This window comes from Medicago sativa, chromosome 8 (assembly GCF_051527215.1).
Source record: "Medicago sativa cultivar Bolivia chromosome 8, Bolivia_mono, whole genome shotgun sequence".
NCBI lineage: Eukaryota > Viridiplantae > Streptophyta > Magnoliopsida > Fabales > Fabaceae > Medicago > Medicago sativa.
This window is the reverse complement of record NC_140756.1, coordinates 83193806-83265894: the sequence shown is the minus strand read 5'-3', so window position 1 is coordinate 83265894 and position 72089 is coordinate 83193806. Positions and strand designations below refer to the sequence as shown.

The following is a 72089-nucleotide window of genomic DNA, read 5'->3' as shown; positions in this document are numbered from 1 at the left end:
TCAACCAAAACAACCGCACTTACTAGACATTTCACAATAAATTAAATGGGAATGGTCTTAAATTTACAAGGCACTACTCACATAATGTAAGCCAAATTAGTTCTTTATGTTGCTAAGTAATCATGAGGTCACTCGGCAACCCTTAAGTGTGAAGACAAATTCACGAATTTGAAAGAAGATGAAAGTCACAAATCACACCAATGTGTGTATGACAATACTTAAGTGTGAAGACAAACTCGCGAATTTGAAAGGAGATGCAAGTCACAAATCACACCAATGTGTGTATGACAATACATTTACATATATTGCATAAAAACAACAACAAACATAGCATGAAATATATTCAAAATGCATGATAAGACAAAATATTATTGTAGAAAACTTAATAACAATAAATTCAAGCATCACAATCATGCTATAAACCAAATATTCAATTTTAAGTCAAAAGAAAATTGAATCTTATATGCCAAAAATATTCATGCCACAATTGATTCACATACACTTAATGATTCTTCAAATAAAAAGGAACAAATAATTCTAGAACCAATTATTTCCAACATAAAGAAAACAAATTTTTATATGTTTAAAAAATAAAAAATAAACAAACAGCTCTAGACTCCATATTTCCCAAAGTTAGAAGAATCAAATCTTTAAATCATGTACTACAAAATTCTTTCGCAATATTTTGAGATGTGTTGTTAAACAACATTGAAAAGAGACAACAAATTTTATAAATAATACATGATAACCAAATATATATTAACTCTTTGTTTGTCTATTTCTCAAAATAAACTTTATGTACAAATTCTGTGAATCAATTTATAATTTCAAATAGGAATTAAGTTGCAAGATAAAATAATGATATTTGAAAATCATGTCAAATCAAAAGCCAAATACTTATATGTTAACAACACATTTATATTTGTTATATCCGCTACCGAAGAGATATAACAATACAAACAAACTTTATAAATAAGTCAAAACGAAATATTTGATTTGAAAAGATGAAAAAATTACCCAAAAGAAATTTGAACTCAATTATATCCAATTTCTTTATTTAGGAATACATGTTGCCCCAAAAAATAAAACTTCTGGAAATACAAACCAAATGAATTCCCTTAATATGGATATATCAACAATTTTCCATCGGTAGCAAAAATATTGGTTGTAGAAAACCAATTGAAATAAAAGACATGGTTTTGATTTTAATTGGTATATGACTACACAAAGATTCTTGCTGGATCCACACAAAGAAATTGTCAATCAACTATGATTAAAGCTAGCCTTAAAAGCGAATACCATCGATTTTATATGAATACAATTCTTTTCATATATTTTATTCCTTTCATATATTGTTAATACCAAATTAACAAGCCACATTAGAAGAAACATAAAAAGAAGAAGGAAAATAAAAATGTATCCATAAAAAAATAAAAAACCGTAATGGTACTCGGCATATATCAGATAGTTTTAGTTAATCTTTTCAATTTCAAACTGGATGTTGAAAACTCAAGTCTAACAAGACGAGAACAAACTCATGACTTATACAGAAAAATAATGGTACAAATAATATATACCCAAAAATCAAAATAATTATGTACCCTCAGATAGAACCAAACCGATTTCACAAACAAATAATTCTTAACAATTAATTATCTGATTTGTGCACACGCAAAAAATATATGGCAGCAAGTTGAGATCAACATCAAACTCTAACGAAAAATTAGGGTTCAAACAAAAAACCAGCGAGAATTGAAAATCGAATATGGATAAGCATTGCTAACAACCCAATAAATCAAACATGAAGCGGCTCGATACCACTTGTTGGAAAGTTAGGTCTTAATAAAAACGAATTCATAAAACATGTTCAACAATTATAAATCAATGGCGGAAGCAAACAAAACATTGAACATGATTATGATCGGATCTACGACATGTTTGATTTATCAAGGATATTAAGAATTAGGGTATTAGGAATACTGGAGATGAAGCTTTGGTGGCAGCCCTCTCGACAACGGCGATAAAGAGAGGAGGTGATGCGAAACAAACATCAACATCAACACGGTTAGCGGCGGCTTATTTGGTTCTTCCTCAACCGGTACCTTTATGCCTCAAGTTCTCTTCGGATGGGGAGAAGAGAGAGTTTGCCGTGTACGGTATATTGGGGGACCATAGCCTATTTTATATTGGATGACCATTAGGGTTTCCCATTATTCCGTTAATGGGTCATCCATACATCCACTCATATTGAGTCCATATCCATTAATTAATTAATATTCTAAATAGAAATCTAATAGCCTTAATACTTAATTTGATCACTAATCAACTAAGGCTCACAATTGATAAATAGCTAATATAATTATTATTACGATATTTGCCCACATAATGATATTAGAATATAATAACATAATAAAATATTCCAACACATGTATCTCGGCGACGAAGCTGCTAGACAGTTTTGTACGTGGTGGCCAAATACAAGTAGATTATTTTTTGTAAGTTAATATATTAAATTTAACTCATAAGAAAAAAATCACACTAATTTTACATATATAAAATGTAAATTAAAGTAACATAAAAAAAAACCTAACAATAGTCGTTTATTAAAAAAATTGAGTTTAACAACACTTCAAAGAGTCTAATTCATGTATAATTGATTTTATTTATATTTACGTTTTCTAAACAATTAAGTAATTTAGTTTATAGTTTGAAGGTGAGAAAAACACAAGAAGGGGGGGGGGGGGTTGAATTGTGTTTTGAAAAATTCTTCGTTTCTCCTAAAAAGCTGAACACACCGATCGAAGCTAAGTGAGACGGCTTCGAAGTGATAATCGAGAATCTAAATGCGGCGGAATAAAACGAGAGAGACTTCCACAATCCGGAAGTAGTCCGGTCTCCCTTGCACTTCCAAGGAGATTTCACTAAGAGTAATATGCTCGATTACAATTGCTCAAGCACACAAGCAAGAGACTTCCTTTGCTCGAAGCACACAAGCTAGAGACTTCCTTTGCTCAAGAACACAATCAAGAGACTTCTGCTCAAGCACAACCGCAAGAGACTTCTAACTAAACAAAATTACACGAGAAAATTGTTTAAGGTTGAACACTTGATATAAAATCGAGAGGTGCTCACAATACAAATCAGATACGGACTCAATGGACTTAAGAATTTCTAAGATATGACTTTGAGACACGAAATTCTAAGTGAATGCGTAACAATTTCAGCAGAGGTTTGGCACTTGTAAAAATGTTGTGAGTCTTTCGTTCAGCGTTCTTGCATTACCAAATCTCTAGGTCTTCACTCCTTTATATAGAGGTGTGAAAGAGACGTTGTGAAATTGCCAACACACCAAAGAGTCGTTGTTGAAGCTTGATCTTTCACCAATGATCTTTTGCACTGATTTGGTTGTTGTCCTATGAAGAACCAATTTGAAATCCATTCCTTATCCAAAGGAACATATATGCGAGGCGAGACCGTGATTCTCGGAGCTGTTTTCTTGTCTTGTAGCGTGGACACAAAACGAGTAGTGGAGAACGTGGTTGTACAATTCGTACAAAGTACAATGTCAACGCTTTCGTCCAAATTGCAAGCACATGCCTTCAAACACCTTTGAAATGACCGTTGCAATGATCCACCGATTTTCGCTGTGTTTTCGAAACCAATAGACAACTTTTGCAATGTAGATTCTTCAATCTTTGAATGTTTTGCAAATCCGAGTTGATCTTCGGCTTACGGTGAAATGACTTCGATGAGGCGGCTTCGATGATGCGGCTTCGCAGCTTCGATGAAGCAAGCCTTCGGCAGCCTTCCGATGGTGCGGCTTCTTCGGCTTATGATGATGTGGCTTCGGACCTCTTGTCTTCGAAGCACTATTCTTCAGGAGCGGCTTTACTTCGGGAGCGCTATTTCTTCGGAGCGGCTTGACTTCGGGAGCGCTTTTACTTTCGGAGCGTATTGCCTTCGAATCATCTAAGCTTCATTTTCTTTTGCTCTTTATTTGCTCATTCGGAACCAATCAATGATGTAACTTTTTTAACCGTGGTCCCGTACACTTGAACAAATATTAGCTAGTCCAATTAACAATTTTTAATACCTTGTTATTATCAAAACTTTTTAAGGTTCATTGTTAAACACATTTTGTTCCAACATAGTTTTATCTTTACAATTTTAATTGCTAACAATGCCCTCTTTTTAATTGCTTGGGAGACAAAAAATGTTAAAATAAGACAATAAGTCTACTTGTATACGTATTTCAAGAATGGTGGAAACATCCGCTCTTATGCATGGGTGTCCACTTGTAATTTTTTGTGACTTGATGGTGCCTTTGTTTTTATGGCACCGGTGACCGTGTAATCCTCGGGTGCCGTCATCTTTTGCACATCTTGTGTGGGGTGTTCAGCCCTTGTTATTATGAAATTTCATTTTGGCTTGTTAAAAAAAAAATCTATTAAATAAGTGATAATATTTTGCGTATTTTATTTCTTTTAATTTTGCAAAATTAAATTTATCTAGAGTAGGTAAATATATTTTATTGGGATAGCTAAACATAATATACACTTCCTATTATATATAAAAAAATATTCTCTCTCTAACATATAAATACGCCCACGATGCATCTTGCGAAAAAGTCATACATCATCTTGTAAGCTTATATGACGGGGATGCGGGAGATTAATACTCTATTCTGTATAAGAGTAATGATATAATCAAATATTATTATTTGATAAGTTGGCTCGATTGGTTGGACAATGCATAAAAATATGCAAGGTCCGGGGTTCAAACACGACTACTACCAAAAAAATAAATAAATAAGAGTAATGATATGAACACTATCTTTCTAACACCTAGTATCACTTGCATTCTTATTAGGTAACACCTAGTATCACTTGCATTCTTATTAGGTAAAATTAACGTGTGTCCCTCTACATTATGTGTTATGTGAGATCATTCTCTAAAGTGTAGCATTCTTATTAGGTAACACCTAGTATCACTTGCATTCTTATTAGGTAAAATTAACGTGTGTCCCTCTACATTATGTGTTATGTGAGATCATTCTCTAAAGTGTGAAATTCATATTGATTTCATCTAATAAATGTGTGTGTTTGACATAATTTGTAACCATATTTTCAAGGCTATCAAGCTGGAAAAATATGGATGATTAAAACTATGTATTTGCTGCCAAACTTCCTTCGATGGTTCCACATCGTTGGTAGATTTGACAAGTTGTCAAAGTTGTAGTGATGTTGAAGTTTGTTAGTTGGAATCACATTGTGCCATGGCAAAGAAAACCTTGCACCTTGGCTGAAATTGACACTTTGCAAATCCAATCACAACTTTCATTATCATTCCACTATCGACACAAGATAGTATGCAACTACATTTTGTAAAGCAATAATATCAGCATATTTGAGCAGCTCCCTAAAGCCATCTATCATGAATGTCATCATCAATGGTTGATAGGGGTATCAATCAACTATGGTGCCGAGCTCATATGGAACAATTGTCTTCAATTTATTTTAATCTCACGAGCCAGCAGAACTAATATCCTTAAGTTATAATTAAGTTTTCAAAATCTTGACAAAGTTAACCTAATGAAAAAACACTCATAGCCTTGTCCAGTTATCCTAGCATTGTCTCAAGGCTTCCGATGTCTTTAAAATACTTCTCCAAATTAGATAAACGTTGCCTTTAGCTTTGTTGTTTCAAATGTTGTCGCCTTCAATATACTTTTGAGATAGAACCCTCTTCTAAAGTTTATGAGGATCATAGAGCAGGTTCCAGACTAACTTTCCAAACAAATAAATATTAGAGAATATAGCTTCCATAACAACGAGGCCTCCAAACTTCTTAGGTGAAGTAATAATAAACCACTATACTCTATCCCAAGTGCATACTATTTAATAAGCACTATTGTAGTAGCCAATTTCGCTAGGAAAACCAACCTTACTTTAATAGGGAGATTACCATTCTAAGGCGAGGGTCTTCTATGCATCTTCTCTAAAATACAATCACATGCGTCTTTAGTAGCTTGACCTTGTACTAAAGGAAAACTCAAGTAGTCCACAGACTAGTCACAGTGCAGATAAAAGACATTTCTTTAATACTTCGATTTTTTTTTTAGATTTTTTCCAAAAATTTAAAAATTAGATTTTTTTTTTGAAATTTAAAAATTAGAAAAATATCCGAAAATATAATCAGATTTTTTTAAAAATTCTGGAATTTAATTTTCAAAATTACAAAAGAGGTCAGATTTTTATCTGAATTTTTTTAAAAAAATATGTATACAAATATAGAAAAAATTCAGATTTTTTATTCAAAAATTTTATACCACAATTTTAATAAAATATTGGGAAAAAAATCATTTCATTCCACAATTTTTTTTTGCCTAATGATTCTAACAAAAATCCATTTTGGGGCTATAATAAGAATTTTTATTCTCAAATAATATCGAGAGGGTTTTGCCATCGTCATGGAAAGATTTTATAAGATTTATGATTTCTACCTCCTCTAAGGAAGAACTTAATTCTAGGAAAAATGGAATTTCCATGACTTTAATAAAAACCTCTAAATTTGTATCCATATTTTTAAAAAATATTTTTTTAAAAAAAATTCTGACCTAATTTTTTAAAATTTTGAAAATTTACTTTTTTGTATTTTGAAAATTAAATTCCAGAATTTTTTAAAAAAATTTTAATTTTAAAAAAATCTGATTATATTTTCTGATTTTTTTTCTAATTTTTTAAATTTTAAAAAAAATCCTAGTAGTTTTTTTTTATTTTTAAATTTTGGAGAAAATCTAATTTTTTTCGATTTTTAAAATTTTCGGGAAAAAATATGACTATTTTTCTGAATTTTTTTAAAATTATTTTTCCATTTTTTAAATTTTTCGAAAAAAACTGAATATTCTTATGATTTTTTGGATTTTTTTATTTTTTGAAATTTATTTTCAAATATTTTAAAAATAAAATCTGACGTGGCCAATTAAAAAAATGAAAAAAAAATGCCAAATCGGCGCCACGTAAGCAAAATTGCCGAGTTGGATGGGGGAGGGGCGTTTTCCCCAAAAAAAAGTTTTACAAGGATGCAAATCAAACCGAAAATTTTACGGGGCGAAAACCGGAAATGGCCTATATTACGGGGGTGAAAAACACTATTAACCCATTAAAATATATTAGTACATTATTTAATTGAAAAATAAATCATTTCACGTGTTATAATTGACCGAAACTTTATTTTTATGAAATATAAATTCTTTGCGCAAAAAAAGAAAAGAATTCGACTATACATTTTTTATTAAAAATAAACGGTATTCATCTATTCAAATTGATAGAGTATATCGATACGGTATAAATTCACTAAAATAAAAAAGTTTGAATATGTGAACAAATTCACAACTCCCTTGTTAATTGCATAAAGCGTTAAAGTAGATAACTCCACAAACATGATTATATGGCTATTCTATCAAATAGTCATGCCTTCGGATCTCAACGTTGACGACACTAAAGACATTGATTGAATATGTACTGGATTGAAGTTGATTTGACAATTTGAACCGAACAAACACCCAAACAAATAGAAAAAACAAAACGTCACACAAAAACGACGACCAAAACAATATCATGATAAGACAACGAAATCATGAGAAAAAAACAATCTTAATATGAAAATCACTTATTTAAATAAGGGTTAATTATGTTTTAGGTCCCCGTAAATAGGCGCGTTTTTAACATTAGTCCCTACTTAAATTTTTGGTCCCCAACATTTTTTCCGTTAGCAAAATAGGTCCTCGGCTGTTAATTGTTGCCGATTGAGCAAACAGCGAAGCACACGTGGATGCCACATTTGACTTTTTTTTGTTGGGTTAAATATGTTTTTAGTCCCTATAAAATTGAGGCATTTTAAGTTTAGTCCTTACTTAATTTTAATAGTTATTTTAGTCCTTACAAAAATACTATACACTCGCATTAGTCTCTTGCTCAATTCAAATTTGTTTAATTTATGTTTAAACTCTTAAGTTTTTTAACAATTTTTTGTAGACGTGTTAAGAACATTACTAAAAGTTCCTCCGCAAAAAATTATCGCAAAATTTGATTTATATGTCCAGATTTTATTACTTTTATCTTTAACTTTTATCGTTTTAAAAAATTCATATTTAATTCGTTTCATGTTAAAAAATTCTAAATTTTAGTAATTGAACCTTTCATAGTGTTCTAAACTTGTCTCAAAAAAACCGTTCAAAAACTTAAGAGTTTAAGGATAATTAAACAAACTTTGTTTTAGCGGGACTAAAATTAGAAGTAATTTTTTTGTAGGGACTAAAAAACCTACTAAAACTAGTTATGATAGTATTTTCATCACGACAATTTAACAAGATTATCGGATAATACGACATAATCGATCAAAATTATACAAAAACATAATTTTTCTCACAATCACATAATCACACATAACGATCAAAACGGTCCAAATTACACAAATTCGTCGGTAATGACCCGTAATGACTTAAACACACTTAATGACACGTAAGCGATCCAAATTACACAGATTTGTCCATAAATTTCTAAAATTACATTATCTCACATAAACGATCAAAATGACCCAAATTCATCGTTAAATTACAGAAACACAAATACATTAAAAATCAACAATACGTACACAAATTCGGAAAACATTACACTATTACACTCAAATTGGTGAGAATATTCCGAGGCACCGTCAAGCTCTTTGTCATGTAGATAACTTTTTTCTTCATCGTTAGAACCAATTCCTAGAATTATGAAACCCATATTAATTCGAACTAACCCATATGCTCCCATTTCATGCAAAACTAGTGGCGGTATACAAGATGCCTACGAGATCAACCAAAGAGTAATGCTTAATTCAATTCTACAAAACCAGATTTGTATTGTGAGGGATGCCTCCTACTTACAAACACCTTTTCAAGTTATAGTTTAGTCCTTACTTAATTTTAATAGGTTTTTTAGTCCCTACAAAAAAAAATTACTTCTAATTTTAGTCCTGCTAAAACAAAGTTTGTTTAATTATCCTTAAACTCTTAAATTTTTGAACGATTATTATGAGACAAGTTTAGAACACTATGAAAGGTTCAATTACTAAAATTTAGAATTTTTTAACATGAAACGAATTAAATATGAATTTTTGAAAACGATAAAAGTTAAAGATAAAAGTAATAAAATCCTGGACATATAAATTAAATTTTGCGATAATTTTTTGCGGAGGAACTTTTAGTAACGTTCTTAACACGTCTACAAAAAATTGTTAAAAACTTAAGAGTTTAAGTATAAGTTAAACAAATTTGAATTGAGGAGAGACTAATACCGAGGGCATAGTATTTTTGTAAGGACTAAAACAACTATTAAAATTAAGTAAAGACTAAACTTAAAATGCCTCAATTTTATAGGGACTAAAAACATATTTAATCCAACAAAACAAAGTCGAGATGTGGCATCCACGTGTGCTTCACAAACTTTTGCTCAATCAACAACAATTAACGGCGAGGACCTATTTTGCTAACAAAAAAAGCGTTGGGGACCAAAAATTTAATAAAATTTAAGTAGGGACTAATGTTGGAAACGCGTCTATTTATAGGGACCTAAAACATAATTAACCCTTTAAGTAAAAATAGAAAGAGAAAAATGATTTATACAGAGAATTGAGATAAAAAAATTGACTATAAACCACCTATCTTTGGTGAACGATGAAGGAGAAGAACTTCGAGTTTTAAGTAAGTAACAACTCACAAAAAGATAAAGAGAGATTCCTTAAAAAAAAAAAAAAGATAAAGAGAGATTGAATGGATGTAATTGTCTAACCCCATCCTATTAGCGAATTCAAATACGACACTTGAGAGCACTAACTTGATGGTCAATTCGAGCTAAAATATCTCCAAAATGCCTAGCGCCAAAACTATTTTAAATATGCTATATGCATGTATTTATAAATAAAAAATTATTCCTCTCCTCTGAAGAAAAGAAATACCCCCTCTAAAAAAACAAATAAAGAAATATCTTTCACGCAAGCTTATAATATGCTTATGCTGTCTTACTTTTGAAATTAAAAACCGCGAGAATATGTCAATAAGACACATACTATTATATAGTTTCAAAAGATTTGATAGAAGATCAAATTCTTTAATTAGAAAAAAACATATAAAATTGATTTTTTTTTACTCATATAGAATCGATCAATAATATGATATGGGATGAACACGTAAACAGATGCTGGCACTTACTCTTTGGTGCCTAAACAAGTTTTAGGATAAGATCTGGTTTACCGAATTAATATTATACTGTCTCATTCTTATAGCTCATAAGTGATAAGTATATATTCTTTCTAAATCTAATAATTCTTTCTTTTTGACAGAATCTAATTCTAATAAATTAAAACAAATTGGTGAATAATTTTGAGATTTCCAGAAAGGCTGATTGCTTCTTTGCTTGTCAGTATGTTACATGTATATTGAGCAGCTAATTAATGACGATTTTGGACAGTACGTATGGAATTGGTTTGATGGAAAGCCCCTGGTTTGTTTGAGGTGACTAAATGGAGTGGACATGAAGGGGTTTGAGATTATGCATACACACACCCTTATCCACTCCAGATAATTAAAGCCACACCCTCCATTAGCAGTCCTTGGCGTGTATCAAATATAAATGCTTAATTAATCATAGGTGGTTAAAAATGATCCTACTCTCCGGTCAAACTTTGATTTATTGAAATACCTACATAAGGAATGACCTTTCATACTTATTTAAGACAATTTAGAAAAGTTAGTTTTTCTTTGACTTCTACTTTAAACTTACAAATTGAGGTGTATTAATACTCTTTCTTCTTAAATCAATAAATTAAAGATCATTTTTATGAAATAAAAGGGTTATATGTCAATATTTATATTTTAGAAAATATTATTCCATAAGAAAAAACATTATTTCATTATTTATAAGAATTATATTAATTTTTTTACATTTTACCGTAAAATATAATCAATATTCTTTATTATGAGAAATAAAAATTTATAAAAATTAAATTTTATTTTGTCACTCTTTTGATAAATAAGATTTAATTATTATAATTAATAATGATAGAAAATAATTTTTTCTTTAAAAAACAACTTATTTAACTATTAATTTAATAATTTGATATATCGATACACTTAAATTTTTTGGTGTATCATAGAATTTGCAAAGTTTTTTCCCATGTAAATAGACATACATTAAATAAAAAGAAAAACAAAAAGTTGATTCGTTGGAGAATAACTACATTATTATCTAATGGATCATGTTAACTTGTGTCCTTAGGGCATATGTTAAGCAACCCAAAAATGGAAACATTTTCTTAAATTTTGTGCATTCAATTATTGAAAAGTAAAAAAGTTAAAGTCAAATGCATTAATTACAATAAAATATTTCTATTTTAAATCATTAACTTAGGGCACAAGTTAACATTTCCCTTTATCTAATTATTAAAAAACGTTGAATGGTGGTGGCAGATTTATTTTTAGGGAGAATGGTGGTAGTAGATAGCAGTACTAATTTTGAACGTGTCACCTTTTTATTTTACGAAAGAGAAATGATATTTTGACAACCACTTTTCGACAACTTTTGGACAACTTTCTCTCATACTCACACGATGTTGTTATCCTCTCTTCCTTTTTCTCTCTCCGTTGTTTTTGGCCGATAAGAAGTGAGAAAAACAAGGTTGTCAAGAAAGTTGTCATCAAATGGATGTCAAAATATCATTACTCTTTTTGAAAATTAAACGTGTCTCTTAAGATATATCTTGGAAAGTTTATTTTATTTTATTATAAGCTAAAGGTAAAAGCTAAATGACAACAAGTTTGTTCATTACCACCAATGTTTTTTTTAGAAATGATATTTGTAGCCCTCATGTAACAAAATGGTTGTACAAATATTCCTACTTAAAAATTTTAAATTAGATTACACGTATCTATAATAGTTTAACCAAACAAAGTCTTATAAATTGAGTATAGATTTATGAGAATATTAGTATTTCAATACGCACAAAAAAAAATATTGATTTCAAACTAAGTTTGATTTTCAAAGGGATGTTCATATCCATCCTTGATAGGCCTTGATTTATGAGAATATTAGTATTTCAATACAAAAAAAGTAGTTGGCTGCATTTTTCAATCAAAGGGTTGGCTGCACCCTTGATAGGCCGTTTTTAACAGGATTTCCCATTGTTTTCTTTGTACTGCTTTCATATGCTGCTTCCACATGTCTTGTATCAGCTATGTACTGTGTTTATAGTTTGATTTCGGATTGGAGTTTAATTCTGTTGAATTGTTTTATATTTTTTGGTACAAGTTTAATTCTGTTGAATTGTTTTAATTCTGTCATATTTCATTGTTTTAATTTTGTTAAATTGTTGCATCTCTACCGACATTGTGTATTATTAAATGTTGATAACCATTCCAGTGATAAAAAAATTAATCTGTCATATTTATTTTTTAGCATTAGTTTATTTCAAGTAGTGATAATCTTATACATGCTCATGTCCCCGTGAGATTAGCTCAATTGGTAAGGATAATGTATAATACATGTAGGGTTTAGGGTTTGAATCTTGGACATCACCAAAAAATCTTATACATGCTGATATTAGACACATTTTAATATACTAGTATGTGCTACCGCATCCAAATGCTTTTACTAAAATCAATGTCAATATGCTCTCCTCTCTAATAACTGCTCTGTTTCAACTCTGGTGACTATTATTTTGTCCACTTACCTTCACAGATATTTGAAGGCTTTGGTTAAAAGTATGTTAGTTGTGGGAGATGATGAGACCACCCTCCATGTGTTGTGCGTTTTCGTGAATACAATTCAGGTTTGGCTCCGGCTAGATCCTTCAATTTTTATTAGTAATTTCTTTTTGAGCGATTGTAGGGACTAAATTTTCAATAACTTAAACAACCATGGGATGAGAGCTTTCAAGGATGGATGAAATAGACAGCTTTCACGACCAAGTGATGGATTCTCTAGATGTGGAGAAATAAAACAATCTTTGAGGACAATTTACAACGGCCTCATGACTAGAGAATGTATCTTTCAACATCTTCACCAAGTTCCTCAACGAAAGGAGGCGATCCACATTCGTTTGAAGAGATCCATGGAGGGTTGGATCAAATGCAACAACGATGGTGCTTATAAGAGAAACAACGAATCATCGGGGCGCGGAGGCCTTTTTTCGCAATTAAGACGTGTGTTGGATCAAAGGTTACATTAAGAAGATCGATTCGTGTGACACACTTCATGCGAAGATGCGGGGATTGTACATTGGTTTGAATATGATTTGGAGAGATCGTATTTCACTCTTCGTTATGGAAAGTGACTAAAAAAATCCTTAATGATATGAATCAACAATCTTGGCGGCATAGTTACCACCTTGGTCAGGCATATGTGCAATCTTTTGACTTTGGATTGACAAGTCCGAGGGTAAATGCACATGGACTTCAATATTTATTTATTAATGATTAAATTTTTGACTAAGTTGAATTTCGAAAGTTAATAAATATTTCGGATCATTCAAATATCACCTCCAATGATACAATATTTTTAACATAGAACCCGCCATTGAGGTCCTCACCACAACAATGAGATTCAAGTCATGTGAAATATCAATTCAACCAACACACCTTGATTTATATATTAGCAGAATAAAATATTATGTTAATATATTATTTATATAGTATTTTAATACCACTTAGTTTTTTTCTTCTTTCAAACACTTAGTTGAATGCAAAATATCATTTACTAATTTATGTATATTTTTTGAAAGAATTTACTAATTTATGTATTGTTGTGTAGCAATGTAAATTTTTGTATATTATATGCTCCATATGTCGATGTTGTATATAATTTGTAAAATGTTATTAGACGTACGTAATATACATGTTTAATCATTATTTTTTGAATAATACATGTTTAATTATGTTTTCGAAAAAATGTTTAATTATGTATCAGTAAAAAAATGAATCATTTTACAAAATGTTTGGTAATTTTTTTTTACCGATACATAATTAAAAATCTCAAAGATGGTATCTCAATTGAAGTGAACCACATGTTATTTTAATCTTTAAATTGAATAATTTTTTCTTTCAAAAATGGTTCAAATCAAATCAGGAACAACCACGGTACTAATTTTTCTTACTTATTTCAGTATATCACATTGGCTGGGAAGATATGAAGTTTTTATCAAATATTACACTTACAAATAAAGTCATTTTTAATTTTTAAATATTGTATGGTCTATCTTGAATATTCCGACTAAATATGCAACCTTAACTAGAGCAACTATTACACTTTGGCGAGTGACTATAGAGGGTTTCAATTGGAAAACTAAAAAATGAAATGAGTCAATTGCTGCTCGTTCAAGCACTAAACTCGGGGACGGCCAACACTACAACGTAAATCCTTTAGATCGAATCCCTTCCCACTGAAGTTTGTGTAATATCTCCCTCAACATTTATACCCTCTGGAGAATTTAGCATCGTTTTGGCTTTCGTGCGAGTTGAATATCTTGTGAGTGTCTTGATATCACTTGCAAGATTTGGAAGTACGAAAAGTACGGTTTAATAATGTCCCAACCGTGAGGCGTGTGGTTATAGATGATGTTTCAAGAATTTCGCAATCGCCTCATGCGGGAGTGCGGACATGCTAGGCATGCGGTGATATACCGGGTGATCGTTGGTTGAAGGCGTGAGGCGTCCGGGACATAACGTGAGGTGTTTGTCTTGATCTTTTGTGCTTACCTAAGCATTCTTCGCTCTTTTGTTGTGTAGTCTTAGAGAGATTAAAAGAGGAAGCTTTTCGAAAACACATTATGAACACCTTGGTACTAATATCTCATTATAAGAAAATAATATTTCTCTCTTGATTTCTCTTATGATCTCCTTGCGGGTTGAGAGACTTGAAAAAAGGTAAAAGTAAGGTGCTTTTGAGGCTAATTTATTGTAACTTCTATGTATCTCTTGTAAATACTTGTACTTGCAAAAAAGTGCGGTAAGGAATGCTAGGATTCTAGGGTTTGGAGCGATGATTAGATGCCTTGAGAATGATCTCAAGAGTAGTATTTATAGCTGCTATGGGCTTGGGTTTCGGTTGCTTGGCTCCCAAGCAACGGGGGTATTTATGTATTTTGGGCGGTTTCTCGGGAAGCTTCGGAAGCTAAGGAGGGCGGCATCCTTAGGAGAGGACGCGCCCGGGCCTTGGCGGCCTTTACGGAGGGCGTCCGAGCCCTTTAGAAATATTATGACGGTTCACGGCCCCCAAGCACGAGTCTTGGAACAAGGCGAAGTGATGAATCTATAAGGTCGGTCGTATAGGATGCTTTTAGAGTGTTCTAGACGTTTCTAGAAGCCTTTAGAGGTGGCGCCCTTAAGGGGTCTTGCCTAAGGCCGTTTTTGGCCCTTTTGGAGGGCGTTTGAGCTCTTAATTGTACATTAACGGTCCACAGCCCCCAAGCACGAGTCTTGGGACAAGGCGAAGTGATTAATTATGAAGTCAACGAGTCCACGCCCCCCAAGCACGAGACTTGGAACAAGGCGAAGTGGTTTGTTATAAAATTGCTTTAGAAACAGAGGGGCGGGCGACGTCTATCATTTAGGAATACTATGGCGAGCTTTGTCTAGCTTGGTCGCCCCTTTATATTTTTCTAAAGATTCATAAACCCCAAACATGAGGTTCATAAGAGCAAAGTGGTTAATTCACACTCGGATTATATTTAATCACAAATTGGCGCTTTCTTGCTTTTTAGCGAAATTGTCGAGTCTTTTTCTCTCTTTTTTGGGCGATGTCTCTCATATGGGAGAGGTCCCCAAGTACTTTAGCTTCTTGTTAATTTTTGTTTCAATTCTTGCTCAAAAACGAGATAGTCGTTTATTTTGGGAAGTCTTCATAACTTGTTGAATCGAGGTGCTCCCCCTTGGGAACTCTTCACTTGTTTAGGAATTTCAACCTTGTCGATTCTTCCGTCGTGGGAAGGCTTGCATATTTAGGAATTTCAACCTTGTTATCCTTCCATCGTGGGAAGTCTTGCATATTTAGGAATTTCAACCTTGTTGATTCTTCCGTCGTGGGAAGTCTTCATATTTAGGGATTTCAACCTTTTATTATTTAGGATTTTCAACCTTATTATTTAGGAATTTCAACCTTATTATTTAGGAATTTCAACCTTGTTGATTCTTCCGTCGTGGGAAGTCTTCATATTTAGGGATTTCAACCTTTATTATTTAGGATTTTCAACCTTATTATTTAGGAATTTCAACCTTGTTATTCGGGATTTTCAACCCGTCGAGCCTTTTTAAGGTTGACGTTTAGGGCGCTTAGTAGATTGCGAGATTTTTTGATGTCGAACCCCGCCGCAGCCTTTTTAAGGTTGACGTTTAGGGCGCTTAGTTGATTCGTCGATTTCCGTGAATATTGTAGTAGCAAAGACTCGGACAAAATAACAAACCGAAATGGCAAAGTATTTATAGAGATTAAGGTGGCTCATTAAAAACCCGCAAAACAATTCTCAAAGGTCGAAAAAGTTGTTTTAGAATATAATTTCGTGTTTCATCTTTATGTTTTCAATGGCGGGATCGTTGCTTCCATGCTCTTTTAATTATGGCGTGTTGTTTGGCGAGTTCTCTCCTTTCGTTCATCTAGCCCTTGGCAAGCTTGTTAGTATCCCATCCTTGATTTATCCGAAATATAACAATTCTTCCACGTTTCCAAAGTAATCGGTATCATGAATAAAGGAGTCGTTAATCGGATGCAATTATATTCAACGGGAACTAACTCGTTCTTTGTCTTCTTTTATTTAGCTCGCCTATACTTTGTATTCCTCTTCCTTTTCCTCTTCATTCTTCTAAACTCGGGGATGGCCAACACTACAACGTAAATCCTTTAGATCGAATCCCTTCCCACCGAAGTTTGTGTAATATCTCACTCAACATTTATACCCTCCGGAGAATTTAGCATCGTTTTGGCTTTCGTGCGAGTTGAATATCTTGTGAGTGTCTTGATATCACCGCAAGATTTGGAAGTCTAAAAGTACGGTTTAATAATGTCCCAACCGTGAGGCAGGTTATAGATGATGTTTCAAGAATTTCGCAACCGCCTCATCTCGGGAGGCGTACATGCTAGGCATGCGGTGATATACCCGGGTGATCGTTGGTTGAAGGCGTGAGGCGTCCGGGACATAACGTGAGGTGTTTGTCTTGATCTTTTGAGCATACCTAAGCATTCTTCTCGCTCTTTTGTTGTGTAGTCTTAGAGAGATTAAAAGAGGAAGCTTTTCGAAAACACATTATGAACACCTTGGTACTAATATCTCACTATAAGAAAATAATATTTCTCTCTTGATTTCTCTTATGATCTCCTTGCGGGTTGAGAGACTTGAAAAAGTTAAAAGTAAGGTGCTTTTGAGGCTAATTTATTGTAACTTCTTTGTATCTCTTGTAAATACTCGTTCATAGTGGATTGACTAGCCGCTCTTTCCCAATATATAAGTCAAATTTAGGCGTAATTGGATAAATAATCTTGATGTTTTCATTTCTATACTCTATTTTCCTTGATCCTAGGTTTGATTGTGTTTTTGCTATCCACATAGGTTGTTAGTATTGTTTCTTGGTTGATTATTGTTGCTTTGAATGTTTGTTGTTGCTTGTCATTGTTATTTTCTTTACATATTATTCTTTTTTGTTTTGCAAAGGGTACGAATTCACAAAATCCGGTACCTAGAGAATAAATACCATGATTCCTAGAGTGTGTTGTTAGTACTCTTTGAAAATAGGAAGGAAATTTAAGGAGCACTAGCAACACATTCTCCAAACATACATTTTTAATGGTTGAAATTTGGACAAAACTCGTTAAATTATGTGGGTCTCGCATAACTTTCAACATATAAGCATACTTGTGTTAAATAATGGGTTAGAGTATATGTTGGTAGTTTTATTTATTTATTTGAATGAGAAATTTATTCAACATTTGTGAGTAGAAAATGGAAATTTCACAAACTTTGAATTTTGAAAATGAAGTTATTTGAGAGGTCACTATTCATATTTGAGGATATATATGCAAATCCAATAAGGCATTTTAGTTATAATTGGACCTAATTCAAAAAGTTAATACGTACCTTTCAATTGTGTCAAACCACGGTAAATAACCGACATAAATATATTTATTTTCTCATCCCAAACACTTTTGAGTTTGTTTTGTATTTTAGAATCCAAAGGTGTGATAAGAGAATTTTCTATTAGAATCTAGAGGTGCGATAAGAGGATTTTCTAAATCTTTTTTACACGTTCAAATTCTAACATTCGGACAAACTAAGGACCTCTGGGAATCATGGGGATGAGAAAAAAAAATCACTTTATGGCTGCTTTAACACCGCATAAGTGAGATAAATATCGTATGAAGAATGCTAAACAACATATGTCAAACAACTAAAACAATTAAGTTTTTATAAGAAAATGTATAATTATTATTTGATATAAAACATCAATTCATATTTTCAAGCGAACTTTTTATTTATAAATTATTTAATCAATGTCCCGGAGACAACACTTATATTGTAATGAGCAAGTGCTAAACATAGCGAACAAAAAATCATCCCGAGGTTTCACGATGCTTATGTGTTGTTTTAATAAACGGTAACAATCACTTAAATTCCTATTTTTCGCTTAAATGTATTTTTCACTTAAACAATCACTTAAATGTATTGAGCAGCCAATAAAAACAAATCGTGAGACATTCTTGAAACAATTTTTCGCTACATTTATCATTTTTCTATTGTAATATGCACGTATTTATTCCTTTGTAGATAGATAAAATTACAATAGCCATTAAAATTAATAGAATAATTGAGTTCAAACTTCAATAATGTAATTTGACAATTTTATCGTTTAGGTAGATTATGGGTAGCACTTAAATGATATAGAATTGGTAACACCGATTAATTACAATGTCATAGGTGACCTTTTTCTCTCTCTCTCTCTCTTTCACAAAGATTGTAACATTGATTGATCAATATCACCAATGTCACTAATTTTATGTCACCCAAATGTTTTCCGCATATTACGTGGACTGCACGAGAAAAGGAACACAGCACGAGAGTGGTGTGTTACTCGAGTGAGTGTAACCAAAAAAAGAGTGTTACAGTTACTTTAGTGAAAGTGAATAATCCCCTAACTAAACTAAACTGAAACAAACTGAAACTAAAAAAAGAGTGTTACAGTCCGGAATTTGATGGATGGATGGATGGATGCCATGCCAATGCTATAACACAGAAAAAGGGTTGTTTGTGCTTTTCTCAAGACTATGATGATGATGACGTGTTTCTTGTCAAAAAGACAATCCACTCCTCTCCTTCTCTCTCTCTATTTGCACACATGTTTTTCATTCATTTGATACCAGAAAGGCATAAACTGTTCCAAACAAAAACACACACACACACACACTTATGAAAATAAAATAAAATCATTTCTTCACCGTTAATTAATTAATTAATTCATTCTTATAATAAGCTGTTTTTCTTGCTTTATCGCCGCATAGCCACAGATATAGCTTAACACCTCCATTTTGTGAGTTATTCTCAGCCATCAAATAATCAATAATGGGTAAAAGGAAACGAGGAGGTTCTGATTTCACTCACTCTCAAACGAATCATTATCCTCCCCCTTCATCTTCATCTTCTCCTCCTCAGGGTACGTTTTTTTCTTTTCTTTCAACAATAATGCAATCAAAATTTCATGTGATCACATCGATATTTTTGATGGGGTTTCAGGGTTTGAGTTTTAGCTTGCAAAGTTTGGTTCTTCTATTATTTTACTTCCCTTTTGAAGTGTTTTTGATGCTTGATCAGAGTATCTTTTAAAAATTTAACGGAAATGGATATTTTTATTATAAAATACTATTGAAGATATTTCCGAATCTAAGATGAAGACAAGGTTTGATAAATAAATAAATAAAAGTAAATTGATTTTATTTATTTAATTATCATTTTGGTTATTTTGTGAGTTGGGGTTTTATTGTGTATTTTTTCTTTCTAGTGGTGATATTCACTTGTTGTAAGGTGAATAATTGGGGTGTTCGAGATTCTATTTGAATCCGACCGTGCATGTATTAAGCAATTGCATATCTTCATGCAATTGGGTTTTTTTAAGAAAAATAAACTTCATGCAATTGTCATAGCTAATTATTTTTACTTCAGGTTTTTGGCATTAGTCTGCATATAACCGATCTTTGGGAAAATAATTGGATGACATTGAGTTTTAGACTTTAGTGTATTTAATTGATAAATGAACGAGCGGGAGTTCAGTTGGTTTGAGCTAAGGGAAACAAAGGAGTTGGAGGACATAGGTTCAAATTCAGACAAATTAGAAAAAATATATTTCAACAACTAGCCAATAACTTTTGGCATTAAAAAAAATTGATGAATGAATGATTAAATAAATTATTTTGATGAGAGAGAATGGTTCCTTAGGAGAGAGATAGAGACAAAGTCCCCAAAGTGGAACCCCCCGATCTTTTATAATGGTCGTTTATTATCCATTTTCATCGGTCCTTCGTCAGTCATAATTTTGCATATTCATTTGCTATGCTTTATTCATATAAGCCAGGTTGGGTTGAGACTTAATCTAGGTAGCACGGATACTTCAGATTGAAGACGTGTATGTTGTTGATACGTGTCAACGACATTGCGCTATAGTTTTGCATGCTATGTTTTGGAGGGCTAGGGAGTTATCACTTTCATATTTACATTCAATCACTTTCATTTTCTAAAATTATTAGTGGTGTCTATGTGTCTGGTAATTCTGTTTGTAGGTGCTTCATAACCAATGTGTGCCAGCCTGTGTGTTTATCGGCAGATTATGTGCCATAAAAGTGAAGTTACAATGCGCTATAGTTTTGTATGCTATGTTTTTTATGGCTAGGGAGTTGGTTAGTCTCTCCCATTTTCTTACAAATAACAGGATATCAACCATTAAATTGCAAACTTGACAATGACACGTTGATTGCATTGCGAATCTATCTAGAAAAAAATAAAAAATGGCCCCTTTAGTGTTTTTTCCCTTTCTGTTATTTGTTCTTAGTTAGTACGCCATGATATTTGTTTTTAGTTTGTATACTTTATGTGTGTGATTGATAAGCCATATTACTAAGTGACTGTCGTCTTTTTTCTTTATCAACACTGCAAAAGCCATTCGATGCTCTTCCAAGATGGAGCTGTTGCCAGACGAGGTTGGCCTTCTTTTCTCATTCCTTCAGTATGATAAATTAAAAAATTCCTCCAATTTAAGTTACTATTCTGCTATCATCTTTCGTACTCATTTACCTTACATTGTTGTGTATCGGTTCTATTTTTACATAATGTAGAAATCTGCATAACCTTAGAAATCATATGATAGTAATTCACAATTGCTTCCTTTTGATCTCATTGCACATAATTGGTATAACTTATGTCATTTGTTCTCTCTCTTTTTCCCTCTTTCAAGAAGCCTTCGTATTCAGGCGACCAGGGTGCACTTGGTCTGCCTTCTGTATTGGATATAACAGATGGATCTATGAAGCTATTTAATACGCATCCTGCTATACCACATCATCATCATCCTCAGAATCTTGGTCGTTCAATATTTTTGAAACGATCACGGTACCACTATGGTCACCAGTATTCTCGACGTAACTCTGCCAATCAATGCAATCCATCTTCTTCTCGCAGCAAGGGCACTTCCTCATTCGATGACAGGCTATCTTTCAAGTTGGCCTCTCAACCAAACTCACTTCCCAGACAACACCTAGGTGTGTCTTCTATGCTTATTCGATGAAGAAATTTGCTAGAAAAATTACTTTCATTGTTCGATACCGAGAGAAAGATATGCTTATTCTATGCTTTGTGTCTTCATACTAGCACTGAATTTTACTAGGAAGATTGATTATTGATTATTCAAGCTCTTTTTGTTTGTTTTAGAATACCGAGAGAAGGCATTTTCTAGGCCAGAGAGAATCCGGTCAAGTACTTTTACAGTGGATTCGGTATCACCGGATGTAGTGAAGATGGTTTGTATGATATGTGAGAAGCCACTGAGACGGAAAATTAATTTTATGGGGAATTCACTGTCTTGCAATGAACTTGCAGTCGTGGCAGTTTTAGTATGTGGTCATGTTTATCATGCTGATTGTCTTGAACAAAAAACTAGCGTCGAAGAACTACGAGACCCATCATGCCCCATGTGTGCAGGTTTACTCTTGCAGGATCATGAATGTAAAGAACAAGAATAGTTTTCAAGTAGATGAATATTACAACTCAACACTTCTATGGAAGAATAACCAAAAATGAAAGATAGGACGTTTTGCTGCAAATGGTGGACTTTTTTGAATGGTGCAAATGGTGGACTGTGTAGTTAGGATGTCATTTTGCTGCAAATGGTGGACTGTGTAGCTAGGATGATTGGATAAAGATCTTGTTGACTGTCAAGATCTCTGCATTGTCCTTAGAATCTGTGGATTAGGGAGAATTTGTGTAATTTCCTTTAATACTTTTATAAATATTAACTAGGCACATAGAGGTTGTAATATTATTATATAACAACAAACACGTGGTGATGCAAAAATTCTAGTAGCTGTAAATGTTTTAGAGTTTAAAAGATATACTAGTTGAAATGATTGCCGGGTCTCCACTCTTCATGCCTACTATATTTCAATTTACAGATACTGCATATTGATTGACCTATATGTGCTAAATGGTGTGCTATGTCTACGGCATATTTCTGTTGCCATGGCTCCATGGTACAAACTGAAATGAGCCACTGAGCCAGAGGAGCAAAATGGTACTAGAATCAATTTATGTATGTAATGTAGCTATTGGTATAACAGAGATTATCAAAGATATATACACCTTTGCGTGAAGATAACTAAACCATGTTATATATAAGTTTGTCTAGGTCATAATCTTCTGTTGTTTGCGTTCTAGTTTTCTTCTTCTTCATGATTTATGTGTCTTTAGGTTGTTTCTAGCAAAAAATTACTAGTATTTTATTAGACTTTATTCAATTTCAATCCATCTTAGTTTTCATGTCCTCATTCATGAACAGAGGCAATATATATGGTTAATGTTCAAAACAATCACTTGACCTGCAAATGATGACAAGCTTTAATGAATGCGAGCAAGCTAACTACTAATCATATTTCTCTGAGTATTTTTGTCCATTTACTTTTTTGTTTATTTTGTTTTCTTTATCAATTCCAATTCTTTATTGAGAAAAGGAGACATGCATTTTAGGTGTAATTAGTTTTACATAAACGTTTAATTTTGTGATTATTTTCAAATTGCATATACAAATTACATTTACATGGTAGTATCACAAGTTCTTATTGAATGTCAGTGTAAATCTACTTTACACTAAACTGCATCTACATTAAAAGGGACATACTTATAAAAATGTTATTTGGGTTAAATCTTTAAAAATGAGAGAAATTAAAAGGGTCAAACTTCCAGGTATTTTTTTTTCTAAGGTTTTTTTTTTTCCTACCAAAAACTGAAATAAGTTTATTATTATTAATTGAGACCTTGTAGAACATACCAATGACACACAATCAATTAAGATTGTATAAAATAAAGCTTTCATAAACACTAATATAATTAGACTTGCTCTATGAACGGGAGTTGGGTTTAGCCGAAGGATTTAGACATCTGGTAAACAAATTTGAATCAATGTTGAAAGACGTATCCATATTTAATGTCCGACACGTCTTTAATAGAATTATCTTTAGTAAAAAAAATCAATGAGAAACGATGTGGCCCAAATCCAAACCTATCATTTTCCAAATCAAACTCAACATTAAATTTCTGATGTTGATTATAAAATAAAGCTTTCATAAACACTAATATAATTAGACTTGCTCTATGAACGGGAGTTGGGTTTAGCCGAAGGATTTAGACATCCTGGTAAACAAATTTGAATCAATGTTGAAAGATGTATGCATATTTGGTGTACGACACGTCTTTAATAGAATTATCTTTAGTAAGAAAAATCAATGAGAAACGAACAAACTAATAAATTAGACTTTTCTCTTCCGAGACCAAATCTCAAATTTTACACCATATTTTTTATTATTATTATTATTTCAATGAAGACAATATTAGTTGATATTATTTATTATTCTTTCTTGGAGTTAACTATCACAATTCAAATAAAAATACAAATATTTTATAGTAAAAACTATTGTTAAAAAGAGGTAGTTGCTCTTTAGACACAGGAAAATTGAATGGTAGTTGACCACCAATTGAGAACACTTTTTAAAATGAACCAATTTAAAAAGTGTCTAAGGCTTTGTTTGGGAGTTTGGAGGGAAGGGGATGAGAGGGTTTTGAAAAAAGGAAGGAGCAAGTGGAAGAAATAGAAGACGTTGGGAGGAGAGGGCTTTGGAGGTTAATTTTTTACTCATAATAAAAAATCCGCCTCATTTGGGGGAACTCAAAAATTGCATTGGGGGAGGGTTTTGGGGGGTTATGGAGGGTTTACATGAATTTTTCAAATTCAATCTATGTTGTTATAATATTCTTAAAATTAAAAGTATATTAATAAGTATTAGTTTATCATTCTCTAAAAAACGGTTCTTTCAAAAAATGTGAATATTTGTCCATTTTTCTATATATTTTCAACCCCCTAAAGCCCTCCTCCCTTCCCCTCCAAACTCCCAAACAAAGCCTAAGTTGATTTCAACGGTATTGATGATTGCTCTTTAGGTTGTTCGATAGGTGTTTGAGAGCAATCCTTTGGATCTTTGAAGAGCAATCCTGTGAATAGGATATGATGAGTCAGAGATGAGGCCCAATGAATATGAATATAAAGAGAAGGGTTAATAGTGTTTTTCAACCATGTAATATTTCGACCAAAAAAAAACCCCGTAATATAGGCCGTTTTCGGTTTTCGCCCGTAAAATTTTCGGTTTGATTTGCATCCTTGTAAAACTTTTTTTTCCGTAAAACACCCCTCCCCATCCAACTCGGCAAAATCGCATACTGGCGCTAATTTAGCATTTTTTTCATTTTTTATTTTTTTTAATTGGCCACGTGTAAAAATTTCCACGTCATATTTTATTTTTAAAATATTTGAAAATAAGTTTTAAAAAATAAAAATATCAAAAAAATATTCAGTTTTTTTCCAAAAAATTTTAAAAATCAAAAAATAATTTTTAAAAAATTCATAAAAAATATTAAGATTTTTTCCTAAATATAAAAAATAAAAATAGTCATATTTTTAAAAATCGAAAAATATTAGATTTTTTTCAAAAATTTAAAAATTTTAAAAAAACTATTAAGATTTTTTTCGAAATTTTAAAAATTAGAAAAAATCAGAAAATATAATCAGATTTTTTTCAAAATTAAAAAAGATTTTTAAAAAATTCTGGAATTTAATTTTCAAAATACAAAAAATGTAAATTTTCAAAATTAAAAAAAAAGGTCAAATTTTTTAAAAAAATTCTGGAAAAAAATTTAATTTTTAAAAATAGAGGTTTTTATAAAAGTCGTGGAAATTCCATTTTTCCTAGAATTAAGCTCTTCCTTAGAGGAGGTAGAAATCATAAATCTTATAAAATCTTTCCACAACGATGGCAAAACCCTCTCGATATTATTTGAGAATAAAAAAAATTCTTAGCCCCAAAATGGATTTTTTTTTAGAATCATTAGGCAAAAAAAAAAAATTTTGGAATGAAATGATTTTTTTCCCAATATTTTATTAAAATTGTGGTATAAAATTTTCGAATAAAAAATCTGAATTTTTTCTATATTTGTATACAAATTTTTAAAAAAATTCAGATTTTTTTAAAAAAAATCTGACCTCTTTTGTAATTTTGAAAATTAAATTCCGTAATTTTTTAAAATATTTTTAATTTTAAAAAAAATCTAATTATATTTACTGATTTTTTTCTAATTTTTAAATTTTTTGGAAATAAAAATCTAATTTTTAAAAAGAATTTTCTGTTTTTTTATATTTCCGAAAAAATCTTAATATTTTTTCTGAATTTTTTAAAAATTCTTTTTCAATTTTTGGAAAAAAACTGAATATTTTTATGATTTTTTGGATTTTTTTATTTTTTAAAAATAAAATATGACATGGAATTTTTTTTACACATGGCCAATTAAAAAAATAAAAAATGAAAAAAATGCCAAATCGGCGCCGAGGTATGCGATTTTGCCGAGTTGGATGGCCGAGCGGTGTTTTACGGAAAAAAAAGTTTTACAAGGATGCAATTCAAACCGAAATTTTTACGGCGAAAACCGAAATGACCTATATTACGGGGGTGAAAAACACTATTAACCCTAAAGAGAAAAATACCATTTCATGTGGGAATTTAGCACAATGCATAAATTGAAGTACACCTCGGGTTTTAATTCTGAGATTTTTTTTAATTTTTTTTTTGGGTACTATTAAAGAAAATGTTGCAACTTTTAAAGTGTAGTTAGTGTTTTTTTTTTTTTTTACTCCGCAGGTGTGTTTGTTTTAAGTTATACTTGTTGATTCCCGAGAATAAAATGATAGAAATATATATGTCTATGTCTGTTATAAATTTACTAAATTTTATTCCAGGGTATAAAATATTCTTGGGAATAGAAAAATTTTCCCAAAGAAAAGGGTCGAATAAAATTTCCATGGATATGAGAATAAATTTATATGTAGTTACCTATTATAATCCCTAATTTTCCCAAAGAAAATGGTGACCTATTATAATCCCTAATTTTCCCAAAGAAAAGGGCGAGAATAAAATTTCCATGGATATGAGAATAAATTTATATGTAGTTACCTATTATAATCCCTATTTTTATGGTTCATAAGAATATTATAAAGTTAACCAAACATATTTTTTCTAAATATCTTGGAATCAAATTCCATTCTTTATATTTCAAGGAATATATATTCCTATGAATAAATTTGGTAGAAATGTTTGTCTTTTTAATATTAGTGGGTGCATTTAATGTTTCACAACTTTTTGTATGACATATTTGTAAAAATATTTTAAAAGTTACAATAATTTATCGTTGCATTGGTCTTGATGTTTTTTTTTTCTTTTTATAACAAGGACTAAAGGAAATATGTCGAAACAAAAATCAATTTTTGAAAATCAAATTATCATGCTCAAGTGGCCAAGGAGTTTGATTAAAACACCACCGAAACTCCCTTTTTTATAATCAAAAGGTTAACTAAAAAAAAACAGTTTTCCAAGAGATTTCGCAATTGGAACAAATCATATGACAAGAGAGAAGGAAACCAAGAGGAGTACAAATCAATAAGAATAACCAAAATAAAAAGATGGTGAAAGAAGTGCCCTACTCCTATACTAACTTGGTTTGTAACAAGAAACCTGGCTGTTTCTCAGAGCCAAATACAGTCCAAAGATTAAAATAGAAAATATAACCAAAAAAAGAGAAGACCTTTTCTACAAAAATAATTTACAGTGCAGATTGTTTGTCCCATCAATAATCAATTCATTAGGTTGCTGGTATGGATTATATCGCCTTTTTGCCTTAATAGACATTATTGTATGCTTTTGTCAAAAAAAAAAAAAGAAGACATTATTGTATGCTTATATGCTCCAATTATGAATTTACAGCCGCACACGGTCCCTTTGCCAACCAAAATTATTCACCCTATAGAATATACCAGTCACTCAACTCAACCACAATTGCACTTGTTGTACAACACCTTACTATTCATTACAAAGTTTATGAACTTATTGAGACGTCACAATTTACATGTAAGGGTCGAAGTTCAAACCGATTTTTCACATATTCATTTGAATGGTGAATTTTCAACCTATTTGACAAAAATGGTAAAATTTATGAACTTATTTACATCGCATAGTCCTTCTACTTTTTGTTTTGTTTTGTTTTGAGAGGTATAGTCCTTCTAATTATGTGCTTCATAAGGTAGCAGCCTTTTTATCATATGTCGACGATCACTCTATCTTTGATGATTCTTAAGGTATTTTTTTAGAGGTGCAGGTTATGATGGGAAGACTTCATAATTTTCCCATGATGGGAAAAGCTTAGTTGACTGGTTATAGTAAGTACTACCAGTTTTTCCTTTATTACAATTTTCACCCCCACAAAATTAAATATGATTGTACTACCTAATTACTGTCTTTATTATTTTTTCTACACAAATGAATATTATTAGGTGAGGCCTAGATTACCCTCTCTGTTTTTTTTTTGACAAAAGATTACCCTCTCTTGTTTAGGAGATATTTACCCTTTCAAGATATCAACCAATCAAAATTTAATATACAAATGTAACATTAAATGTAGTCAATTTTTCTATAAAAAAAACAATTTTAATAAGGTAACTTTTAATTTTTATTTAATTATATTTAGGTATACAATCTTAATTAATTTACACTATAGGGCTTGTAACAATTAAAATTTCACATCAAATTCAACCCATAAATATTTATTTTTTAGGATGCAAAATTAATAAGTTTTTGGAATACTTTTAAAACATTATTTGTTTTTTAATTAAAAACAAAAGGGTGAAGCCAATTTTTTCTCTACAAAAAAAAAATTGTTCCTAATTTCTACTTCCACGGATAAGTTGATATAACAAATTTCCACCAATATTTGTATTTTTGTTGCAAAATTAATAAGTCTCTGGAATACTTTAAAATTTTAAATATTATTTGTTTTTTTTAATCTACTAATAATATATAAAAAAATTATTAAAAAAACAATATATTTATTAAAAAAAATATCAAAATCAAAATCCAACAAAATTTCATATAATTGTCCTTCTTAAAAGCCAATATATTATCATGATAATTACGGACAACTTTTTTCAATTCCACACAACAAATTTAAATATCTACTTTTACTACTAATCTACTACTACTAATACTATAATAAGAAAATTAGAAAATCTTACTCGAGTAAAATTTCATAATCATCCTCACAATCTTCTTAATTTTATGGGTTTAATCGTCATTTTACAAAATAAAATACAAATTTATTCATTTTGAAAAAAATTATTATTATATATTTTTGTTTATCTTTCTAACCTAACTAATTCTCTATGTATATTCTTTTTTCAGATTTATCACTTCCAAGCCTAACTAATTCTCTATATCGTCATTTTGTTCTCATCTATTTTAATCTCTTAGTCTTAATAATTTGCATATTTAAAAAATTAATAGAAACGATACAATAATGTTAAATTTTTTAAAATAATCATTAGTTTTCAAAATTTAAGCATATCAACTTTCTCATATCGGTATACATAAATTTGATTTTGGAGATATAAGCACATAAAGTCTACAATGAGTGCGGTGTAAATATTTAACGGTATTTTGGAGAAACAATACAGTGATGTTGATATTTTAAAAATAGTCACGAGTTTTCTAAATTTTGAAAATAATCATGAGTTTTAAAAAATTTATTTTATTGACTTTTTTATATGTGTATATCAAAATTTGTTTTAGTGCACATAAGAAATTAAAATTCACAACATACGCGATTCAAATATTTAACATTTTTATATATAATATATGAAAAAAATATTTGATAGTACTAACAAAGTAATTATTTTTTATATGATTACCACAATGTTACGTGACCTTGACGTTGCTTATATGTTTTATAATTGGTATGCTAGTAGCCAAGGATTTTCAGCAAGGAAAAGCCATGTGATGAGAAACAAGAATGGTGACGTAACACAGAAAACATTTTTGTGTCACAAAGAAGGACAGAGGGAAGAAAATTGCAACAAAAGAAAAGATAGGAAACAATTAGCAAAACCAATTACTAGATGTGGTTGTGAAGCAAGATGCATTGTTATTATAGACATGTGACATAAATATTTATACATACGTAAAAAATATTTATATACATGTCGTAACAAACAGGCCAAATACATTTGCTAAAACTCAATCATAGATTTATAGTTCTCTGATGTAAAAAATATTCACACACATGTGACATAAATATTTTTTACTTAGATAGTCTGCAGCAAATTAAAAATAAAAATATTCATACACATGTGACATAAATATTTTTTACTCAAATAGTCCACAGCAAATTAAAAATAAAATAAGAAAAAAAAAGAGACAGTCCATCAAGGATCCTATATTTGATTAACATTTATAATTGGACAAAAATGGAGGGCACATTCATAAATTTACTAAAACTAACAAGGCAATTGGAACAAAAGGTACCCAATCTCATATCTAGGTCATCCAATATTTTATGAATATATCAATGGTATATTTGACATTTTCCCATCATGAGAAAATTAACAAGTCTTCCCATCATAAATGCCACCTTTTTTAGATAAATATTCTTGATATGTGAACTTGTTTTCTGCACTTGTGTAGTCATTTTCAAGTGAAGGGAGGGAACCCACCTTGTTAATGAACGATGGAATATGTTCTTCGGCGCAAATGAGTGTGTTTTGGGGATTTAACAAATAATGCTAACTTATATTTCAAAAACAAAAACAAATAATGCTAACTTAGTCAAGAAATAAAAACAAATAATGACAACTTTTACATTTGCCCCACAACATCAGCATAATCCATAGAATATTCTTCATCTCTAATTCATGAACTATTATTAATTGGGTCGTGTTAACTTGTCCCCTTAGGGCACAAGATAAGGAACCCAAAAGTAGAAATGTTCCTTTAAATTTTGTGCGTTAATTATTATAAATTCAAAAAGTAAATTGAATACACACATTCCAACAAAAAGTTACTATGTTAGATTCCTTATCTTGTGCCTTAAGAGCACAAGTTAACATTTTCTTTATTAATTTATTATGTATCTTGTCAATAAATATATTCAGAACACTCTTTAATTATTTAAATTAAACAGTTTTTTTTTGACAAATAAATTAAACAGTTATTTTTTAAAAAAGTTAAACATTTTAATTTCTAATGCATTGGATACATAAACTTTAATAAAAACTTACCATAATATCCTTAAAAAATGTTCCAAGGACGCTTGTTAACATTTATCGTTTATTATTATATCCCCATTGTTTCTTTAAGCCCCCATTGTGTCTCATATTTTAAAGAAAAATCCTAACAAATTTATCTCGGGCATGCACTGGTTAAAAAAATAAATATGGTAATAATATCTTAAAATTTGTTTAGTTAAACAAATACTTTTTCAATGCTATTTGTTTATTTTAATCAATGCTCCAAAACACTAGATAGATTTTTAATTATTATCGAGTAAAATCTTATACTCGTAATAAAGCAAAAATATTGTATAGAGGCCCTCCAGTTCTTTTTAATTGAATGAAATGTAAAAAAATGATTTTTTTTTCTTCCTTTTTTTAGGAAAACCAAATTATTAGTTATTTGATTTACAGATCCAAACCTCAAAAGTCAAAATTGTAACAAATCAATGAGAACTAACAATCGCCATCGGACCATACATTCCTAAAGTAGATTGACATTTTGATCATTATAATTAAGGTCATGTTATCTTATGTCTTAAGGGCACATGTAAACAACCCAAAAATAAAAGGGTAAAATATGCTTTTCGTCCCCGTAATTATAGGTCATTTGAATTTTCGTCCCCGAGCTTACTAATCCTCCCATTTCGTCCCCTGTAAAAGTTAATCACTTGAAATTTCGTCCCTCGCCCCTTTTAATCACTGCCACGTCAGCAAATTACCAAAATGGCATGGGAAATGACGAAAATACCCCTGGCTTATTTTTTTTTGTTTTTTTTTCCTTCAAAATTTTTTTCCCAGCTTTTTCCCGAATTTTTTTTTACGATTTTTTCTCCGAAAAATTTCAGTTTTTTCAGTTTTAATTTTAACTTTTTTTTCCGAAATTTTTTATGTTTTTTAATTATTTTTTCAGATATTTTAATTTAAAAAAATAATTTTCACAAAAAATTTTCCCAGTTTTTTCCCGAATTTTTTTTTACGATTTTTTCTCCGAAAAATTTCAGTTTTTTCAGTTTTAATTTTAACATTTTTTTTCCGAAATTTTTTATGATTTTTAATTATTTTTTCAGATTTTTTTAATTTAAAAAAAGAATTTTCAAAATTTTGAAATTTTTTTTAAGGAAAAAAAAATAAGTCAGGGGTATTTTCGTCATTTCCCATGCCATTTTGGTAATTTGCTGACGTGGCAGTGATTAAAAGGGGCGAGGGACTAAATTTCAAGTGATTAACTTTTACAGGAACGAAATGGGAGGATTAGTAAGCTCGGGGACGAAAATTCAAATGACCTATAATTACGAGGACGAAAAGCATATTTTACCCAAAATAAAAATATTCGCTTAATATTTATGCATTCAATTAATTAAAAGTTAAAAATTTAAATTTAATGCACGAATTCCAACATTTTTTTTACATTTGACTTATTAACTGTGATTTAAGGGCACAAGTAAGCATTTCCCTTATAATTATAAAGGAGTCAATAATTTAATCTTTTAATTTTGTGAAATACAATAACAATTTAGTGTCTTAAATTAAAAAACATCAATCAATTGTTTTAGTTATTTTTCTGAATTTAGCCGCACAAATTTGAATGCTAAATATTTGTCTTGATGCAATGCAATATAAAACAATTCAAAACAATATGTCTTAAAAAAAATTCTAAACAAAATATGTAGATATTTTTTTAGGAAAAAAAAATACAAAAACTAAAAAAACTTGTAGATATGTGTCATTAATTTTGATGAATGCTTTTTAAAAAGATAAACTAGTGTGTGTTTGGTTCAACTTTGAATATAATTGATTATGACGAAATTGATTCGATAGAATTGATTCGACGAGAATTGATTACGAGAGAATTGATTTATGTTTGGATACAATTATGTAGAATTGATTAAACAAACTGAATGTTGTTTGGATGATTTTGATCAAAATTGCTTTTGAATGTATAATTACTAAAATAGACATAGAATTCAGACATAGTTGAATGTGTATGTAGATCAAAACTAAATGTAGATATATTATTTAATTTAAATAAATAAATTTTCTATATATTAATTTAAAAAATAAAAAATACGATCATTAAACAAATTTTTTTACAAAAATATTTGTTCATATATTTTATATTTTTTGATAAAATATATTTAAGTTAAACAATACTAGAGTTTGTTGCCAAAAATAATAAAGTTTTTTGATTACCACTTTCAAAAAAAAAGTTTTGAAAAAATTCGTTAATTTTTTTGATTAGCACTTTCAAAAAAAAGTTTTTTGATTACCATAAACTTTTTTTTAAGTTACAAAAATAATAAAGTTTTTTTAAGTTACAAAAATATTCGTTAACTTTTTTTTTAAGTTTAAAAAAAAAAAAACTTTCTAAAATAATAAAGTTTTTAAGTTACAAAAATATTCGTTAATTTTTTTATTACCACTTTCAACAAAAAAGTTTTTTGATTACCATAAACTTTTTTTTTCTTGTGAAAAAAAGTTTTTTGATTAAATTTGGTTCATCAAATTAAATTACAAACAAAAAGAAGGAGAATTGATAAAGGGCAATAAAGGAAAATAATAGGTTGTAATAATAAAATATAAAATTTATTGGAGAATTGATTCTAGAAAAGCTAGAAGCTAGGATTTGTAGCTTCAAGGATAATTGCTTTTGGGGGATAGAAGCAATTTTGAAAAGTCAAACCAAACACCATTGAAAATCCGAGTTTTTCACTTTTGAGGCTCTAGAATTGCTTACGGTCATGGAATAAAGCCGAACCAAACCGATTCAAATTGAATAATATTTTTCAATTTAAAGAGCTCAATGTTATTTATAAAATAAAAAACATACTAGATTTTTGACCCGTGCTCTGCTCGGGTTTCTTGTAAAGAAATTGACATATGAATAATAAAATGCAATATATAATTGGTAACGGTGAAAAAAATAACATGTGATAATCTATAGTAGACAAAATAAAACACTTCATAAAATGTATGAAATGCGAAAATATTATAAAATAAAATTCGGTAATCCTATCAATAATTCGGTAAAAGAAATATGAAATTTTTAGTACATTGGCATGTAGTTTCATCACACATTGCGAAATACTTCCTCATATACGACATTAGACGTTACATTGGTATCTTCACCATCTTCATCGATGATTAATATCTTTAATCCTTCTCTGGATGTAACTCTTGAAACGACAACATACAACAACTGTTCGTGAGAAAATACGGAGTTAAGTTCTTGTAGACTTAACAAAATTAATAAATAAGGATTTGTTAGGTTAAATAATTGCAAACCTAAAAGTGTAGAAAATATTTGCTTCAAAAAAAAAAGGCAAGAGGATAGGAATGAAATTGGTGCCATGCATTTTTAGATGAAATTTGTTAGGTTAAATAATTGCAAACCTAATTTGCAAATGAGCGGGAAAAAATTAATTTAAATTGCCGGACTTAACAAAATTAATAAATAAGGATAATAAATGAGTTAATGAATCATATTAGTAAATTATTTAGCTTGTTTATTAAGTAATTGTATTTCTTTATAAATAAAGTTTGTATATAACATATTTTGATACACCAAAGAATAATATAATGCTCTTCTCTATTCTCTCTTCCTCTTCTTCTTCTCTACGATCTTGTTCTTATTTCTTAGTTTCGATACAATAAAGACTAAATTATTTGAATCTCAAATTTTTAAGACCACTGACATTATTGCATCTAATTCTATTGTTTATCAGTTAAACAGAAAACCAAAGTACTTAAAAACCCGCATAAGCCCTTACCTCACTTATAAGCGTAAGCGATGGTGAAGCACATCTATAGGAAAGGGGTAAACAAGTCCAAATAGGTATATTTTTATATCACACAACAACCAAACCAAAAGTGTTTTTCAAACCAAGCCAATAAGGAAGCCACGAATGATTAAACAACTCAGCAAAGCAACTAACACTTTCAATTTTCAAACAAAATAACAACAACGCAAAGATTCGAATCTTCCGTTTAGAACATTCCATCACAAGTAACAATCTAACGGTTCAAAATCCAACTAAGCTTCAACAAAAATTCCATAGCATAATTCCAGCATCACCACAACATTAAAACAAACACATTAAACAAACGTTGTTCTTGTTAACTTCTCTCTAATTCTTCCTCCTATTTCGACACTTCCACACCAATCATTCTTTCATCTTTCTCTTCTCTCAGCTACACTTTCTCTTTGCCATTCTTTTCTCCGCCGCAGAAACCTTGTTCCGTTGGTGGCGGGAACGAGGTTTGTTTGACCTTTAGGTGTGTCCACTTTTTCGGTCACATGGAGGTTTCATACGTGTCACCGGAAAGCTCTAAGGTTGTGTCACCAAGAACACTAAGAAAGTCTATAGTGGAAAAAGTGTTTGGAAAATCGTATTCCATTAAAGGCAGTGGTAGCTTCAAGAAGCGTAGTGAGTCTCAAAGTTCTATCAATGAAGATAACGAAGGTGGCATGGAACTCATGGAAATTGGAGCAGAAAGAACAAAAAATGTGTTGATTCTCATGAGTGATACTGGTGGTGGACATAGAGCTTCTGCTGAGGCTATTCGTGATGCTTTTCAAATTGAATTCGGTGATGAATACAAGGTACTTCCTTGTGTTTCTTAGTTTGTTCAATCTAACGTTGCTTTGGATCTGTTGTAGCTTTTGTTTCAAATTGTTGTTTTCTTAAACTGTCTAAATTTTGTTGTGTTTGAGTTTTCTGATCTAAGATATTTTTCTGTGGTTCACATGTTTTTGTCGTGTCTTACGCTGTATTTGTACGGATTTTGTCGTTACGTACAACCTTTTTTTGGAAGCACTTGCGCATCTATCTCTCTAAAGTCTTAAACTTATGTTTATGTTTGTGTGGTGATTTTGAAATTTCAGATATTTGTTAAAGATGTATGGAAGGAGTATACAGGGTGGCCATTGAATGATATGGAAGGTCAATATAAATTCATGGTTAAGCATGTTCAGTTATGGAAGGTTGCGTTTCATAGCACTTCCCCTAAATGGATTCATTCTGTTTACTTGGCGGCCGTCGCGGCCTACTATGCTAGGTATATTCCTCTTGTAATGCTTTTTACTTTCATGATTAATTTTTTTTTCACTTTGATCACTATTCATTGGTTGAGAATTTCTATAATAATCATTCTTTATTGCTTTGTAAAACAGCAACAATTATTCGATTTGACATCTTTGGAGAAATTCACTTTAGAGTTTCAAACAAGTAAATATCAACTAATGATAAATAAATCAACAGTTCATGTCATGTGTATATGAGTAACATGATATGTTAGTTGGAATATCTATTGTTGACTTTTTTTTTTTTAACTGTGATTGAAATTATGTACTTAATTAGATATTTTATGTTTATGTAATCATAAGTGGTGTTTTCTGATTGACAAACTGGCATTGTACTGTAATATTCAGAGAGGTCGAGGCAGGGTTGATGGAATACAAGCCAGATATTATAATCAGTGTCCATCCCATGATGCAGCATATTCCACTATGGGTTTTGAAGTGGCAAGGTTTGGAAAAGAAAGTTATTTTTGTCACTGTTATCACAGACCTTAGCACCTGCCATCCTACTTGGTAAGTTCATGCTTCATGGTACCTGGTTGATTTTCTTGCTTTAATGTCAAGTTGATTAATTAATGCTTAAGTACTCAAATTTTTAAGGTTTTTGCAGGTTTCATCCTTGGGTGAATAGATGTTACTGCTCATCAGAGGAAGTGGCAAAAAAAGCCTTACTAGAGGGACTTGAGGAATCTCAAACCCGGACTTATGGCTTGCCAATCCGGCCTTCTTTCGCTCGTGCAGTTCTTGTTAAGGTATTAAGCATATTTAAGGTGTAAGTAAGTTCTGTTTTGATCTCATTGATGGAACAGTGGAACTGAGTCTGTGTTTATTGTAGGATGAACTAAGAAAAGAACTTGAGATGGATCCTGACTTGCCAGCAGTTTTACTGATGGGAGGTGGTGAAGGAATGGGTCCGGTGAAGAAAACTGCAAAGGCTCTAGCAGAATCCCTATATGATAAAGAAAATGAGAAACCGATCGGGCAGATAGTAGTCATATGTGGTCGCAATAAGAACTTAGTAGCTTCTGTGGAAGCTATCGAATGGAAAATACCAGTGAAGGTAATAACTAATGAGTGAACAATTATCTACACGTGAGCATAATAGTAAGACAGCCACTGAAAAATTGTTTCTTTGTTTGTGTAGGTTAGAGGATTTGAGACAATTATGGCCAAATGGATGGGAGCATGTGACTGCATCATAACGAAAGTAAGTTATACCGATTTTCTCTAATGATTTTTTGCAGGGTTTTAAAAAAAGGTTGAAAGGTGATCTAGGCTGCAACTTTATAGTTTTTGACGTTTTATTGCGTTTGAGACTGTATCAATCATACTTGACTGCAATTATATGCAATATCAGAAAATGCGACTTAAAAACCTCGCTTTTATGTGTTACTTTATATGCTAGCATATGCTTATTGATTCTGTGAAATTTCAGGCTGGACCAGGAACAATTGCAGAAGCATTGATCAGAGGTCTTCCTATAATCCTCAACGACTATATCCCTGGACAGGCGAGTTGTTAAATTATTCTCCTCATTGTTTTTCTTACTTTTTCATTCCAACCTTATATTGATTCTGAGCTACTATGGTAATTACAGGAAAAGGGTAATGTGCCTTATGTGGTAAACAATGGAGCTGGTGTTTTCACTCGTAGTCCTAAGGAAACAGCGCGGATTGTTGCAGAATGGTTCACCACAAAACAGGACGAACTAAAGACAATGTCAGAGAATGCGCTTAAATTAGCAAACCCTGAAGCCGTGTTTAACATTGTGAGGGACATTCATGAACTTGCTAAGCAACGTGAGCCGGGGAACTTTCCTTACGAGTTGACCTCGTCATTTACTAGCATAATCTAATTGATTGTTTATCTGTTCATCTTTCACCTTAGTTTTTTTTTTTTTTAGAATTGACATGTATAGTGAATTCTTCAAGTTACATCATTCTTTACCGTATAGTGGCTTGGTTTTAGTATCATCATAAGCTAAAAATCTGGTAAACAGGCCGTTGTTTTAGGAGACTGGGATTTATTTAGGATATTTGTGGGAGAAGATGGGTTTGTCTTGTAACTGTGACATGGTTTCGCATTCTAGTGTGTATATCAGGTTTTTCTTCTCCTTGGAACTCTATACCTCAAAGAGTACAAATTTTCAGCTATGCCGCAGTACAAGTTATCCTTTAAGAAGCACATCATATCAATTCTTACCTTCAAAACCTGAATAGTTTGCAGTTATAAGGTTTGCTTAATGTCAATAACAAAGTGTAACATAAGGTGATTATATTTTATATATCCTTACAATCTTAGCCAAGGCTCAAATCCTTTGAAACTTTAAAGGCATGACCAAAGACAATTTCACTATAAGTAAAGAAATCAACGTATTTTGCTTGAATATTTGAATGGACAAAACTTAAATGCAGGAACATAAAGAGCATACATTGCATCTAAGTTTTGTCCTTTTTGAATTTGCCGCATTTCTTATGAAGATGAAAATATAAAAGTGAAAAAGAAGGGTAAAGTTGACACTCTTTTAAGCTAGTATGTCCATTATTAATATAGATTTCAATTTTACCAAACACACAAGTTTATACTATATTGTTCTGTTTAAAGTCACACGTATGGCAATACAGAACTACCAGCAACTGCAAAAAAAGCAAAACAGAACAAGGTGTAGAAGGCTGTTAGATAACATGCGACCAAAAGACTGGTAGTTGTTGACCCTTGAAAAACCTTTGAAATACTATCTTGTAATAACATTTTTTATTCATTTAGAAAATGAAGCAAAAAAACCAGAAATATTGTGTACTAGTAAACCACTACTTATTACAGGTGTTTATTGTCAACTGTTAGTTGGTGACAGATTGTTATCATGCGGAAACACACACATTGGTTGAGTGAGACAAAATAGCACCGTTGTTTTAAACTGTACTTTTCGTTTGCATTTGATCATATAAAATTTTGTTAGATATATATGCCATGTTGAGTAAGAGAAAGCCAAAAATAAGGTAAAAATCTACAGCATATATAGCAAGGAAACCGTGGTTATTATTTTAATTTTGCCACCACTAGGATTTAGAACTAATGAATTGAATTTGGAAAATGACTCTTGGTGTTGATGTCACAGAAAGTTCGTAAATGTGTAGTACTTTGAATATTTCTGATGTTTTTCTCTACCTCAAAATTCTCAAGTGGCCAATAGTATATTTATTTTTGTTGAATGCCACGTATTTAAATACTCACACACAATGACCACGAAGATGTGTGAGCAACATTTGGATTAAGAAACATAAATATCCGGAAAATGAAATTCAAATGTATATTATTCGGACGCAAACAAAGTCTATAAAATACGTTCAATAAATATAAAAATGAAAAGCGTGTGTTGGCGTCAACTTTTGTGTCGATTTCATATTTCTTACCATTTCTTCATAACAACATAGCATGTTTATAGCTCAAATTTTGTTCTTTACAAAAAGCTTAACAACAAAACTCACATGTTTATTGGTCCATACATGTGTCCTAATATCATATCAAAAAGTTTAATGGTAAATCTCACATCCAGCCGTGACGAAGGTGGGTATTGCGAGTTCAAACATGCGTTCCATCCAATATATCAAGTATTCCCGCAACCTTTTATCATTTGGATTATATTTATGATATATAAGTAAAGTCAAAACAAGGATTATTCTTTGATCAAAATTTGAACTCAATTTTACCGATTCGAAATACTCATTACCCACTCCATCCAACCATGTGGTTAAAGTTAACGAGTTAATAAACTCACATATATTGGTTATTTATTTTGTGCTAAATCACTAACAACAATTCGGCATTGGTGGTTTTGTGCACGTTAGGTTATACCCTTGTAAAATTTAAATTTTGCAAATTTGATTTTAGTAAAGTGAATTGAATATAACATAATTTATATTTGATATATTTATATAACGTTGAGTTGAAAATGCTCCTGTAATTTCTTTTTCTTTCACGTGTAACCTCTTTTTACTTTACAATGCAAATGCAAAAGAGTAGTTTTGGCTTTAGACAGTAACCATGCCTTAGTAAGTGAAATAATACAAGGAGTTCAAAATAAGTTGATAGTCAAAACCATCAAATGAAAAGTTTGACAGATATTTTTATTAAGAAAATAATTTGTACTCCTATGTTTATAAAAGAAGCAAGTGAAGTCGGCAATCTTGGCATTTAGGCTGATTAGCTATTCGTCATCATCACTCATAAACATAGACAAAAATTAATAATTCTCTTGATGTTCCACTTTCTTGTAGTATGTTGCGTGAGGGCAACCGTTTAAAAGATAATATCCAATGTGAATTTTGTGGCAACTTGCATTACAAGGCATAATATTACCTGTCAAGAAGGTAATATTGGCCATGCTTGCATTATGAGTGCAAATAAGGTTGCCATTGGCCAAATGAATTGGAGCTTTAGGGAAGTCCGGCCCACATCAAACATCTGTTAACTATTAAAAAACCATCACTGTCTCTCGAATATTGTCCATAAATAATATAAATTTAAATTTAAATATGAATTTGACATATGCAACTATATATATATATATATATATATATATATATATATATATATATATATATATATATATATATATATGGGTTATGATAGAAGACACCTTTTATGAAGGTGTCTTTTATCAAAGTTATAACTAAAAGTGAAAATCACACCTTGAGGTGTGACTTGATAAAAGACACCACCAAAGGGTGGCTTGTAACATAACCCTATATATATATATATATATATAAACCCTCAGCATCATCTCAAGAAGAATGAATTTTGTAATTCAGAGTTCATCTGGAGGTAAATAAAGATCGTCAAGAATCGATCCATCAAAAATCAAACAAACTCATATTTTTTTTCAACAATTCGTTATTAGGGAAGTTCTTTTTTTTTTTGGTTACACATTAGTTAATGAAAATTAGTGAAGTTCATTAACTAACCGACTTGATTATTTGGTTAATACTCCCTTCGGTCCTATTTACAGAGAAAGTTGACTTTTTAGATACATTGAATAATGTATGTATCTAGTCAAGAACCTAAACTAAATACATAAATTATTTAATGTATCTAAAAAGTAAATTGTCTCTTGTAAATAGGATGGATGAAGTAGGTTTATTCTAACAACATGAGTTAATTTAATAAATAATAAAAATATATTCAATATTCAATGTTTTTAAAATCGCGTGCATTTGTTTTTCTAAGCACAGTTAAGTTGTTAGTTTCATGAACATTAAAATACAAGGATTAAGTTTAAATCCTAACCTTTCCACTTCTAGTGTGTGAGTTAAGTTACAAAACTATCCGACACCGAGTTTTTTCGTGCATTAAATGTTTTTTTTTGTCACACAAGTGTGCACTCAATGTATTATTAATAGTAAAAAAATGGCTTTTTATCTGTGGAGCACATAAAACCAAGACGAATTCTAATATGGTCACAAGAATAAATAAATAGCGTTTGAGCACACATACATAAAGAAGTATTTTTGAAGGGTTAAATATGTTTTTGGTCATTATAAATATGTCAACTTTTTGTTTTAGTCCCTCTAAAATTTTACTTCGACTTTTAGTCCCTAAAAATTGTACATCTTCACTTTTGATCCATTTTTTAAAGTAAATTCATATGTAGAATTCATATTTTTTAATAAAATTTTACGAGAAAAATGTATAATAGTATTATAAAAATCTCTTCCAAAAAAAATTAGATTTTGTTAACAAAAATATGAATTAAATATGAATTTTATATTTTTGGTGGTTAAAAATTCATATTTAATTTATGTTTTGTGAAAAAATTCTAATTTTTTTGGAGGGAATTTTACAATATTCTACATATTTCTGCACAATTTCATTAAAAAATACAAAATTTGACTTAAAAATAGAGACCAAAAGTTGTGATTGAAAATTTTATATGGATTAAAAGTCAAAGAAATTTTTTAGAGAGATTAAAATGAAAAAAAATGATATATTTATAGGAATAAAAAATATACGTAACCCTTTTTATTTTAATATTAAAAAGGAAATTTATCCTAAAGCAATGTCTATTTGGACGTATGTTTATCCTACCTATCCTAACAATTTTTACATGCGGGATTGTCGGCTTTGGTTTAAACATCATGCTACAATGGAGGCAGTACTAAGTTCATAGTAGCTTGTTTTGAAATTTGGAGAAATAGAAATGAACATATTTTCCAAAATGTGCAAAAAGATACTTGGAATTCTCGTCAACAACATAATATCTTATCATGCCTCTATGGTTCACGCTCTTGGTACCACTAGTAAGCATCATGTGGTCCGTCGGGTTCGTTGGAATCTCCCCACGAAGGTTATATTAAGATCAATGTAGACGGTTCTTCTTTTAGAAATCCCGTAATGCGAGTTTTGGAGGTCTCTTGAGAAACGATATGGGAATTTGGAGTCAAGGATTTTCTCCGGTTCTTGTGGTAGAGCTTCTAATTTACTAGCCGAACTATCGGCTATTTTGAAAGGGCTTCGAATTGTGTGGGACCTTGGGTATCGATCTATCATCATGGAATCGGACTCTAGGACAACTTTGGATCTTATTGTAGATACTAATCGGAATGACTTTCATCCTTATGCAAACTTGCTTTCTCTCATTAGGAAGCTCTATTCTCTTCCTTGGGTGGTCTCATTTAATCATACTTTGAGAGAAGGCAATGAGTGTCTTTATTTGGTTTGGCCAAGTTTGGGGCTAAAAATGTTGATTCCTTAAAGACGTGGATGTCTCCTCCTCCTCGGCTAAGTCTCACTCTGCTAGCGGATACCTCCGGAGTATTTAGACAGAGATTTGCTTAGTTTTTTTTTATTGTTTTCCCTTTGATCAAAAAAATATTAAAAAGGAAATTTATAAACATTATTGATTTGGTTTTGTGATGGAAGAAATATTACATCTACCAATAAATATAAAGGGAAATGTTAACGAGTGGCTCAAGGGTACTCTTTAAGCAATTTAATTAGTACTCCTCCGTCCTATTTATAAGAGAAATTTGGATCAACAAAAGTTGATGTATTTGGTTAAAATTTCAGTCCGGATACATCAACTTTTGTTGACCAAACTTTCTTTTATAAATAGGACCGAGAGGAAGTAAGTTTTTTTATGAAAAGTTATGTATTGAGTGCATTGAAAATTGTAATAGTTGAATTTTTAAAAGAATACACCCCCGGTCACTATTATAAGCATAACTTTACATTTTAGATACATTCAATTAATGATGTATATAGTCTTTATTATAAACCACATATATCATTTAATAAATAAATGTAAAATGCGAAGTTTTCTTTATAACAGTGTAACAGGAGGATGTAATTACTAAATTTCACATACAAGACCCATACATAAATGAATAAACTACTCAGATCCCAAACAAGTTTACGTGTTGACAATCCCGATTTCATTCGATATCTCAATAATTCTTCACTTCAAGCTCTGCACAATTTGTTTTTTATCAAACTTCTCATCGAAATCCCAAACAAGTGCATACTATTTACGTCCCTGTATTGTTTCTTTCGCGTTTCCACAAACATTTGGTGGGTTTCAATTCAATTCTTTGAGTTCTCACCTAACCTTCTTGTTATCATCACCACATAGAAACATGGTACGTCAATTCATTTCATTCTTATTCATAATAAAACTCTAATTTTGTTTCCCAAATAAAAATCATTGTTTCTTTGTTGTTGTTGATGTGTGAATTAAGGTTTATCACTCTAGTTTTGTGGACGATGAAGGAGTTAACAGAGCTTGTGGATGCCCTCTTCTTCCTCTAAAAAGCCACATTAAGGGTCCTGCACCTGTTTCAGATCAAGGTTTTTTTCTTTTTCTCTTTCAATTCGTTTATTTAATTTTTGGTGTTTTTTAGAATGTGAAATATGTATTTTGTATTGTGAATGGTAGATAGAACTGATATTGTGGATGAAGCAATCACATTCTTCAGAGCCAACGTGTTCTTCAGAAACTTTGACATCAAGAGTCCTGCTGATAAGCTTCTAATATACTTGACTTTTTACATTAACGTTGCTCTCAAGAAGCTTGAAGGTTGTAGAACTTTGGCTGAAGGAACCAAAGCAATTATCAATTTGGGTCTTGAAAATGTTCCTGTTCCTGGAGAGTCTGGTTTTCCTTTTCCAGGACTTTTCCCTCTTCCTCAATCACACAAAGAAGCAGGTACCTATTCCTTTACCTTACTACTTTCATGGTTAGATATTCCTATGCATATGCTTAGTTTATTTAGTGATCTAAATTCTAATGTTGCGATGTGTTATGTTATATTGTATCATTAGTTGTATTTTATTAAATAGTTTCAATTGTCTTTGAACTTGTATTTACTTCATTAAGTTTCTTATTGATGGTTTTGATGATTTGATAGAATTTTTGCATTTCTTACCTTAATATATTTTATAAAGAAATGCTATTTATTACGAAGGATTTATATACAAAAAAAGAAGAATTTAAAAAAATAGGAGATCTGACCCATCAGGTTCTGGCTGACCATATTATTGGGAAGAATTACATTGGATTCTTGTGTTTATTGTCAACCTTCTCTCGTAGCATACATGTGATCAAACGAGTGTCTGAATGTGGTTATGTCTCGTTGTGTGGCTTTATGAAAACATATTGTATCACTGCTTGCTTGCTTCAGTTGACACTAGGAAAATAGATGACAACAATTCTTTGTAGTTATGGTTAGCTATGGCATATGCTTAGTTTAATTAACGAGTAAATACTCATATTGGTCATTGAAATTGTAAGACTTTAGCAACCTAGTTCATCACATTATCAATCCTAACTGATCCCTGAATTTGTAAATTGTTTTTCAAGTTCGTTCGGCTGTCTGTCTAAATATATTATCAAATGCATCCTTGACATTAATCACTTAGTTCCAAATCCTTCTTGATATTACCAACTTAATGTCAGTCCAGTCCCTACAAATAACAACAATGGGACGATTTGATTAAAATTTTGTAATTTCAGGGACCATTATGGAATATCGATAATATGAAGGATTAGATTGGTACAATCCTACAATTTCAGGGATCAAATTGAGTATTTACTCTTTAACTAATCATCTAATATTGTGATGTGTTATGTTATGTTGTATTGTATTATCAATATTGTAACAAGTAGTTTCGATTGTCTTAGAACTTTGAGTTTTTTCATTCAATTTCTTACTGAAGATTTGATAAAATCTTCACATTTGCTACCTAATTCCCTTTAAACTGACATGATCAACGGAATGGCCAAGTGTGTCTATGCCTCATTGTGTGGCTTTTGTTTGAATGATAACTCATCGTATCAAAATATGCTGCTAGGGTTGATAACAATTGGAAAATAGATGACAACAATTCCTTGTATGTTCCTTGCGTTTTCAGTTTTTAAAAATTAAGGATATGATGCATAACACCGGAATGAAGCTAGATAGGCATGTGTCGGTACCAAATGCTGATGCATCGGCATTGGTCATTAGACAACTAATTAAATAATAAATACTCAAGTCTGGAAACTCTTGTTCAGAAAGAGAGAGGTTCATTTTAAATAATTCAACAATTTCTAATTTGGTTACATAATCTGAATGTTGTAAGTTTTACGAGTGGTCCTTAGGTGGACTGGGTGTTTGGATTTCAACTGCAAGAAATAGAGGATGATAAATTCTTCCCTCGATAGAGTAGACTATGCACTTCCCTTATTAGTGAAAGCTCGTGAGAATGGAAACTTCAGTTATATTTCTTTCTGCATGTAAAATAAATTTTTAGAATGTACTTATACCGGTATATTAAGGTTTCTTATTTCCTCTTATATTTTTGTCTATGAGCCTTTCTGTAGAGTCAAGCCGAATTAATTTTTACTTATTTATGCAACTAGCTGATGATCTATCAATGATTGAACTGTACATTTTAGCTTTTGGTTTTCTATTAAATGTGACTGTAACCAATGTTTCTTGATGCAATAGCATTTCTTTACATGATAGTTGATTGGAAAATTGTATACGTACTGAGATAGCTGACTGTACTGTGCATGCTGGCTTACATTGAACTTGAATATCGTTGTTCTGTTCAATCCAATTGATGCATTATTGCAATTTAATTAACTTGTATGTAAGCTTTGTGATTTCAACAAATGCAGAATTGTTCAGAAATTATTTGAAGCAGATAAGGGAAGAAACAAGTGGAAGGTTACTAAGCGTTGCATACAGACCTAATGGCACTCCAAATAAATGGTGGTTGGCATTTGCAAAAAGGAAATTCATGAATGTAATCACCCGTTGAACTGTTTTGGCAAATATGTAATTGCTTGAATCATAGATTGAGCTGTCAAAAATACACTTCAACACTATTGATCTACCAATAAAAAAATATAATGATTCTTGAGGGCATGTTGCTTGTCTGTTTTGAATATTTTATTTTGAAAATCCTCAACTACTGCTAGCTAGGTAGAATTCATAATGGCAATCGTTTTCACGTCTACTTTGCTCCTCATGCTGAAGTGAGTGATCATAATTGGGCTATGAGCCTAACCTTTGCTTGTGCCGGTGGTGCTGGTTATGTTAAGTTGTTGTATTGTCCATGAAGTTATAGCAGAATTGCGTCATTTGTACTACTGCTTCATCGTATCTCCAGTATTATATAGTATACATTAATGTTCACTACTATACCTTCAAGCTTCATGATTTATTTTACTTCTGTATTTTTTTCTTAAGCTTCATGATTTATTTTACTTCTGTATTTTTTTCTTCTTTCTTTTACTTATTTCATTTTTCAGATTACTAATTCTTCGCGGTTGTTAAATGTGATAGCTATTTTGTTAGAACGCAAGCTGGTTTTTGCCAAGCAACTTTACACTCTAAAAAAACTAAACGTATTAAAGTGTATTCGTACGGGAGAAAATTGTGTTTTTGTTTTGAAGTTATATTTTTGGTGGAATTTTTTTTATATATATAACAAGTATATAATTTTAGAGTGACTTTATTTTTTGTTCCAACTTTAGAAGTGACTTTAAAACATTACCATCACAAAAAATATTTGATATAGGTACTATTCTTTAAGTGACTTTAAAACATTTCTTTAGAAGTGACTTTAATTTTTAAAGTTAATTTTCTTAAAGTTTAATTTTCTCGTTTTGTATTTAAAACATTTCTATAGTTTTCTTGATTTGTATTAAATAAGCAAATGTATCTGTCCTTATAAGAAAGAAATACTTGATGATAAAGAAAATATAAGTGAAGATCGGGAAAACGACAAAACATAGATGCATTTTTTAAGTGCATTTCACACGGTTCTTCACATAAAATACTAATAACTAACAATAATTTCTTAGGTCTGTAATTTTCTCAAAATTCGTTATAACCATAAAAAATGGATTTTATGTGAAGAATCATACGAAATAGAAAATGCACATAATATAATATAATAATGTAATTTTGAAACGTAAAATTGAGAAAAAAATAAAAAAAGAAGAGGCGTGGAAGTAAATAAATAGGGGGTGGGGGTGGGAAATGCAATATACTAGTCCAAGTTAGTTCCACAAAACCCTAAAACGGTGGAGTACTTGAGTTGAGTTGAGTCCAGGGTTTACTCTCTCTAATCATCAATTCAATTCAACACCAAACCTATTGTTGTTGTTGACTCCTCTCTCTCTCACTCTCGGCAATGGCTGTGTCAACCCAATCTCACCTTCCAATTCTCTCCGTCGTCGACCTCTCCTCTCTTCTCCAAGCTGTCGCCGTCGACACTCTTGTTTCCGCCGCTCAATCTCTCGCTCTCGTATTTCTCTCTCTTTTTCTCATTTTCCCCTTTAATTACACCCTTTTAATTTTACTATGCATTTTATCCAGTTAACTCTGTAAGCATGTTGTGGAAATTAGGGTTTCTGATTTAGTTGCCTTGAACTCTGTGCCTTGTTAGATGATACCACTCAATGGTTCCATTTGTTAGCAATTTTTTTATTCCAATTAACTGTGATGATTCTTCACTGTTGTGATTTATGTAATTATATTGAATGCGACTAAAATTGTTTGTTCTTTACTTGTTGTTTGCCCTTGATTGTTGTATCTGTGCTGTTTGTCGTTAGTGATTCTAGTATCAGATGCTTTGTTTCTTTTTATTTCTACCACGGTTGGACTGGTTTAGGCTAAATATTTTGGATTTAGGATAAATAAACAATAGGATTGTTTGCTTTAGTGTTTGCCCTATGTGCATGCTTGTATATTGTTTGTGGCTTTTCATTCAGAGCATTCTTTGCGAATAATTTTTCTCGCTGTTTAAGATAAAATTCACAATACATTAGTGCATAGTTGGATTTGCGGTGAGATTGGCAGAATCTGACAAACACTGTACTTCGTAGCTTCAACATGCAGTTGTGATTTTGCTAATCTCATCTGCTTATCCAAGCATATACTAAGAAGGAAGTGTACTATGCACAGTGATCACATGTTCTCCTATGCTATAAAAGATCGCTAGTTTCCCTTGTCCGTTTTTCTGTGTCTTGAAAAGATCGCATATGTATTTATCACTATCAATTATCGTTGCTGTATGATAAGTGTGTTCATCTATATGTCACAGGTTTAGTTGGTCTAAGATATCTATTTGATGATAATTAAACTAAAGTATCCTTGGTATTTTATTCTGTTGTCTTTAATTTGGTAAATATTTTTATTCACTTCTGTTTGTTTTTCTCCCCAGATTGGATATCTGCTGACTAATGCTGCCAAATCAGTGGCTCCAAAGTTGACTGCAATGGATTCAATGTAAGAATGAACGAACATATGCGACTGTTTTGAAGGTTAACACAGTTTTTAATTATTCTGATCCTTGTTAAATCCTTGTCAGGTTCCCTTTGAAGCACCTTCTTGGAAGGAAGCCAGCTTACAAAGAAAACAAAAGTGATACAGAAGATGATGAGGACGACGACGATGATGATGACGTACAAGATGAGGATGATGATGGAGAAGAGGAAGACTACTCCGGTGATGAAGGCGAGGAAGAAGGGGATCCCGAGGATGATCCCGAGGCTAACGGTGCAGGAGGAAGTGATGATGGGGAAGATGATGATGACGATGGCGATGAGGAAGATGAAGAAGATGGCGAAGATGAAGAGGACGAAGAGGAGGAAGAGGAAGATGATGAGACTCCCCAGCCACCAGCAAAGAAGAGGAAGTGAGAATTATATTAGTAGGAAATTGGTTATGTGGTTTGCATTTGTGTCAAGCTTAGTGATTAGGACTGATAAATTAGCAACCTTAGTAAGTGAACCTGTGTCAAGTTATGTCAATGATGATGATTGTTATATCAATATTTCTCTCTGTTTCTACTTAAAGTTCTTCTGTCCAGTTATTATTGTCCGTGAGTGTCATTTGTTTTTATTTTGGTTGAAAGTGTTAATTGCTTGTGCTATCAATCTTGGCATGTTTTTTTTTTTTTTTTTTTTTTTTTTTTTTATAATATATTCATCCCCAGATCAAACTCCTCTAAAGTGAGCTACTCACTTTAGAGAGTACAATGAGTAATATCAACTGTTTTTTTTTTTTTTTTTTTTTGACAAGATGAGTAATATCAACCATTGATAAACAAACCAACGATTGATATTATATGCATATGTTTTTTTTTTTTTAGTTTACTAACCACTCACTTTAGAGTAGCTAAATTTTTAATCCCATCTTAAATCCACTCTTTAATTGTTCATGTTAATCCTCCTTTTGTTGGTTGTTTGTCCTCAATTGGGGTTAAAATAGATCTCTAATCTGGGAACTACAAATACAAACATGCAAAATTGGGGATAAATTTGGGGTTTGTTCTCACGATCTCTCTACTATATACAATCATTTGTTTGTTTGACCATCTGGCTTTAGGAGCAATGATATTTTTGATCATTTGTCAGGGTCTCTATTTGACATGATTGGTATTAAAATCCGTAAATACATACTTAGTTCAGTTGTTCTGCATGTGTTTTTTTCTTTCTTACAAATAATGGATTTTAAAATGTGTATTTGTCATATGTGAAAGTTGCTAAAATATTTGAACTTATGTTTATGCAGAAAGCCAAGCTAATTTAGCCGAAGTTGTTATTGAGCTATTTTTCTGTTTTTTAAAACCTTGCCATTTGATTCACTGGTATTCTTATCAAATTATTATACGTTTAGTTTAGCGCTTATCAATTAATTCTCACGTTTTAAGGCACTCCTGCCGTGGAAATATCGAAGCTAAACATTGGGGTTTCAAGTGGAACAGGCATCTAATAATACCAACCGCAGAAACAAATGCAGCATTAGCCATATTATATATCTCGTGTTTCTTCATATCTTGGTGGGTGGAGTTTAGTATGGGAAAGGGAAGTTGTTTCCCACCATGGGAAAGTTGTCTTTATAGCCATGGATATATTGATTTTTAATTTGAATGGCTGAGATTGATTTTTGACAACCTACAAGTAACTTTTTGCTAACAAAAAAAGAATACCCCACCACTAAGTTGTTTATTTATAATTTAATTTCTTGCCATATTTTAAAAGAGGAATTGAGCTTCTGTAACGGGTCAGCGCCACCTAGAGCTGTCAAAACGGGCCGGGCCTGCCGGGCCGGGCCGCAAAAGCCCGAAAAACGTAGGGCTTGGACATAAAAATTTGGGCCCGTTTAAAACCGGGCCTTTTAGCCCGAGCCCGTTAAGGCGCCGAGCTCGTCGGCGGGCTAGCCCGGCCGGCCGCGGTGAGCCCGTTTAATTTATAATTATTTTTTGACATTATAATTTCCTACAATCCACAACCATCATGTCAAGAAAAGAAAAGAAAAAACGTGAGTGTTGCTTAAACTCAACTCAAATATTGATACATTAGCTCCCTGGTATGAATTTTCTCAAAGTTATTGCTTGGTATTTCCATTAGTTTATGTAATGTGTTGACATAAACTAATGGATTGTATTATCGTGAAGAATAAATAACAATGGTGTATGCATAAAATGGAGAAATAACTTCGGCTTGCACTATGTCCCAAGCCGGCGGCAGCCAACTAGCGTTAACTACACACCATTGATTTACAAAATGCATATAGTTATGTCACTTGATTGGGTTGGGGAATTTGTTTGTTGTGTTCCTTGGCCAAAGGTAGTTTTGTTTTGGGTCTTTTGTTGCATGGTGTTTGTTTAAGGCCGAACGCCCGAACCTCTTTTGTATTTCTTTGGCATATTTTCTTGACTTTATTATATATAAAAAAAAAACATTGGTAAATTACTAATTGAGTCGTCGGCATGTATTTTTTAGTGTAGTTTTTTATTTTTAAATTAAAAGTTTTAAGTAAACGGGCGGGCCCGAAAGCCCGTAGCCCGCAAAGGGCCGGGCTTGGACAAATATTTTTGAGCCCGTTTATCTTCCGGGCCTTTTTGGCCCGGCCCGCAAAAGCCCGAGCCCGTCATGGGCTAGCCCGTCGCGGGCCGGGTAGCCCGTTTTGACTCTAGCGCCACCGCATTTCATCTTTGCCAAAAAGCCTTTAAAAATAATATTGGTCATAAATACGAACAAACAAATATTATAATTTATACCACACTCCTCAAAAAATAAATAAATTATAAGTTATTTCTATGAAAAAAGTCTATTACGACATAGATGAAATATTTTATTTTTGCTTATTTTTTATTATGCCTTTTACTATTTATTATTCTATTCTTTTGTAATTTTCTTAAATTATTATTTCTATGAAAAATTTTTGTCCTAAATTATAAGTTATTTTTATTTTTGTTGACAAAAGTCGTTGTAATCCTATACCAATGAAATATTAATGTTATATTTTTTTACTATACTCTTAATTATATATTTATTTTTCTTTCAACTTTTAATATATCTTTCTCAAACGAGTAATAAAGGATAATTTTATAGATAAACTCACATTTTCTCTTTTTATTTAAAATTAATCACATTTATTAAATTATGTGAAAAAAGTCAAAAGAATTAAAATTTGGGAGAGAGAGTATTACCACTATCTCTTTTTTTACTACTCTTTTTTATTCTTGGCTTCTCAATGTTTTTTTACATGCGTGGAGCTTAAAGCTTGTTCGGTTGTTCCTTTCCATTTTATCTCTCCTCTGTTGCAAGCGTGAAGCTTCAAGATTCTTCCACACACATGTCAACTCTTCTTCAGCATCATCTCAAGCGTCTATTCTCCCTTTTTTCTCAGAATTGACTGCTTGTTGTATAACCCGCATATCCTTCGCATTTCAGATTTAAAGACGTGATTTTGAAATTTGACTTCAGGAAGACTTGTGTGGCTGTCATGATGATTATTGTTCATTGTTATTCCAAGAGATGAGTTAAAATTAAGCTTAGAGAAAAATGATGAAATGGGTCACGTACTCAGAATTCATGATAGAGGATAGAAAATAGTGGGGATAAGAGTTAAAGACACGGGTGTAGATCCTTTTTATTGCAATAAGGAGGTGTGAAATAGCAAAAATATATAACTGATTAAATAAATAAAAGGATTGTTTTTTGTTTTTAAATTTAACAGGTTGAAACTGCAAAAATATATAACTGATTAAATAAATAAAAGGATTGTTTTTTTGTTTTTAAATTTAACAGGTTGAAACTCGCTAACACTGTCCTTAATGGACCCACTTTCCCATGATGGAAAAACTTCACTCGCCCATACTAAACGCCACCATCTTGGTGACTATACTTACCTCACGAACCAACTCTAGATTGCCAAAATTCCGTTCCCTTAAATACCAAAGGGTTGACAAAAAATTAACTTGATGACAAACTTGATCATTTCATAATACAATGTGTAGCTCTTTTTTTTTGTTTGATGACCTCTTTGAACTTTCAACCAAAAACATTCCTATCTCCGATAAGTAAATTATTAAACTGAGAAAATTAAATATATATGATATCTCAACCCTCCATAATGTGTATACATGAACACAAAATTATTCACTTTGCTCTAAAATAATTTATTCAATTTAGAGAATTTGAATCTCCGGTACTTAATACCAATCCATAATATCACCCTTTGTTGCATTGCAACAACATAGAATATCTTCGAGATTCACCTTAGATCATATATGACATCAAGTTTATGACAATGAGAAATAAATTGAAGCAAGAGTTCTTTCTCTCTTGATTTTTATTGTCATAAGAGTATGTTATAATTTGTAGTTGATCCAACCAAAAAGTCCAACAAATTTTTCTCCAAACTTAAATTGAAACTTCCTACATTTCTGATTTTAAAACAATATTTTTTACTAAAATTAAAGAGCTTGACAAAGAGATAAATAAATTGAGTTTAATTTTACACTATCTCTTAAATTGAAACTTCCTACATTTCTAATTTATTTATAAATTTTTCAATTATTCATTCAACATGTAACAAAAAAAATAAAACTTATTTAACATTTCATTTTTCTCTATCTTTCCTCCAATTATATCACCAACTTATCATTTGTATTAGACTATCACATCACTTTTATTTTTTATTTATATCTCTCTTAAGATAAGATGTCAAATAACATTTGAATGTAAAATAAACATTTTCCTTCTAATTATTCATACCTGTGTGTAATGCTATCAACATCACATGATAATATTTGCTAGTATTTGTTGTGGGTTGATTTGTTTAAAATGAAAAAAAGAAATATGATTCATATATAAATTATATGCAAAATTATGTTTGGATAGTTAATGCAAAAGTGAATTGAATAATAAATTTGAGTGTATATGTCAAAAAAAAATTGAGTGTAAATAATTTTTGAATGTGAAACTTCAATCTTTTAACATTAAGCTAAATTTTTTTGAGACAAAGTTAATTTTACTCGAGAGCAATCAAACTTATCAAAAAATTATATATCTCAAAATTTCATTTCTATCAATCAAAGTAGATTTATGGTCTATAAACCTTTAACACTTGGCATCTGGCTTGATTTTAATGTACTCCAGAATTCAATTCATCTAAAAACTTTATTCCCTTGATTTGAATATATTTAAAAAATAGTTATGAAATTTTGCAAAAAATATATATAAAAAATATGGAGCGAAAGAGGTGGGATGGGATGGAAGAGAGTAAAAGTAGGAGCTAGTAGCAGTTGCACCATATTGAGTGAAGCGCAGCCCTCACAAAAATGAAATCTTGATCAACCTCCATTCCCTCCCACTCTGAATCTCAGCCGTTGATTCTCCGATCCAAAGACCTTGAAATCTAACTTTACTATCCATCCATTCGATCCATTCACATTATCAAATCACCGTCATGTCCTCCAAAATCAACGGTCAGATTTCACCACAACCATGTCCCCACTTGGCCGAGTTCCGCCGCTCTTCCACCAAACCATTCCTCTCCCTCCATAACTGCCTCCGGATCAAACCTCCCGGCGGCCGCGCCTCCCTCCGCCGTGATCCTCACGAAATTCCTCACTGCAACGCCTGCGGTCTCTCTGCTCCTTCCCGCCTCTATGCCTGCATCTCATGCGCCGCTGTATCATGTCACTCTTCCACCGCCGGTGTCATTTCTCACGCCGCCGCACATGCCGCATCAATGTCTCCTGGTCATCAGATCGCAATCGACGTCGATCGTGCCGAGCTTTTCTGCTGCGTTTGCCGTGATCAGGTTTACGATCGTGATTTCGACGCCGCAGTCGTGATCGCACAGACCGTTGCGTCCACAATCGGCGACGGAGAAAAATCAACAGTGATCCCTATGTCATCTACTCCGCATCCGGAGAATCTCAGAAAGCGGCGCCGAGTGGATTACCGTCCTTCAACTCCGGATCTACGCGAACGCGCTCTGATCGGAAGTTGTTCTTCTCCGATCAACGTTCCTGATTTTCCGCGGGGATTGCGGGGGTTGAACAATCTCGGAAACACTTGTTTCATGAATTCGGTGTTGCAGGCTTTGTTTCACACGCCACCGTTGAGGAATTACTTCCTGAGTGATAAGCATAATCGGTACTTTTGCCAGAAAATGAGCAATGCTGATGATGCCGCAAATGGTGATGATTCTGCCATAGCAACTGCGAAAAGAAATGGAGAGAACAATGGAACAAAAAATGGACGATTATGCTTAGCTTGTGATATGGATGCTATGTTCTCTGCTGTTTTTTCGGAGACCGTCTTCCCTATAGCCCAGCAAAGTTCTTGTACAGGTGTGTATACTTTGGAGCTTAGGTGTGTTATCCTGTTTATCACCGAGACCTCTGATCAAAGGCATATCCAGTGTTGATGTGTCAGTGTTGTGTCGTGCTAGTGCTTCATAGATGTTATGTAAATGTTGTTAGTTTTTAGAATTTATTCACTGGGTTTATATTTGGATTGGTTATTAGTGACGGAGATGTAAGTTAATACATGTAATTATTTTAAGTTTAGTTATTTGAGTTGTTGTTATGGTGTTTCAGTTGGTGGCAGCATGCAGCCAAGTCCAACCTTGCAAGCTATGAACAACAGGATGCACATGAATTTTTCATTTCAATGCTTGATGGGATCCATGAAAAGGTGGACAAGGATCGACGTAAGCCACACAATGAAGGTAATGTATTCTAAAACAGTGACACAAATTTATTGGTTTTACTTTCTTTGAAGTGCTGATGACTCCAAGTATAATTGTCCCTGTTTTGATTTTTTGTATTTGGCTGAGAGAGGATTTGGTTCTATTTTATGGCATGAAAGGAATGTCTTGTATGAACCAGATATGTTGTCCCTGTGAAGTATGTTGAAATTTTTAGACTTGTACTTGCTAGAATCTGTAAGGTGGCTTCTATTGGTTTACACAACAAAATACTATTTTTCTAGGCAGTATCTCAAATCATCTATGCTTGTTTCGTCGAACCTTTGTTGAAGCTCTGGTTTCTTTGGTATTTTTGATCAAATCTTTTAGGTATGTCTGTTTCAACTCATGGCTTTGGTTTGGTCATTGCAGAAGTCCTCCTCCCAACACGATAATAACACTACTTACCATTATTGAAGATAAATGACACGCATAGCTGCCATCCCTATACAAACATACATACCTTAAAGATACTGAAATATATCCAGTGTTGAATAGTATAGGGATGGCGGCTATGCGTGTCATTCATCTTAAATAATGGTAAATGGTGTTATTATCGTGTTGGAAGGTGGACTTCTGCAATGACCAAACCAAAGCCTACATTATCCCACCTCAATCCCTTGTTTCATAGGCAAAAATTAACCGTATGGTTTTATAGTTAGGAAAGAGTTTGAAACTTAAAGAGTAAGAGGATACTGATCTTTGGTATTGAGTAGTAGCATTGCCATTAGATTTTCAAGAACATAAAACCTTTAGATTGTATACTAGATTAATCTGCTACCCATTACAAGCCAAAGAGTTAGCTCAGCATAATTATAGTTACAAACATGCTGACTATGGGAGATGATCAATATAGTGCGATTGTCTTACTTTCTTCAATGTTTTGATATTTTTAGCTTCCAAAATGATTCAGAATACTCTTTAAGATAACATAGTTATCATAACATTGAAATGCGGGGCGAGGGTTTAGGTCTCTTGCTTGTTGCCCTAGGAGTTGACATTGATCGGACGGTTAGTGCTTATTCTCAATCACACCTGTGCTATCTCGATGGTGTTAGCGGCTACCTTCTGTGAGTATCGGTAAATCAATTTTGCCCTAGCCTATTCAATTCATCATATAGGAGATTCTAGATCTGACAATGCTGCCGTTAACACCACCTCTTTTTTCCATGTTTAGATAATCGAACAAGGCTTGTCTATCCCCGGGAGAAAGTTGCCTTAGCATTTTAACCCCGTGAATGTGATAGAAGTATAGAACTGGGTTTTTGTAAATTCTTGGCTAAGATTTTAGCCTTGGAAAAATCTTATGTGGTATTTTCTACTTGATGTGTTATATCCCACATAAAATGCCAAAAGTTTTTGTCTCTGTACAGTAGTTATGTTTCCTGGTTTCTTTGCAAGTTCTTTGTCCTCCTTAATCTCAATCAGAAGCCCATAATTAGGACCCTGTTTGTTCCAGAATCAGTTCAGAATGTGTTTTGGACTGCACTCCTGCATAGAGGGAGTATGGGTAACATTAAAACACATTCGGTTCCTAATTATGAGGAGCAAAACTGTTCCACACAATTGTTAGAGGCTATATGATGTGAATTTTCTTTAGACATCAAGTCAATTTATCGGTAGTGAAATATTTGTTTCAAAATGAAGTTGGTAATTTCTTTACATGCATTTCCAGAAGTTTAGTTTTACAATGGTTGCAAAATTAGGAATTTTTTGACGCCTGCACTTGAAAACCTCAATTTAATACAACAGGCTCCCTTTTGTTTTATTTTTTAGTTATCCAACAATGAACTTATTTGCTACCTTCTTTGTGCACTGAAGAGTTCAAACAAAATTGCTAAAATGTGCAAGATCTTCAATGTTAGACGTGCTCTTGAACTTGCGTTTCATGAAGGTAACATTTTGTGTGACCACATTTTATTGATTGTGCAGGCAGCGATTGTTGTATTGCTCATAGGGTATTCTCTGGTATTTTGCGGTCAGATGTTATGTGTATGGCCTGTGGTTTCACATCAACAACTTATGACCCATGCGTAGACATCTCACTTGACTTGGAACCAAATCAAGGGGGTTCTACTAAGATGGCTGCTGCAGCTTCCAATCCTTCTTGCAATGGTGAGGCCGATTCCAGCCAAAACTTTGGGATATCTACCTTGATGGGGTGCTTGGATAGATTTACAAGAGCAGAGAAATTGGGGTCAAACCAGAAGTTTTTCTGTCAGCAGTGTAAGGTGAAGCAGGAAACTCTCAAGCAGATGTCCATAAGGAAGCTTCCCCTTGTTTCTTGCTTCCATATAAAAAGATTTGAGCACTCTTCAAGAAAAAAATGTCAAGGAAGGTGGACCGTTATTTGCAGTTCCCATTCTCACTGGACATGTCACCTTATCTCTCATCCTCAATCTTAAGGAGTCGGTTTGGTAACAGAATATTTCCTTTTGATGGGGATGAGCCTGATGCTTCAAATGATCTATGTTCTGAGTTTGAATTGTTTGCTGTCGTCACTCACTCTGGTAAGTTAGATGCTGGTCATTATGTGACATATCTGCGATTAAGCAATCAATGGTACAAGTGTGATGATTCTTGGGTTACTCAAGTTGATGAAAACATTGTGAGGGCTGCTCAGGGTTATATGATGTTCTATGTACAGAAGATGCTTTACTATAAAGCAACTGATAAATCGGTTGCCTCATGATTGGCACAGGTGATGGTCCAAATCATTGGCATTTAATGTCATGGTCAATATCAATTTTCACCCTAACGATATGCCATGACTTCTCCATTCATACACAAGAAAATTAAAAAACAAGGAAAATATAATTTATTTGCATCACAATTTGCAATTGTGTATCATTTTTGGGAAAGATGAGAGTTAATACTTTCATGTTGGAGCTAGAAACGAGCCAGTATTTTTTGTAGGCACTCCAACTTTCTGGAAACTTGAGGGTATGGATTCCTTATAATTTGTGGTTTTTACCCCCTCGAATCTTGATATTAGTTGTGTTCCCCTCCTCCCCTCTTTGATGCTTTGAAAATCAAGGCTTTGCATATATGTTTCAATTTTTGAGAAATTTACCTACTTTATTTGTATTTATATTCATCACTACATTTCTCTTTTTGTTTTTTGTTTTTGGTAGTGAAAGAGGGCTTACACCCAAAAACGAAAAAGCACTAAAGAGTTATACATATATTCCTAGACATGCAAGTCCGAAAATGTCATAAAAAAGGAGACTTAAGGTCCCATCGGGAGAAGTCTTCGTAACACAATTGTTAAAAGAATCCAGAGAGAAGATAAAATTAGTCGGCCAATCAACACTTCTATTTTCCTTCCTCTAGATGATTGAAATGCACCCGTCGAGTTCAACTTTAAAAACTCTTGTATACGGCGCATCATGGTGGGCGGTTCACCATTGATTTTAACTTGTGAACATTTCAACGAAGTTTTCGAGTCATTTTCCATTTGAAGACGGTGGAAACCTTGTCTCCAAGCAAGTCACATTTTCAAATACATTCCTCATATTTTAGCATAGAGAGCGTCACATGTTACAGTTTGTGCGAGTAGTCTTTATTTCATCTCCCATCTAATTTTCGACAGAGTCCACCACAACCAACAAGACCTAACGAATCTTGGTAGGCTCCATCATTAAGTTTAACCCACCCTATTCCCAAGGTATTTTCCAATCAATGAAAATAGTGTCACATTGACGAATATCTCCACTTCTCTCTCTCTCTCTGCTTCTCGCTACTTCTCTCTACTCCTCACAAGACAGAGATGATGAATTAATTAAAGTTATTATGGTAAAATAAATAAAGGAAAATGCTCTTTCGAAATGTACAAAAGGCAAGAATAACACAAACATGAATCCATGTGTGTTTCTTGCCCTTATATAATAGCATGACTTATAAATAAATTAATGTTATTATGCTAAATAAAACTAATGAATGTAAGAGACAGTTTTTTTTTTTTTAAAAGGAAAAATCTTAACTCATTTCATTAATCTCAATACAATTTGATATCTCAATCAATATTTGAAAATTAGCTCATAATGTAGCCTTCTTAGCTAACTTGTGGGCTGCCTCATTCGTTTAACTTGCACAAATTCAACACTAGAGTTTACATAAAAATGTTTGAAAGGAGCTCTACAATTATCAATAGTGTCCCCAAATTCAGTTGCATAAGAATATGGAGATGAAAATTTAGAATTCTGCTCTATCCCAACACATTTTGCTCATTCACAACTGAAATTCCAAAAATACCCATACGTGAGTTAACTCACGCTAGTGTAAGTTAATTCACGCATGGACATTATGGAAATTTCAGTTGGAAACGAGCAATTTTGGTTGGGTAAAGAGCAGAATTCGAAAATTTATCCACCACTCTTTGAATCAAGCTCAAAATCAACATGTCTCAATAATGGTTGGGCCACATGTTGCATTATTTGTTTTATTTTTTTTGGTTTCTACATGAGTTAATCACTTGAGTTGTTGTGTAGATTGAAATTTATCGAGAGAAATTAGACTGAAGGAGTTCTTTAAGTTTGGTATACTTTTGTCCTTTAAGTTTGGAAACGGAGAGTTTGTATGAGACCTATAATTGCAGAGATTTGGTTAGGCAAAGTTAGTTACAGTTAACAGAAATTAGTTATGGAGTGACACGTTCGTTTTTAACTTCATCGAGTTTTACAGTGATAAAAATAAAAATTAACTTCATTTTGTATCGACGGACATGTTGGTTTTTAGGACGGACATAGTTAAACACAAGTCTTGCTAACTTGTGTCCTTTGTTAAATCCCACAGTTTACAACATGAAGCAGTTGATTGGCAGAATTGATACTGACCCAGAAGTTCATGCAAGTAAAAATTTCCCCTTTATGTTGCAAATACTGTGCAATGGCATTCGCCCTTTTTTTGCTGCACTAATGATGGACAAAGTTTGGAGATATACATATACTACTGCAGAACAATTCCTTGCAATATATCTAGGTCAAATTGAAAGTATTGGCTTAAACTCAACTGAAACGACCTATAAGAAATGTGGTGTTTGCAGTTTCCTTCAGTTGATTGCAGCTAACCAGAACACATCACACTTGTTCGATGTCCGATCTTCATGTTCTCAGGCTGATGTCTCAACCAACAGCAGTGGCTTTGTTGTATGAACATCAACAACTGCAGGCTTCTAGTTCTTCTCATGAGGATAAGGACAGTGAAAGCAAGAAATTGACTCTCATTTTCAACATGGATTCCAGTTATTGTGATGTTGCTGTAGCAGCAGGAGAATGCCAAATAAAAGCCTTGGCAGGAAGTTTTGTTGGTGGAGAAGACTTGCTTGGAATTATGATGCGTTATCTCTTACCAGATTCTGGAAATATATTCAAGAAACATATTGACGCGGACAGAAAAATTAAATCAATGAGTTTACTTCGAGTAGCAACCCTGGAAGTGATTCATCGACTTTCCTCTCAGACAAGTGTTGAGTTTGATTTAGACATGGGAGATGGTTTAAAGATATGCAAGGTTGTAAAGTGGGAGGAGTTTGAAGAGGTAAACAAAGAGGTATTTGAAACGTGTGAAAGGCTAATAATCCAGTGCCTGAAAGATGCAAAGTGAAACATTGAGAATTTAAATGATGTGATAATTGTTGGTGGATGTTGGAATATACCAAGGCTGAAGAATCTTTTTACTAAATTATGCAACGAAAATTGTATCAAAAATGAAAAGTGTTAAGGAAAATAACTTTATAAGGGAATGAATCCTTTGGAAGCTGCATTTTGTGGTGCAGCTGTGGCAGGAACCGTTGCTTCAGGCATTCTTGATCCCTCTTTGAACTTGAACTTGTTTATTTCTCAAGTCACACCTCTAGCACTTGGAATTCGAGCTAAAAGGAAAAGTTTTGTACCTTTAATTCCGAGCAACACATCAGTGCCAACAATGGGGGATATACATTTCACAACTATTCATGATAATCAAACTGAGGCCTTGATCTGTGTCTACGAAGGCGAGGGACAGAAGGCAGAAGAAAACCACATTTTTTGATATTTGAAAATAATGGGAATACCTGCAGCACCATAAGGAGTTCCAGGTATCAATTTATGTATGGACATAGACGGTGAAAACATATTGAAAGCAAGAGCTTCTGTTGTCATGCCTGCATCACACCAACCTACAATTCCTGTTATAGAAGCAACGATGGCAATGCCAATGATCGATGATGGGCACGACTGGTGTGTTGAGGCACTAAATAGGACCTATGGTGACACAATGGATTTGGTTACTCTCCTCAAAAAGTAACAAAGTCATGATATCCAGCATATATCACTGTATCTTGTTTAGCTGTATTCTGTGTGTTTCAGCAACATAGTTTGACCTATAGGTCTAATGTCTGTAATATAATGGAATTAATGCAAAGATGAGTTCACCTTTAAAATGATCCATATAGTTGTTGACTCATTTGTTTGATTTTCTTGTCCCTTTAACCATTGCGCAGCCTATTTACGGTGCCAGCATAAATGCCAAGAGTTAGCTACAGCTTTATCTTTAAGTTAATATCATAATCAGCAGAATAAATAAGTTTAAACCATAAATCATGCCACATCCAGTTGCCTTTAGGGGTTACATGTACAAAACAAATAAAATCCCAAAGTTAAACAAGGAAACATGACAATTGATAACTACCATTCAATCAACAGTCTAAGAAAGAACCAAAGACACCTTTGAATCATACTGGTTTGATAAGTTTGAGTAGAAAAAAATCCTGTTTATTTGTCAAACTCCCATATAATCCCACCATCCTCTCCAATCCCACCATCCTCTCCCATATAATCCACTTTATTCTATCCGCTTCTATCAATCTAAACACATTATAAAATTAGTCTCTGATTCAATAGCATTAGGGCCACAACATGCATATTTGAGTAATTGAGATACTTACTAGTTGGGTTTCCATCTATAAATCTTTTTAGTGCATGTTTAAATTAGCAATTAGTTTAACAGAGAATCTGTGGCGTTGGAAAAGGTAACCTTTGAAGCTACTATGATTTTGTTAAACTCACCATCATTCTGATCATGCATTCGAGAGTTTGGTATGTAAGTGAAGTGAGCATAGAGCATAAATATGAATGAATACCTTTAACTTTCTTTGTTGATCAAGGCATCTACTAGCAGACAGGCACCCACTGCACTGGTCATACAAATGATATTGACACTATAGAACAACAAAGCGGAGAGGAGTGGTTGCCGAGGAAAGAAATAGTAGTGTGGTAATATTTGCCTAACTTTCTAATTGGGGAGTTGTGTTTTGTCAGTTGGTTGAACATTAGGGTTTTGCTGCATCTCACCACCAACTTTCCAACCCACCCCCTTTGAATTATAGCCTCGCATCTTGTTAGCAAATAAATTAACACAAGTTTTAGAAAATGAAAATAGAAAATGTTTCCACAAAGTAAACCGAGGGCCTTATTACTTAACACCATTTTCAACTCACAAATAAATTATAGGTTCAATTGTCGGTGAACCATTTACAGATGAAAATTATGAAAAGCAAGTTGAATCGGTACTAAAACCGGGTTTGGGGCTAGGATAAGGGCTTATCACAGAGTTTGGGGAAAAATGAAATTGATCGTGGGAAAGTGAAATCAAACTAAGAAATTAAAGATTAAGAGGATAATGGCGATGGAAACTGAGATAAGAAGATGGCCATAACGACATCGTGGAACTCTAGTTTTGTTAGTGTGGAGATTATTTTTGCGTATTATCAGCTATTAGTTATTGTTGTTGTTGATTGCTGATTTTCTAGTCTCTACCACCCTGCGTTAAAAATTCAGAATATTGATAATTCTTTCTTGGTGATCACTTTGTAGCTTATGCTCCACGTAACCGTATTATTGCATACCACACTCCTCTGTTATCTTGTGTGATTCTGCTATGTTATAGGTTGCATGTTGCGTATATGCATTGCTGACACTTTTGGGATAATAAAAAGGACAATACGGTTGGTGTGTTGAGGCACTATCTCCGGTACCAAATGAGCTCCTCCGCTTGAGAATTTCCTGTTACAACTTCTGAAAATTAACCTCTTGTATGTTGAGATGAATAGAATCCTCTCTTTCAAGCCTCTTTTGAACGTACTGTTGCAGTTGTTTCTCAATGTCTTTCTTTCTCTTGAATATGTTGACAAACACCTCTTTATTGATAGTGAAAGAGTTGTCTCTAACCCTATTAAGATCACTAGCAGTGAAAGGGGCGGGAGCCCCACCCCGGTATGTAACCTTGGCCTCGTAACTGGTCTATGGTCAAAATGACTGTTAACCCTGGCCTCGTAACTGGTTTATGGTCAAAATGACTGTTAAGCAAGTTTTCAACACAAACCTCAGGAAACAAGGTCGTCCAAGTAGAGTCACCAAAAACTCGATCTAGACGTTAAATAATCTTGTGAACTCCATACTCTTTTCTATGCCAAGCATATTACTCCAAGGTCAATAAGATGCCATTTCTCAATGAGTGTAGAAAATTTGTCATCTGAATTTGCAAGTAAAACACCACCTGGTTCAAAATAATCTCATTAAATTAATTCATTTTCTCATTAAAAAAGGGTTAAATATGTTTTTTATCCTTATAAATATGTCAACTTTTTATTTTAGTCACTCTAAACTTTTTCTAAAACTTTTAGTTCCATAAAAGTTTTTTATCTTCACTTTTGGTCTCTCTTTTAAAGTAAACTCGTATAAAATTTATACTCCCTCCATTTCAAAATGAGTGTCACTTTAGTCAAAAAAAATTTGTTTCAAAATGAATGTCACTTTACATTTTCAATACAACTTTAATTTTTTTCTTTCAACTTTACCCTCAATAAATACTCCAATTTTTCTCTCTCACAATTTTCAATGCAACTTTAATTTTGTCTTTTTCTTATAATGTATTGACGGTTTAGTAAAAACGTTATATCCAATGATTATTTCATTCCATTTCATAATGCGTGTGACAAAGTCTAAAGCGACACTCATTTTGAAACGGAGGGAGTATTTTTAAATAAAAAATTTCAGAAAAATTTATAATATTATAGGAATCTCTAAAAAAAAAATTAGAATTTTTTAACAAAACAAGAATTAAATATGAATTTTTATAATTTTGGTGGTTAAAAATTCATATTTAATTTATGTTTTGCTACAATTTTTTTTGAAAGAAATTTTTACAATATTCTACATATTTCATCACAATTTTATTAAAAAATACAAAAATTTATTTAAAAATAGAGACTAAGAGTGGTGATAGAAAATTTTATCGAAACTAAAGGTTGAAGAATTTTGATAAATAGATTAAAACGAAAAGTTTATTTATAGAAATCAAAAACATATTTAACCCAACAAGAGTGAAAAGAGTAAGAGAAAAAATAATAAAAAATTATTAAAAAGTAAAATATTTGAAAACCAATTTACCCTCCAATTAGAAGTATACATACCAGTAGTAGTTGACTTGATTCAACATAATAAGTTACCCCAATCCTACTTCCTTCTCCTGGCAGTGGTTAGTCGTCTGCCTCTGTCCATGGCGGCAGAAGATATAATAAGCACTTTACCAGATGCAATACTATGTCACATTCTCTCTTTTCTCCCAAACAAAAAAGCCGTTGTCACAAGCATTCTTTCTCACAGATGGAAGCATCTTTATCGTTCAGTTCCCGTTCTGGAATTCACAGACGTTTATGTACAAGATCAATACTCTAATTTCAACTTTAACGACTTCGTAAGCTCCATTTTACTCTCTCGTGATCCAGCATTTCCCATTAAGAGTTTCCGCATTGACATTGGCTACCGTTATTCACTACGTCTACATTTCTATCTACACAACCCCGTCAACCGTATGACTAAATGGATCAACTTTATGGTACAACGCGGAGTTGAATGCCTTGATCTTAAGATCGACATATATAGTGACCGATGCGTTCAAATTACCCATCACAATTCTCACTTGCAAAACCCTTGTTGTTCTCAAGCTTTTTAATTTCCGTGTGGAGGAGGGTTTTTCTTCTCTTGTTCTTCCTTCTCTCAAAACCCTTCATTTGCAATATATTTGGTTTCCAAAACTTCGAGATTTTATCTTGTTTCTATCTGGATGTCTAATTCTTAATGATTTACTCACATTTAATGTCGAATTTGATTCAGAGGAATCTCTGACCTGTAATGAGTGAAAGACCTTTTGTATAGGTAGCTTGACTAGAGCTGATATTGATTGCCACCATTGTCATTTTCCGTTGAAAGCAGTTCACAATGTATCTTCTTTACGCTTTGAAATTGATCAGGTTTGTGTATGACACTAATTGATGATAGAATGAACAAAAAATGTGATTGATATGTATTTTGATTTCTAACAGTTTATCTCTCTAGGTGCATTACCGTAATGATATGATTACTACTTTTCATAATTTGACCCAACTGGAGATTATTTCTCTTAGTTATAGTTGGAAATTCTTAGTGCAAGTTCTTAATCACTGCCCTAGGCTTCAAAGGCTTGACCTTGATCAGGTTTGTTATGGATCATATCTAATTTTTCTTTTCAAAATAGAAATTGGTTTGGGTCTAACTTAACCTTTCAAAATCAGCAGCTTGTGATTGAGATGTTTCCTTGTCTCTTACAGTGTGTGACTTTTAACACATTTTTTTTTATATTTTATGTCAATTATTAACAGGCCGACGATTTCAAAGAAGTATGGACTCAAAAAGATGACAAAGAAAATTGGGTCGACCCAGATTTTGTTCCACAATGCCTTTCATCACACCTTATAACTTGCAATCTTTTCAATTTCTTAGGCTTACAAGGTGAGCTCCTGCTTGCAAGATATATTTTGAAGAAAGCAAGAGTTTTACAAACCATGAGAATCAGGAACGTTAGACATCCAAAGATAAAAAGCCTAATATCATCATACTCAAGGGCCTCTACAACATGTGAAGTTACAATTTAGCAGTTTTCAATGTAAGTAGTAGTTATTTATCATTCCTCTCAGTTAATTAGCTTCTACCATGCAATTGCTAGATTTAGTCCTTGAACTAGAACTTTGATGGTAATGGAAAAGTGTTCCTTAAATTATCTAGCATTTCCTTACTTATTGATATTTTTATTTGTTTATGACTTCGTATCCACATTGGTCCATTTTGTGAGTAGTTGTATGCTAAATTTTATTTGACGTGTTCAATTGTTGCTTAAAAAAAGGAGGTATCAATTGGAAACTAGTGTCTCATTTTTGCCTTGCACCTTCTCTATTCTTTTATTACATAGAAGCATGGACACAGATTAAACGAAGAAATTGTATTCTCAAAGGATTTCTTATTTATGTTTTTTGATAGTGTATTAATGTTTTGACCGTCAAGACTTGGTTTATTTGACACGACATAATCAGGTTGTTTGATTCATTAAGTTGACCTTGACTAATAGGATATGGTTTTGTTATTAGTGTTATGTTCTGATTTCATGTATCAGTGTCTTAATCAAATTTAAGCTGAAATTAACTTCTTAAACGAAATATTATTGTATTTACAGTTATTAATAAAGGATTATAGAAAATCTAAAATATTAACGTTAAAAAACATGAGCATGTATGGCTAGTTGTAGCAGCTCACACATGGACGTGACACATTGTTTGGGAAATCGATGGGTTGGTCAGGGTATAGTACTAAAAGATAAGTCTGAGAGATTATTTCTCCTCACAACTGCAAAAGAGATCAACGTAGTGGATAGGAACTTTTTCATTGAGAGAATGAGTTCATTAGTTTAATGCCATAGAGTAATAAAAGAAAAAGGTTTCAAGAGGAATGAATGCGACCTCTGTTGCACGGACACTTCGATTGAAGGTGGGTCCGACACGTGTCGTGTCCAACACCAACACGACACTTGTGATTACATTCAATTATGTCATTTTTTCTCAAAATTTTATTGTTGTCAACATGTCGGTGTCGTGTCCGGTGTCCGTGCTTCATAGAAAGCGACGATTGTTGCTCGAATGGTGTAGGTGGAGGACTGTATTCTGTGAGAAGAGCATAGAAGGTGTTAACAGGGAGAACCGCACAATTACAACCTTTTTGGAATAAGTTATTTGGAACAAACTTGTTCCTCCCTAAATATTTGTGATGTTATGGAAGTTGTTTCTAAATAGGCTACCAACAAAAGACAATTTAGCGAAGAGGGGAGCTATTCTGTGGGACATGAACTTATGTGATTGTGGGAGTGGGGCTGTTGAAAGTAGTGCACATCTATTTTTTGAATGTTCTAGATTCTTAACAGTTTGGATGGAGCTACAGCATTGACTGGGAATTGAGTCTTCACTCTCAAATTATTGTAATCAAATGATAAAACAGTTTGCAGGGTCGGTAAATGGCGAAAAGATAATAGAGCAAGGGGAGATGATTTTGTGGTTTTCCGAAATCAAATTGCAGAAGTTGAGAGATTAGTGGAAAAGGTAAGGCTGGTGGTGTGCAGCTGGTTGAATCTCAAAATTAAGGGATTTGAAAGAAGGCATTAAACTGGTGCAAATCTGCAAATCCTGTACGAATATACTCTAGTCTGTTTTTTGTTTCCGTGTCCAAAATTAAGGGAGTTGGACAAAGAAGTAAAGAAAACAAAGTGTGTATGAACAGAGGTGAATAGAGCAATGGAGTTGAAATTATGCAGATCTGACACTAGAATGTGGATTAAGAGATTTATGGACGCGTAGGACAAGTGGTGAGAAGGAGCTGAACTGTACTGTACTATGGCAACACATGTTTTTGTGTCAAGGTGAGATCTCATTAGTGATAATTGCTGCTTTGTCCTTTAGTAGATTCTGTGATCAAACACCATTTACTTCCAGTATTAGAATAAAAACTGCGGCATAAGGAAAATATCAACTGTGGTATAAGGAAAAAAATTGAGAGCATGCAAGTGAAATAGCAATCCTTAGTGCAGTGGAACATTTGGGGATAAATCTTTTGTTCATATTCTGTTAAATTTACAATAATACACTTCTATATTTTGTTCATATTTTATTTTTGTAACAAAAAACGCTTCTATATTTTAATTCTTTTTTCATTTTAATTTCTGCCTTCCTAACAACTTATATGCTGTGTGTTCAATAGATTGTACTGCCTTCTGCAATTGCATAGTTCATCACTGGCCTTTTGTTTGTGAACCATAGAAATAAAAATTAAGAAACACAAGTGGAATCGGTGCAGATTTCGTTATCACAGAATTTGGGAAAAAACTAAATTGATCATGGGAAAGTAAAATTAAGCTAACAAATATAGTCAGTTGCAGGAGTATGAAATTGTAACTGGAACTATAAGTGAAAAAACTGAGTAAAAAAATGACACTTATAGAAATTCACAATTTCTGCTTTGTGCCTTGACTGAGAGAAGAAGGTGGCCAGAGCGGCGTCGTTGAACTTATAAGTCATGATGATTCATTCCAATGAAAAAAAACTGTCTTTTGTTAGATGCTCAACTCAACCTTTAGTTTTATTCTCGTTGATATTATATAGTGTACTGTGGAGACTATTTTCGCTTATTATCAGCTTGTTATTGTTTGTTATTGATTGATGATTTTCTACCACCCTACGTTAAATGTTCAGAATATTGACAATTCTTTCATGGTCACTTCAACTATGGTGGCTTATGCTGCACATAACTGTATTGTTTAATACCACACTCCTGTTATTCTGTGTGAATCTGCTATGTTGTGGGTTGCATGTTGTGTTGGTATGTGCTAAATAAACACCCTTATATCTAAGGGTACGACACTATATGCTGACACTTTTGTTTTATTACTATTAGCAGAGTAAAAAGGACATTTTATGTAGACTACTGTTATATATATTTTTCAGTCCCTTATTTGTTTAGCTTCCAATAATCAATCCTTTGTAACGTGTATGCATGTTTCTTTCAGGGATAATAAAAAGGATATTTTGGGTGGAAGCTGTAAGTAATGGGGGTGGCTTTCTCGGTGGATTCATGAGTACATTTGATGAAGATTGGCTAAATTGAATCTTGAAGATTGCTTTATGCTTGAATAATGATACAGAAAAAGGAAGTGGAAATCCAATGTTCTCAGTGTTGGTGCATGTTTGATATCACACTAAGTATGTCGGAAATACGCAACCACCATGATTCTGCAAAAATTATACTTTGTAGCTTTTGAATACGTGTTCATTTATGGATTTTGCTTTTGTGGCAATAATATTTTGTCAAAAGGTATCAATCAATCAATGGTATTTAACTAATTATGGACCAATCATCAATTTAGTATTGAAATGGTATCAATCAATCAATCATTTTTATTTCTAAAATTTGCAAAATGGTAAAGAGGTTAGTGAAATAGAGGCATAACCATCAAAATAGTCCCTCCATTAATGTTTCCGTTAAAAGGTATGGAGTGGCACATTAACGGTTTGTGGTGACACTCAACTTGGATGTCACATCAGTATCGAACCATTTGGCCCCAAATAATAATTTGAAAGTTGAATGATTATTTTTATGGACCATTTTGACATTAAATGACTATTATGAAAAAGAAAAAACATGAAAAAAGAATGGTGAGAGCAATCTATTTTATTTCTCATCCTCAATCTTATGGAGTCGGTTTGGTAATAGAATATGAAAAATGCTAAACATCCCGATACAAACTGTCCCGAGAGATTCCCGAAGGCTATTTCATTTTCTCTCTCATGCCGTTTTATCCCTCTCTCTCCCGTGAATTCCGCACAAGCTTTATTGTGATTGGCTGCTGGTGATTTCGGGATAAGCTCGGGACGTTTTCTTTCGGGTGAAATAGCACAGCTGATAGAATATTTCCTTTTGATGGGGATGAGCCTGATGCTTCAAATGATCCATGTTCTGAGTTTGAATTGTTTGCTGTCGTCACTCACTCTGGTAAGTTAGATGCTGGTCATTATGTGACATATCTGCGATTAAGCAATCAATGGTACAAGTGTGATGATTCTTGGGTTACTCAAGTTGATGAAAACATTGTGAGGGCTGCTCAGGGTTACATGATGTTCTATGTACAGAAGATGCTTTACTATAAAGCAAAGCAACTGATAAATCGGTCGCCTCATGATTGGCACAGGAGATGGTCCAACCATTGGCATCATATGTCATGGTCAATATCAGTTTTCACCCTAATGATATGCCATGATTTTTCCATTCATACACAAGAAAATTTAAAAACAAGGAAAATATAATTCATTTGCATCACAATTTGCAATTGTGTATCATTTTTGGGAAAGATGAGAGTTAATACTTTCATGTTGGAGCAGGAAACGAGCCAGTATTTACCCTCTCGAATCTTGTTCCTCCATGATGATTTGAAAATCAAGGCTTTGCATATATGTTCCTATACTTTTAGGTTTTCTTTGGGAGTTAGGAGGAGAAGTGAGGAGAGAAGTTTTGAAAAATAGAAACTTTATATTGAAAATTATGCATTTAACACAAAATTATAGTGTAATAGGGGGATTGATTGGAGAAAAGCAAGTGCGATGAAGAATTTTGTTGACATTGAGCAGAAGAAGAAAGGTCAGGAAGAAGAATGTACTAGAGAGAAAGAGGTTTACAATCACAGGGGTAAAAGAGTAATCTAAATATTTTGATTTCTCATTGTCTCAACGGTGTTTTATCCACGTGGGTGTTAAAATATGTTAACCGGTTGCGTTCGGATATTTATAAAGTAAACAATCAATTTGGTTCATGTATTTGCGAAGTCATTTTTAAATTAGTCTTTAACTCTATTAATATTTTAAAATAGTTTTTTGTCTTTATCAAAAAAATTTCAATTAGATTCATGTCTCTATGTTTTTGTCACATGATAAGACACTCTTGACACTCTATTTTAGTCCCTCTGTTTTACATTTTTTGGTTTTTTTAATCCCTCGTCAATTTTGATGGTTTGTCACTGTCATTAATGATGTGGCAGTGATGTGATAGTGTGTGTTGGCTAATTCATTTTCATGTCATTATTAGGTATTTTCATGTCATTTATTATTAATTGAGAAATTATTCTTTAAAATAACTTTATATTTCAATTTTCAATGCATTGAAGATACAAATTTCCATAAAAACTTACTATATGAAGTCTTTAAAAAAAATACTCTTAGGACACTCGTTAGTATTTTCTAAATTTTTAATAAAACCTAGAATAGAAAAAGCAAGTTCTAAATTCCAACGGTTTTTAGAGTTAAATAAAATCGAGCAATGCTATTCATAGCGAATTGTTTGTTGTGAATTTTAAAAAAGATGACGTGAGTTTTAAAAAACACGCGAAGGGTTACAATTATGTGGGCCGAAGGTGATGAAGAAGTTAATTTCCTAGTCGTTAGTGTACTTGTAAACAAGAAAATTGTTTTTATGACATTCAAAACGTCATATTGACACATGGAAATGACGTTTTTACCTCAGTACCGCATTTGGATTTATCCGACGGTAGTTAACTACCGTTCCAAGTATAGAGCACAAAAATAAAAAATAAAAAAAAATGCTCCGGCGGTAGT

General features: G+C 32.3%; 4 protein-coding genes and 3 pseudogenes across 9 annotated transcripts; all 7 read left to right on the top strand.

Annotated features, from left to right (window-relative positions):
• The first annotated feature begins 19520 nt into the window (after positions 1-19520).
• Positions 19521-22702, top strand: LOC146902333 (uncharacterized). Of its 2 annotated transcripts, none has more exons than XM_085736776.1 (4): positions 19521-19729; positions 21226-21266; positions 21524-21824; positions 21994-22702. In XM_085736776.1, the coding sequence occupies exons 1-4, from the start codon at positions 19639-19641 to the stop codon at positions 22302-22304; spliced, it is 744 nt and encodes a 247-aa protein (XP_085592902.1). In that variant the 5' UTR covers positions 19521-19638; the 3' UTR covers positions 22305-22702. The 2 variants fall into 2 exon arrangements, with proteins under 2 accessions (XP_085592902.1, XP_085592901.1); XM_085736775.1 differs by having other exon boundaries at positions 21521-21824.
• Positions 22703-35043: 12341 nt separating this feature from the next.
• Positions 35044-38170, top strand: MGD2 (monogalactosyldiacylglycerol synthase 2). The gene is made up of 8 exons (XM_085736774.1): positions 35044-35573; positions 35856-36028; positions 36402-36563; positions 36661-36802; positions 36886-37110; positions 37195-37257; positions 37486-37560; positions 37648-38170. The coding sequence occupies exons 1-8, from the start codon at positions 35268-35270 to the stop codon at positions 37903-37905; spliced, it is 1404 nt and encodes a 467-aa protein (XP_085592900.1). The 5' UTR covers positions 35044-35267; the 3' UTR covers positions 37906-38170.
• Positions 38171-43454: 5284 nt separating this feature from the next.
• On the top strand, positions 43455-46744 carry ARPC3 (actin-related protein C3). 3 transcript variants are annotated; one of them, XM_085736770.1, is made up of 4 exons: positions 43455-43684; positions 43784-43892; positions 43981-44250; positions 46207-46744. In XM_085736770.1, exons 1-4 carry the CDS (start codon positions 43682-43684, stop codon positions 46347-46349), a joined length of 525 nt encoding a protein of 174 aa, XP_085592896.1. In that variant the 5' UTR covers positions 43455-43681; the 3' UTR covers positions 46350-46744. The 3 variants fall into 3 exon arrangements, with proteins under 3 accessions (XP_085592896.1, XP_085592897.1, XP_085592898.1); XM_085736771.1 differs by having other exon boundaries at positions 45058-46744; XM_085736772.1 differs by having other exon boundaries at positions 46184-46321.
• An 835-nt stretch (positions 46745-47579) lies between these two features.
• Positions 47580-49395, top strand: LOC146902330 (uncharacterized). The gene is made up of 3 exons (XM_085736773.1): positions 47580-47843; positions 48762-48826; positions 48909-49395. Exons 1-3 carry the CDS (start codon positions 47730-47732, stop codon positions 49237-49239), a joined length of 510 nt encoding a protein of 169 aa, XP_085592899.1. The 5' UTR covers positions 47580-47729; the 3' UTR covers positions 49240-49395.
• Positions 49396-54144: 4749 nt separating this feature from the next.
• On the top strand, positions 54145-58682 carry LOC146902329 (ubiquitin C-terminal hydrolase 22-like; annotated as a pseudogene). Its single transcript, XR_015021384.1, has 3 exons — positions 54145-55193; positions 55443-55573; positions 57524-58682. The product of XR_015021384.1 is annotated as a ubiquitin C-terminal hydrolase 22-like (transcript).
• A 1487-nt stretch (positions 58683-60169) lies between these two features.
• On the top strand, positions 60170-62012 carry LOC146902328 (heat shock 70 kDa protein 8 pseudogene; annotated as a pseudogene).
• Positions 62013-65084: 3072 nt separating this feature from the next.
• LOC146902327 (FBD-associated F-box protein At5g56370-like) lies at positions 65085-69809 on the top strand (annotated as a pseudogene). Its single transcript, XR_015023062.1, has 4 exons — positions 65085-65882; positions 65968-66105; positions 66270-66553; positions 69494-69809. The product of XR_015023062.1 is annotated as an FBD-associated F-box protein At5g56370-like (transcript).
• Positions 69810-72089: the final 2280 nt, after the last annotated feature.

Coding starts and splice junctions, on each gene's coding strand:
- MGD2 (XM_085736774.1), top strand. CDS start 35,268: ATGGAGGTTTCATACGTGTCACCGGAAAGCTCTAAGGTTGTGTCACCA. Junction 36,564..36,660: donor AGCACCTGCCATCCTACTTG/GTAAGTTCATGC, acceptor AGGTTTTTGCAG/GTTTCATCCTTGGGTGAATA. Junction 37,111..37,194: donor AATGGAAAATACCAGTGAAG/GTAATAACTAAT, acceptor TTGTTTGTGTAG/GTTAGAGGATTTGAGACAAT.
- LOC146902333 (XM_085736775.1), top strand. CDS start 19,639: ATGGGTAAAAGGAAACGAGGAGGTTCTGATTTCACTCACTCTCAAACG. Junction 19,730..21,225: donor TTCATCTTCTCCTCCTCAGG/GTACGTTTTTTT, acceptor ACACTGCAAAAG/CCATTCGATGCTCTTCCAAG. Junction 21,267..21,520: donor TGGAGCTGTTGCCAGACGAG/GTTGGCCTTCTT, acceptor CCCTCTTTCAAG/AAGCCTTCGTATTCAGGCGA.
- ARPC3 (XM_085736770.1), top strand. Junction 43,893..43,980: donor TGCACCTGTTTCAGATCAAG/GTTTTTTTCTTT, acceptor TGTGAATGGTAG/ATAGAACTGATATTGTGGAT. Junction 44,251..46,206: donor TCAATCACACAAAGAAGCAG/GTACCTATTCCT, acceptor CAACAAATGCAG/AATTGTTCAGAAATTATTTG.
- LOC146902330 (XM_085736773.1), top strand. CDS start 47,730: ATGGCTGTGTCAACCCAATCTCACCTTCCAATTCTCTCCGTCGTCGAC. Junction 47,844..48,761: donor CCGCTCAATCTCTCGCTCTC/GTATTTCTCTCT, acceptor TTTTCTCCCCAG/ATTGGATATCTGCTGACTAA. Junction 48,827..48,908: donor TTGACTGCAATGGATTCAAT/GTAAGAATGAAC, acceptor AATCCTTGTCAG/GTTCCCTTTGAAGCACCTTC.